General features: G+C 39.1%; 4 protein-coding genes across 4 annotated transcripts; 3 read left to right on the forward strand and 1 right to left on the reverse strand.

The window, feature by feature from the left end:
* The first annotated feature begins 36,054 nt into the window (after positions 1-36,054).
* Positions 36,055-40,422, forward strand: LOC138897827 (protein PXR1-like). The gene is made up of 3 exons (XM_070183845.1): positions 36,055-36,174; positions 37,636-37,730; positions 40,185-40,422. The coding sequence occupies exons 1-3, from the start codon at positions 36,055-36,057 to the stop codon at positions 40,420-40,422; spliced, it is 453 nt and encodes a 150-aa protein (XP_070039946.1).
* A 584-nt stretch (positions 40,423-41,006) lies between these two features.
* On the forward strand, positions 41,007-42,281 carry LOC104110305 (uncharacterized). The gene is made up of 2 exons (XM_009619768.2): positions 41,007-41,516; positions 41,760-42,281. The coding sequence occupies exons 1-2, from the start codon at positions 41,007-41,009 to the stop codon at positions 42,279-42,281; spliced, it is 1,032 nt and encodes a 343-aa protein (XP_009618063.2).
* A 776-nt stretch (positions 42,282-43,057) lies between these two features.
* On the forward strand, positions 43,058-43,615 carry LOC138897828 (uncharacterized). The gene has a single exon (XM_070183846.1). The coding sequence runs from the start codon at positions 43,058-43,060 to the stop codon at positions 43,613-43,615; it is 558 nt and encodes a 185-aa protein (XP_070039947.1).
* A 17,936-nt stretch (positions 43,616-61,551) lies between these two features.
* On the reverse strand, positions 61,552-66,998 carry LOC104110303 (cell division control protein 2 homolog A). The gene is made up of 9 exons (XM_009619767.4): positions 66,858-66,998; positions 66,040-66,071; positions 65,771-65,955; positions 64,414-64,534; positions 63,975-64,148; positions 63,409-63,572; positions 62,773-62,860; positions 62,627-62,680; positions 61,552-61,982 (listed from the first exon to the last, which is right to left on the reverse strand). Exons 2-9 carry the CDS (start codon positions 66,046-66,048, stop codon positions 61,893-61,895), a joined length of 885 nt encoding a protein of 294 aa, XP_009618062.1. The 5' UTR covers positions 66,049-66,071; positions 66,858-66,998; the 3' UTR covers positions 61,552-61,892.
* Between the last annotated feature and the right edge of the window lie 5,091 nt (positions 66,999-72,089).

Below are 72,089 nucleotides of genomic sequence, written 5' to 3' on the forward strand. Positions count from 1 at the left end.
TATTGTGTTGGCTTTGGCTTTTTAGCACGAGACTCTGTAGAAGTATATTTCTGGTTTCTCTTACGGATTTTTGATGATTGACTTGAGTTAAATAAAATAAATTATTATTATATTTTAAATTAAATAGTTTTACATCCAAAGCAGTAGTTTATCTGATGCTTTAATTTAAGTTCAATGTTATTTTCTTCGCCCAAAATGATTCCTAAAATAAATTCATTTCTTTGTTGATTCCTTACTTGATTTAAAAATTGTAAACTCACTTTAGTGGAAAAACATTGATCATGTGGATATTATATACATTGATATTATTGGCACGTGAGTTGTCCGTGCAGTTGTGATAGAAATATGGGCACGAGGTGCCGTGAAAATATGGAAGTGGGCTTAGACCCGTATGTTTATGATTTTGAAATGAGGTGTCACAAGGTGACTTTTATTTGAAAGAATTATATTCAAAATATTATTTCAAGGAATTGTATTCGAAAGATATTTATTTGAAAGAAATATATTTGAAAAATATTTCTTTGAAGGAAGTATATTCGAAATATATTTATTGGTAAGGATTATATTCTAAAGATTATTTTTTGAAAAACGTTTAAGTGAAAGATTTATAATTGAAGGACTTGATTAAATGGTTGTACTTGTATTCATTATTTGTTGAGCAATATTTATGGTATTCTTGTTGTCCTGTTGTTTATATCACTGGTTGATTATTGTTTCTATCATTGCTATTTTGTTTCTATTATTTTTTTGTATGCTATATTGCACAGGTTGTTAGACTAGTGAGTGTCTTGACTGTACCTCGTCACTACTCCACCGAGGTTAGTCTTTAAACATATTGGGTACCGACTGTGGTGTACTCATACTACACTTATGCACATTTTTGTGTAGAGCCAAGTATTGGAAATATCATACTTGGACAGAGTTAGAGTGTGATCGCAATGACTTAAGGTAGATCTGCTTGGTCGTCGCAGTCACTTGGAGCCTTTCCATTTTATTGTACTGTCAACTCTATTTTGAATAGTATTGTATATTCGATCCTTGAAATCATTGTATGTATTCAGTTAGAGTTCGTGAATCAGTATTATCAGTCTTGGGAGGTGTTCATAATTGTTTTCGCTGTTGGTTTTTAGCACCTATATTGAATTTAAATAAATGGCTTGAAATGTAATTGTAATTGGCTTACCTAGTCTTAGAGACTAAGTGCCATCACGACGCCTGTGGTGGAATTTTGGGTCGTGACAGTTAGTCAATAATATTGGATTATCATTGAGTATTTCAACTGGATTACGTGTTTTTGAAGTGATATTAGAGGATTTGGGCTTATGGATTTCAAAATAAGATTTTAAGATTTGGAGGTCGAGTTGATATGGAAATTTGGTAAAATTGGTATGGTTGTACTCGTTTGTTGAAAGGGCGTTCATATTTTGTAACTTTTGTAGGGTTTCGAGATGTGGGTCCCACGAGCACTTTTGGGTGCAATTTCGAATTTTGTTGGAAAATTAATATTTTCATATGGAATCAATTCCTATAATTTTTATTGATTGAATCGAATTATTTGTGACTAGATTCGAGGCGTTTGGAGACCGATTCGCGAGGCAAAGGCATAGCAAAATAAAGAATTTCGTTGTTTGAGGTAAGTAATAGTTCTAAATTTGGTCCAGAGGGTATGAAACCCCGGATTATGTGTTATATGATTGGGTTTGAGGTGACGCACATGCTAGGTGACGGGCGTGTGGGCGTGAACCATAGGAATTGTTACTTGGTCAAATTCCATGGAACTGTGTATTAATAAGTTGTTTTTATTTGTACATTCTCCATGCGGTAGAGAAATTGATCCACAAATCATGTTTAGATTATGTGTTGGCAATGTAGGGACCCACATATGTCATGTACATGTTGAATTGTGTGCTAAATTATTGTTTTGTACTCAGTCACAGTTTACTTGTTTATTTTATCTCACTCTCTTTTATTCATTATTGATGCATCATATCATCGTTGTTTGGGCTAATTTTCATTATTATTCAGAGCCCAAGAGACGGGAGAGATTTATGACTCAGTGAGGCCGAGGGCCTGATTGTGAGATATTATACTGTAGCACGTGAGTTGTCCGTGCAACAAGTGAGTTGTCCATGCGGATCCAGATATTATACTATAGCACGTGAGTTGTCCGTATAGATCCAGATATTGATACTATAGCATGTGAGTTGTCCATAAAGATTCAGATATTGATACTATAGCACGTGAGTTGTCCGTGCAGCACGTAAGTTGTCCGTGCGGATTATAGCGCTTGGGCTAAAGGAGCCCCTCCGGAGTTTGTACACACCCCTAGTGAGCACAGGTACCTACTGAGTGCGAGTGTTAAGTGCTGAGCGAGTGGGGGGTCTGAGTGAGTGTTGCTTTTAGAGGTTGTATTGATTTCATTATTGTTGTACTACAGTTGTCATATATCCCTGTTTTTGGAAAATTTTTGAAAGATATTATATCATGTTTCAGTCAAACCTGATATGAAATTACTGTTTGGGCCTTAATTGATGAACTTGCAAGCATGCCTACTTTCTTATGTTCGAAATTATTGTAATTGGACTTAGATAAGAAGCTCGTCACTACTTTCAGTTCTTTATTTAGTAATGTTACTTGCGGAGTTGGTTGTACTCATACTACATCCTGCACCTCATGTGCAGATCCAGGTACTTCCGGACACGGCGGTTGCTAGTTCTCGGAGTTTTATCTGTTGTAGATTATCGAGGTAGCTGCTTGACGTCCGCAGACCTTGACTCTCTTTGTCACGATCCAAAATCTACTGTAGATCGTGATGGCACCTAACGCTGCCACCGGGAAAGCCAATGGTAATTTACTAATTCAATTACCCATCTTTATTACATTTGAAATCAAAATTTCCATTAACTAATTAGTATAAAATAGGATTTACAGAGTGAAACAGTGATGGTTATGTGAACTACCATACCAAACATCCAGTAGGAACCCCCAAAACCCGGTGTCACAAGTGCATGAGTATCAACTAGGAAAATAATGATAAATGCAACATCTGTCTGGAATACAAATGAAACAGGAATATATAAATAACTTTGATGGTTGACTCTATAGTTGTAGATTCGTAGCATGGAATGCAGCTCACCGTAAGTCCCCGCGATAGTTGCGCCTCTGCGCTCAAAAGATCCCTAGACATATATCTACCTGCAAAACAATGTGCATCAAGTGTAGTATGAGTACGTAAACAACGTGTACCCAGTAAGTATCAAGTCTAATCTCGAAGAAGTAGTGACGAGAGGTCGACTTTGACACTCACTATGGGTCAATAATATTAAAATAGAAATATTTAACTAGACATGGGTTATGTGAATAACAATTTTTTTTCTTAACAAGCGGGAATAAATAATTCTTTCAAATTCAACAATTTCCAATTAATCAATTATCTTCACAAGCTGCAATAGGATGCCAAGGTATTGTGTAGTTATTATTATTAATCACGATTTCTGCCGAGTTCGTACGGTCCGATCCAGAGTGCCATGTACACTACCGAGGGACGTGTGGAACGATCCATAGATGCATCTATACTGCCGAGGCGTTTGGCCCGCTCTACAAGAAAGGAGGACATTTTCTTATGAACTTCCGGAATGAGAATTTATTAAAAGGCTGACACTTAAGGATGTACAATTTCTATAACAATCAAGTAATTTGCACAAAAATTCAAGTATGAGAAATTTCGGTCTTTTACTCTTTCCTCTAACAATTTCCAATATAATTCCATTACTTTAATTAAATAAAGGATGCAATTATTATAATTAATTCATGCTTTGAGTCCTAAACTACCCGGACGCACCATAATTAGTAGCTACGCACGAACTCTCGTCACCTCGTGCGTACGTGCCCCCCACAATTAGCAACAATTATTAATTTAAATCACCTATGGGGTAAATTCCCTCTTACAAGTTTAGACAAGAGACTTACCTCACTCTAAATCTCCATAGCCGGCTCCAACGCCACTCTAACACCTTGAACTGATGTTGGTCGATCCAAAACTATGCAAACAATGTGCAAATCAATCAAAATGTGTTATAATACCCATAATTAATCAATTTAAACAATTTCTAACTCCACTTGAAAACTCGATAATATCTACCCTCGGGCCCACGTGCACGGATTCCGAAAATGTTCGAAGATAAACTTTACCCATAACATCACGAACTCAAATTTATAATTTATATCTAATACCATGTTCGATTCGTGGTCAAAATCCAAAAATACCAATTTCTAGGTTTTCTTCAAAATCCCAAATTTCTATAAATTTTCATGCTTGAATCCATATAAAATCTTTGTATTTAACTGATAATAGGTGGGGGTAACTTACCTTGCCATTGATGATGAAAACCTCCACTTGAAGCTCTCCAAAAATCGCCCCAAACCAAGAGAGAATGAAAGAAATGGGCCAAATCCCGTCTTAAAAACAACTCACTGCCCAGCCTCGGCCTTCGCACTTGCGGTCCTTTTGCCGATTCTGCGCCTCCGCTTCTACGGAGGATTACTCGCAGGTGTGGCTCTCTCCTAAGGCCAGCTCCTTCGCTTCTGCAATCCTTCACCGCAGGTGCGCATCCGCTTCTGCGAAAAATCTTCCGCACCTACGTACTCCCAGTCCCTCACTCCCTTCCTCTTCTGCGACTTGCCTAGCCTCTTTTGCGGCATCGCACCTGCGGCCCTTTTTCCGCAGGTGCGATTGCACCAGCAACCAGAAAATTCCAACATTCCCTTAGTTCAAAATCGATTTGTTAAGCATCTGAAACTCACCCGAGGCCCCCGGGACCCAAACCAAACATACCAACAAGTCCTAAAATAACATACGGATTTAGTTGAGCCTTTAAATCACATCCAACAATGCTAAAACACGAATCACCCTCCAATTCAAACTTAATGAACTTTGAAACTTCAAACTTCTACAATCGATGCTGAAACCTATCAAATCATGTCCGATTGACCTGATATTTTGCACACAAGTCATAACTGATATTACAGACCTACTCCAACATCCGGAATCGGAATCTGACCCCGATATCAAAAAGTCCACTCGCGGTCAAACTTCTCAAAAGCATCCAAATTTTCAACTTTCGCCAATTGTCGCCGAAATGACCTACGGGCCTCCAAATCAACGTCCGGACATGCTCATAAGTTCAGAATCACTATATGAAACTATTCCCAGGCTCGGAATCCCAAACGGAGATCAATAACATCAAAATCCATTCCAACCCAAACTTAGGAAATCCGTACACCTTCAAAATGCCAACCTTCCGTAATAAGCACCTATGGGTTAAATTCCCTCTTACAAGGTTACACAAGACACTTGCGTCGCTCCGAAGCTCCATAGTTGGCTCCAATGCCACTCTAACACCTCGAATTGATGCTTATCGATCCAAAACTATGCAAACAATGTGCAAATCAATCAAAATGTGTTATAATACCCATAATTAATCAATTTAAACAATTTCCAACTCCGCTCGAAAAGTCGATAATATCAACCCTACGGCCCACGTGCCAAGATAACGAAAATTTTCGAAGATAAACTTTACCCATAACATCACGAACTCAAATATATGATTTATTCATAATTCCACATCTGATTCGTGGTCAAAATCCAAAAATACGAATTTCTAGATTTTTCTTTAAATTCCCAAATTTCTACAAATTTTCATGGTTGAATCCATATAAAATCCTTGTATTTAACTCACAATAGGTGGGGGTAACTTACCTTGCCATTGATGATGAAAACCTCCACTTGCAGCTCTCCAAGAATTGCCCCAAACCAAGAGAGAATGAAAGAAATGGGCCAAATTTCGTCTTAAAAACAACTCACTACCCAGTCCCAGCCTTCGCACCTGCGGTCCTTTTACCGCTTTTGTGCCTACGATTCTACGGAGGATTCCCCTAAGGCCAGCTCCTTCGCTTCTACGCTCTTTCACCGCAGGTGCGCATCCGCTTCTACGAACAATCTTCCGCACCTGTGGACTCCAAGTCCCTCACTCCCTTCCTCTTCTGCGACTTGCCTTGCCGCTTTTGCGGCGTCGCACCTACGGCCCTTTTTCCGCAAGTGCGATTGCACCAGCAACCAGAAAATTCCAACATTCCCTTAGTTCAAAATTTGATCTGCTAAGCATCCAAAACTCACCCGAGGCCCCCGGGACCCCAACCAAACATACAGCCAAGTCCTAAAACATCATACAAACTTAATCGAGCCTTTAAATCACATCAAACAATGCTAAAACATGAATCACCATCCAATTCAAACTTAATGAACTTTGAAACTTCAAACTTCTATAGTCGATGTCGAAACTTATCAAATCACGTCCGATTGACCTTAAATTTTGCACACAAGTCATAATTGACATTGCGGACCTAATCCAACTTCCGAAATCGGAATCCGATCCCGATATTAAAACCTCTACTCCAGGTCAAACTTCTCAAAATCATCCAAATTTCCAACTTTCGCTAATTGACGCCAAAATGACCTACATACCTCCAAATCAACGTCCGGACACGCTCATAAGATCTGAATCAACATACAAAACTATTTCCAGAATCAGAATCCTAAACAAACATCGATAACATCAAAATCCATTCCAACCCAAACTTAGGAAATTCTTAAACCTTCAAAATGCCAACCTTCCGTAATAAGCACCGAAATACTCCCTAGCCACCTGATGCTCGACCCGAACAAATGCCCATGTCCAAAATCATCATACGAACCTATTGGAACCTTCAAATCCCGATTCCGATATCGTTTACTAAAAATCCAAACCTTAGTCAATTCTTTCGACTTAAAGCTTCCGTATTTAGAATTTTCTTCCCGAATAAACTCCAAATATCCCGAAATTTGATTCCGACCACACGTACAAGTCATGATACCTTAAGTGAAGCTACTCAAGGTCTCAAACCGCCGAACGACGCACTAGAGCTCAAAATGACCGGTCGGGCCGTTTCACTCTTCCCTTTTAGTTTTTGTATTTTCTATTTTTTTTATAGTATTTTTAGCAGTCAGACTTTGTTATCATTTAGATTCTCATGTACTCAGTGACACCGAATTTTGGGAGTGTATTTATATCCAATATCTGTGGGATTTTATCTTAAACTTAATTATTATACTTTCAGTATTTAAAAGAAATTGTGGCTTATTGATGTTGTCGGCATGCCTAGTATTGAGATAGCGCCATGACTGGTGTGATTTTGGGGTCGTGACACTAATCATCCAAATTTATTATTTACACCCGCATATATGTTTTATAATATTTTTACTTCAATTCTTATGGTTACATTTGTATTTATTTATCTATTTACACAATTTTTACAATAATAGCCTCGTTCTATACATAATTATATTTATTATATTATTTATGTTCGAACAATATTTTTATATTTTTATAATGTTAAGCTATTATTTTTCAGCATTTTACTGCATAAATAATATTTTTATTATTTATCAATCAATTTTTATAAATAATTTTAAATAATTTTTGCATATTTAATTTCACAGTCCAATTCTAAGCTAATTTTGGACCAAATTACAGGCTCAAACCCCACACCTTAGACCAATAGCTCCCAGCCCAAACCAAATGACCCTCTTTAAGAATCCTTGTATGTGCTTTTACTTTTTATGACTTGCAAAGATGGTTAGTTTGTGTTCGGAAGGGTTCGGGTTGAAATCGAAAAACTTGGTTCCTTAATAGTGGCTTAAAATGGGGAAGTTTAACTTGAGCCAATGTTTTGAATGAATGACCTTAGAACCAGGATTTGACGGTCCCAATAAGTTTGTATGATGATTTTGGACTTGGGCATGTGTTCTGATCGGGTTTCGGATAACCCGAAAGCGTTTCAGCGCTTAATGTTGAAAGTTGGAGCATTGAAGGTTTTCAAGTTCTTTAAAAAATATTTTGAGAAGGTTTTGGTGTTATCAAGGTCTGTTTAGGATTTTCAAGCCTGAGAATAATTCAGTATGGTGATTTAATAATTGCACACAAAATTTAGTGTCATTCTGGGTAGTCTATGTATGATTCGGCGCGTTCGGAGCAAGTTGAAAACTTGAAGTTCATAATTTGATCCAATTTGGTTTTGGGGTGCGATTCTTAGTTTTGATGTTATTTTTTGTGTGTTGAGAGTTCGAGCAGGTTCGTATTATGGTTATAAACTTGTTTATTTGCTCGGACACGATTCCGGGAGCCTCGAGTGAAATTCGGATCGAAACGGATTAGAACTGGGAATTGGGGAGTTGTTGTTGCTGCTGAAGTTCGATGTCATGGCACCTGCGGAGGGTATGGCCAAAGGTGCAATTACACAGATGCGGTGGGGTCATTTTAGGTGCGAGGTTTATGGAGATAGCCTAGGAGTGCAGGTGCGAGGAATATTCCGCGCCTGCGAGGTCACAGATGTAGAGTATGGGCCCCATATGCGGAAATGGCCAAGGTGGCCTAGAGGCGCAGAAGAGGACTTGGTCCACAGGCGCGTTCATGTAGGAATGGAGAAAAATCCGCAGAATCGTCCGCAGAAGCGAGAGAGGCTGGCCTGGGGAAGGTCCGCACCTACAACGATTTATCCGTAAAAGCAGAGCCGTAGATGCCACTATTTTGTCGCAAGTGCGAGAATCGCTGGAGACAGTGAGGTTCATTTAATGTCGGGACTTGGGCGTTTTGGTTCATTTCTTTCACTTGTTGGGCGATTTTAGAGCTCTTTGAAGAGGGGCTTTCACCTAGCACTTTGAGGTAAGTAATTTCTAAACAATATGAGTTTAATATATGCATTTTGGGTAGATTCTTAACATATAAGTTTTAGACATTTTGGGTTTAATTGAAAAACCTAGGTTTTAATAAAAATGGGATTTAACCATGAAAATAATTATGGAATTAGGTGAAAATTATAAATTTTCGGAATCCGGGCATGTGGGCCCGGGGGTGAATTTCAGGAATCTTCCAATTTGCGTTGGGTAATTTCTCTAATGGATAAATTATGAACTTGTGAGTGTGTATTGATTAATTTATATAATATTTGGCTAGTCGGATTGTTTGGCACCAAGTTGAGGCTTTAGAGTGGATTTTTGGACCATAAGTGAGCTTGAGAACGAGGTAAGTCTCTTGCCTAACTTTGTAAGAGGAAACTCATGCCCTTAGGTGTATCTTATTGTGTATTACTTGTGTGGGGAGCTACGTACGCACTTGGTGACGAGAGTCAGTGCATAGCTATATTCCATGAGGTGTCCGGGTAGACTTAGATCTACATCATGCCTTTAGTTGAACTATTGTGTTTATTATGCTTATTAATCGTCTTGAATAGAGCTGAGAGTAGGGATTTTAAAGTTGCAATTTTCGACTTTGATTTCTTTTTTTTGGAAGAATTGAGGAATACTTAATAACTTTGGGAAATCCATGTCCTCTCGCGTTGCAAGTACTTCTGCGAGCGAGGTAAACTTCTCTACTCTTATGGGATTGAGCCCTCGGCAGTAAGATAACACTACTCTTATGGGAGCGGGCCATTCGCCTTGACAGTATAATAGATGCATCTATGGTTCGTGTCGTTCGACCCTCGGCAGTGTACATATTATTCTGGATCGGGTCATATGACCTCGGCATAAAGCGTGCGTGATAAGGCTTGGAGTCCGAATACACTTGATATTATTTTTATAACTTGAGAGGTTATGATTTATTTAATGGCCTGAAATTGTTAAAGTTAGCATGTATCAATTGGAGATTTTAAATTGACTATCAGTTAAAGAACCATTTATTCACTATTGGTTATTGTGTTATTATTATTATTCATGTGTTCTATGCCTATTTAGAATTACTATATTTTTATTATTGGCCCGTAGTAAGTGTCGTTGTCGCCCCCTCGTCACTACTTCTTCGAGGTTAGACTGGATATTTACTGGGTACATGTTGTTTATGTACTCACGCTACACTTCTGCACTAATCGTATAGGATCTAAGGCAGGTGCATTTGGTATTAATTCAGGCGTGCACCCCCGATACCTTGAGGCATAGTGGTGAGCTTCTCTCTGAGTCCGTTCTACAGCACATGCAGTCACTCTTTTGTATTTTCTTTCTGTCTATCTTATTTCAGACACTAGCATAGGTGTTTTGTATATTCTACTAGTTGCTCATATACTTGTAGTGCTGGATCTTGGGAATATGCTAATAGACACTTGATGATTTTGGGTATTTATTTCCCGTATATTTCTTTTTCATTGGTTCACGCTTTACTTTGCTATAATTTTTCCACTTCTCATTTACTTAATAAATAAAAATCAACTATTTTGAAATTATTAAAAAGAATTAATACATGATCAGTTCACCGTTGGCTTGCCTAGCGGCATTGGGAGCCATCGCGGCCTATAAGGAAAATTGGGTCGTGACATCAATCTTGGAGATTTGGACTATATTTCGTTCATATACATGAAGAAATGCCTGATTTTTCACACCAGTTAGCCGATTTTAAACGTTGAACCCTAACTAGGGTTTGAAGTTCGATTTATTTCCTTTCCGGTTAATTTACTGATTGCATGTGTATTTTCTTCTTTCCTTGTTTATGTTTGCTTGATTTCCTGTCCTTGTTTACTCGTTTGATTTAACTATTATATAAACCCCCCTCCCCCGCTTCCCCTCTGTCACGCCCCGAAATCGAGAAGCGTGATCGGCGCTCAACAGAGTAAACCTAGTCGAGCAAGCCTAATTTACATTAAACTCTCATCATTACTCATGCATGATTTACCATAACATAATTAGATCTTGACTTTCATATTGAATACATTTGACTCAATGGCCCATATTTTCTTTCTCGTGATGGTTACACAGCTTTATAAATAGCTGTAAATACTGTAAACATAAATACATGACAAAACTCAAATCTTTGATTATATGACCCACAGTGTACATGGAGCTTCTATGAAAATGGATACCTATATACATAAAATGAACTAGACCCAAACACCCACTAGAATTGTAGCGGGCTCACCATAAGCTGGGTAGCGAAGATGATCCCTACCAAAGATCCATATCATCCTGTAGAAGTATACATACTTCCATTAAATGATGCAGTGCCCCCGGTAAAAGGGACGTGAGTACATGTGGAATAGTACTCGTATGTAAGGTAGTCAAAACATCATAAAAATATGGTAACTCAAATAAAAGGCAGATACATCAAGAAACTACGAAACATCCCATAGGATCACATTTCAAGTCTTATTATACTTGCATCATTCTAAACTTCTTTTAGGATCAACTAAGCCATATGAACTATACGTGGAATACATAATATAATGTAATTGTAACAACATGGACAAACAAGGCCAATGAAAGTGGCACCTTCCTCCCTTATTTTACACATATACATTTCATAGACCGTCTTTAGTGTTCACATATCATAATACAAATACACATATTCAAGGGCTTGGACGTATGACATGAATATGATGAATCATAACAACAATAAATGGGCTTAGATAGCCATTAATGTCAAGCAAATTTATTTAGAGCATCCATTAACATTTATAGATATTCAGTCGGGGATCCTCTATAACCACCTTCACACAAAGAGGCCCTGCCGCCTCACCCCAACATATCTTTCCTTTCATGGATCATCATCATAAATATAAACATATACAATATTTCGGAAATCACAAACTTTAGGTTCATTAGTAATGAAGACTTTAAACACAATGGATTTCTTTCCAAGAAAAAGAGTAAAATGATTGGCAATCGAAGCACAAGTTAAAATCATAAACAAGTAACACATCATTTATTCTTGAAATACTTTTTTCCCAAAAAGGAAACTACATAATTTCCACTCACGAATATATAAGAATGCAAAACACATTGAAAATACTCACTTAACATAGTATTAGCTAAAAAAAGGACACTACATAATTTCCACTCACGAATATTAGCTTTTAGGAAATTCTATTTTCAAAGTCAATTGTAAAATAGTTGAATCAAAGCTCATTTAATAATCTTTCTCACATCATCTCATTTCATTGAAATCGACTTATTGAACTCAATTATTTCACTTATCTCACTTCCAACAATCTTTATAGGTTATCAACAATAAGACATTTTCAATCAAAATTTTAGGTACACATATGAGCAATTAAGAGTCTTAAGCATATTTAGTTTTCTCACAAAATTTGACATCATAACTTTCATTTGAAACACCACTCAAAGACATAGCATTTTAATACGCATATCATTCTTGAACACATTCGCAAAAGACAACATAATGTGATAGGAATATTCGGAATATGTTTTGAATACATAATTCTCGACACTTTGCTTATTCGGGACAATCGAATTTATTGGGTACAACCCGAAACATAGAATAAGGAAATTGAGACATCCATACTTGAAACTTATGGAAACATCATTGAATTCAATTCTAAGAAGGAAGTTTAGCCAATATACCTCTGTTTGAGCTTTCCTTAAATTACTACAACGTTCCGGAAATTCTAGCAATCCCAATCTATTTTGAGACATAACAAAATTGAACCATAATTAGGAAGATATTAATGGTCTCAGCTCATTTGAGCATTTTATCAAATACTAGGTATGCAAAGTTAACTACAAGGTTCTTCTACAAAATTTTCTTCACTCCACAACCCAATCTTTACTTATTTATGCTCAACAATCTTTCCACAAATCTTATTAGTACAAGCATGTATAAATAATACTCTTACACCCAAAAATCATACTCCCAACCACCCATCCTTTAACCCAAACTCGAAATTGAAGACTAGAGTTTTGAATATTACCTCTTAGATGAAGAACTTGGGAGATTTCCTTATTGGATTTCAAAGCTTGGATCATGATGAACAAAACACTTCATCTAATTCCTCTCTCTAGAACACTCTCACTTCTCTCTAAAAAACCTCAGATAATTGCCCCAAAATAAGCCCCAAAGCCTATTTATCAAAATGGGGTCGGGTTATAAAAATAAAAAAATTAACCCTCCGACATTAGGTCTGCGGTCGCATAATGGACTGCAGAATGGGTATGCGAGCCGCACAATGCACCTCAAAATCAATGCCTAGAACGGGGCTACGCTGGCCACGTCTGCGACCAGTTTTGCGATAGCATAACCACTTTTACGATCACATAATGGTTTGAAGATCTAGAAACTATACTTGCAGATATTGTATTTTATAGGTAGATCATCACATAACTCTTTATATATATATATATATATATATATATATATATATAGCTTTGCTCGTTCAAAGTTTGGTCTTATGCGTACCCATTTGAAACTTTAGTCTATCATGAAATTTCCAAGTTGACATGGACTTAGGGCTCCCCTTAGACCCCCTACATCACTTATAATATGCCTAGTACACTTATTATCATATCCAATTAATATCCATCATTTTAATAGTCCTCGCCTGCACACAAAATAATATAATTAGCGCACATCAACTTTCTTAATAGTGCTTAAGTACTTCAAAATTTTTTGGGGTGTTACACCCTCGAAGTCTTAACAACTACTGCTACAACTACTACTAATGTTCTCCCACTCTCATTCATTTCATATTATTTTGAGATTTTGATTTTGGTCGGCTGAAAGTCAAGGCCACCGGATTCTGTTCATTAACCTCTTCCAGTGCAAGCACTTCTCGGAGCCCACTTCGAGGCTCTTGTGAACTCTGAAGCACTGGGGATTTGGGGTTTCATCATTCTCAAGTAATCGCGGTTATTCCTGAGATTTTGAGTTCTTCATTCTTTGTTTACTTTGTTCGCAACTGGTTAGTATTTTATACTCTCATAATTTTACTTCCCTCTAATTGTGTTTATGTTATGTGCGTTCCTTTGTCTGTTTAATTTTATGCCACTTCAAGCCTTCTTGTCCTAATGCCATCCTATAGTTTCAACTATGTTATAATTCTAATTTTTGCATAGTTAGCTAAGTTGATTCATGACATTTGTTTGGTTTGCAATTAAACCTGGTTGATGTTTATAGAACTTTGTTTGGATCTCTGGGAAATTATGTCATTGCTCAGAATTGTTTTCTTCCCATTGAATCCATTATGCATCACTTGTTATTTTGCTGCAAATTATGTGATGACACTGTCTAAGTTCTTAGCCTAATATGCTCTTCCTTGACATTACTAGCCTTAATGCATGCCCATTCTAGATGTCCAACTCGATTGATTTCTTATCTTCACGTTTAAGCATAATTGATAACTTAAAGACTATTTCTTAACATGAATCCATGACTTAGAATCTCATAGGGGACTCATGCATCCCCAGAACTTATTGGAATGTGTCTTTGCTAAGTCTTTCATGTACACCTACTATTTCTCTTGAATCAACTTGTGATTATATGAATTCCATATGCAAATACTGTCACAATGCCAAGGTAGACTTGTTCTTTGCTTTGATGTTGTGTGCTCACTGATCATTTGAGACTCATAGGGTGAATTCCAATACATGTCTAGTTTTTTTCTCCTTATGTCGACAAAGACAAGTCCATATCCTCTTCATGTGATGCATGCTTGCTTTATTTACCTGAAAGTCAGCTTCTTCTCATCTTCTATGAATGCTTACCTATTGGATTTAAAACCTTTGTGTGGTGATTTGTATTTGCTTGAATATTTCTCATGTTAAGCTCTGCAAGTTAGTTGTTCTCATTAAGCTCTCGTTTTAAAGTTTCCATGCTAAGGATGTATCTCACTTGTTCTTGTCTATGGCACTGCTAGGTTTTCTATTCAAACCCATGCCTAAAGCTCTTTAAGATAGTCCTAGGCTAAGTTTTGTTTTGATTACCTTAGACATATCACCAACTTCTGAAATTCCCAACTCCAGAGGGAATCAAAAAAAATAAGAGGGGATCAACCAGCGGCAAGGGAAATGAACAAAACCTCAGTTTCTAACAGTAAAGGGAAGGAACACACGGCATAGCAATTACAGGAACTGGCGCCTGATCTCGAATCAAAAGAAGACGGCAAAGGGGAGGAGGAGTCGGAATCCCACTAGGTACCAAGGTATTTTCAGGTACCGAAAGAAACGGGTGCGACCAAATCCACGATAGAAGAACTCGAACAAGTGGCATTGTTCGAAAATTTTCTAGAGATAAAGTTCCACTTGGGGACAGGACTAAACCCCGAGCTCAGGTCAGGATTTATAGAATTTCTTAAAACTAACGTTGACTGTTGATATCCGATTTTTACCTTCCCTTTTAAATTACTTTACTTATACTTAATAAGTTGAAATAAATGTTTTGAAAGTATTTTTCTATCAATAAATACCTAGTTTTACAAATGAATTAAGTATTGGTTTCAAAATTAATCACCCAGCATTAGTATTATGTAATTACAAAAGTATTATTATTTTAAAATATTTTTTATATGCCATAAAGGTTTTCTAATTAATTATTTCTTAAGATTTGTATTAATTATATTACTATAATTAAAAATTAGTGTTGTAATTTAGAAAACAAAGTATTTTATAAATAAATAATTAAAATAGTTAGTAGTGTATTTGATAAGTATAAGTTTACTACATTTTATTGGAAATCAATTGAATTTAATTAAATTAATTTTAAGGATTAAAAACTAAAAGTCTACAATTGCAATTCCTTAATTAAATACAAAGTGGCTATTCGTTAAATTAATTTCAGCCCAAATACCCAAGCCCAAGCCAAATCTGACCTAGATCCAATTCCCTTCTTTCCACCATGGCAATCCTTGTCTCTTATTCTTGTCCTATGAAATCACACCACGTCACTCGTCTCTATCACTCACAAAAGAAACATAATCCATATGGGTCGTCCATCCTAAAGATCAATGACCCTCGTTTTGTCTTCAATTTTTTTTAATTTTAAATGCCCTATTTAATCTCAGCCGTTGAAACCATGATATCCAACGGCCCTCGCATTTTCTCTTAAAATCTTTTAATCCCTGAATTACCAGGGCCGTTGATTATTATCCTATCTCTCATCTTTAACCTCAGAGATCAACCCTAATACCAAAACCCTAAAAATCACTCCCCTCCCTGCCCAATCGCCCTTCTTTCCTCTTTCTCTCTAACTTCTCTCAACCTCACAGTCCAAATCAATCAAAAGACCTTGCACAAATTCATGCAAGGTCATGAATTTGTCCAGAGATTCATCCTCCCTATCTCCCATATCTGTGATTCTCGCTGAATCTTTCCTCTTTCATCGATCAAGTTCGAAATCCCCCAAATCCAAATCCTAGCCCCAAAGATGAAACCTCAAATCGCCTTTGATCTTTCAAATCCATGGCATGAATGGTTATCCGTTTTGCTCCGGTACTTCAGATCCCATTGCTCTTTCCGTCTTCACCATTTGATTTCAAAAGCCATAATATAAGAGTCACAGACTAAAACGTAAAACTTCAACTCGTCTGACTTCTTCCTTCGTTCTTTCAAAACGAAGCAAGCACGAAAATGCTAGTTGGCTTCATCATTGATATTCGATACCAAGAAGTCAAATGCAATGACCTCTGGATATTAGGGTTCTGACCAATTGTCTCTCATGTTTCAACGGTCGGTCTCTCACTTTCCTTTTCTTAGGTACAATCGCTACTGATTTCCCTCTGTTTGTTTAAGATTTTCACTCGATTGTGCTTGCATCACCATCCCTTCATTACTCTCCACTATCGATTTGAATCTGAAACTTTATGCTTCACAGCCACTATAAATAGGGGCTTTTAATGTTCTCACCTAATATACCTAACACATAGAAAAGATACAAAAACGACGCCATGAAATCACATAACAAATATCAATTTATAGTCTTGGGTAGTAAAAATCAAGTTAGGGTTCTAACTAGCTTCTAATTTCTTCTGATTCTGAGTCTTACACTGGTCGGGGTGAGTTTTTGATTCTATACGGCTAGTAAAGAGTCTTTTGTTTTGTTTGTTGTTCAAGAGGAGATCAGTACACCTCCATCCTTTCTCTTTTATTTGCTTCATTCAAAAATCATGAGTGTGCTACTGCTTTCTTGTAAATTGCTTTGTTTATAATATTTGTTATCAGTCTGTAAGTGTTTATTTTGGTTCACCTTGACTTATTGATAATCTGTGATGAGCTGTTTTATTTATTTAATATTGATTGAGTGGTTGTGTGACCTTAATGACTTCAATATCTGTATTGAATAGCCTATGTGATTAAGCTGCTTAACTTGCCTTAATGATTTCTCATATCTACCTAGACTTCAGACTTTCCTCTAATGTTCTGTTATAATCTTCAAGCTTATCATGTTGTATTCTTTGAGTTCTGTTATTCTATACTTAGGGTTTCTGTTATAGTCTTCATGTTTATCATGCCATATTCTTTTGAGTTCTGTTATTCTATACTTGGGGTTGCTATTAGATGATTCTAGCTAGAACATACATGAAAGTACATAGTGTTACCCTGCATCACTTGATTGAGGCTTGAGAAGTCTGAGTATTCAAAATAATTTCCTTTCTTTACATAAATGCTTGTTAATCCTTAAGTATTCTTTGAGTCCTCACTACGAGTGCTTTACATCCATGTCTAACTGTTAGTTTTAAATAGTCCCAGTAGGATGAACTTTCTGTGAACATTAGTGATATTTTGTTATGATCAGCCTACCTCTTATGAGTTAGATTGTAGTTGTGTTTGTTGTGGTTGAATGCTAACTGTTTAGGTAACTTGAATATAACTCCACCATGCCTAGCTACTAACCTTAGCTTGAACAGATGAGTTAAGCCTATCTAATATGATGTTTCCCCTGTTCTTAACCTTCAATGATATTGATAATCTGATTCTGTAATATTTGAGACTCATCCTATCTTGTAAGTTCATAACTTTGATTGAAGTCTCTGTATGTGTGGAAGTTTGGCATGAATAATTCTTTATCCCTCATGACTTCATACTTTTGAACATTGTTTTGAAATTGTACTATGTCTTCTCTTTCCCCTGTGAATCTGGATTGAATCTGGTATTGGAGAAACCTTTTGTTGTTACTGATTGAGTATAATAACTTGCCTATGCCATTGTCTGAATCTTTACTAAGGATTTCAAAGTATTCATGTAGTGTTATTAACTTATATGTATGCTCATGATAATATCTGGTGCTGAACTTGTCACGGCCCAAAACTCAATATGTAGTGATGACGCCTATCATAGAACTAGGCAAGCCTACATCCACAAATAAACACAGCGAAATAATCTTAGTAGTGAAAATCTCATAATATCTGATAAGAAAATACCACAACTCAATACAAAAATCCCCCAAAATTTGGCTATCACTGAGTACATGATCTATATGACAACATAGTGTGACCGCTAAAACACTATCTAGAAAGATGGAACAATACTAATAAAGGAAAAAGAAGGATAGTCAAGGTCTGCATACGTCCAGGCAGTTACCTCAATAGTCTCCAACAGATAAAGCTCCAAAGATAGCAGTCGTCGTACCCGAAAGTACCTGAATTAGCACATGAAGTGCACAGTGTAGTATGAGTACAACCGACCCAATGTACTCAATAAGTAACAAGACTAACCTTGTGCTGAAAGTAGTGACGAGCTCAACTAATACAGTCTAAATACAATTTTTTAAACAATACAGATATGACAGGAAATATGACAATAATATCTCATAGAAACTCATAATTTGTTGGTACATAGTATATGAATGTAGAAACGCTTTCAGGTTCAACAGTTAAGTTCAATACGGATAAAATATGCCAAGTATGAATGATATGAGAAATGTTACATCTCTATGTCTACATGTCAATGTGCATGTCACGTGTGATGCATCACAATGAAAACCTCATGTACTCACACTCTCAGAGTACTCAATCTGACTGTCTCAATTCTCGCTCACCACACTCAGTCACTCAGCACTGTACGGTACATGCGCTCACTGCTGGTATGTCAGAATCCAGAGGGGCGGATCCTGCCCAATGGCTAAACTAAAGCAAATATTGTATACAGCGGCGTGCAGTCTGATCCCATAACAATATATAAAGCCCATATGGCCTGTTGCGGCATGCTGCCCAATCCATAATACTAATAATACATAAAGCCAAGAAGGCCTGATGTGGCATGCAGCCCGATCAACAAATCTCACTAACAACACGACTCTCAGGCCCCAACTCAATCATTAATATCTCTAGTCTCTCGGGCTCACAAATCTCATGCCAATAAGCCCAAACAATGATATATGATACAACAATAAACAGTAAGGAGGCTGAGATATGATATGCATATGATGGATGTGACTGAGTACAAAATGTCCATTTAAGCAAATAATTCAACAGCATATATGACCCCAGTGGGTCTCAACGGATAAGCATATGGCCTAAACATGATTTCTAACATGGATTGCAGCTCAATTGCTCTAATACATAGGCATCACATGAATAGAAACAAGGTTTGATGACTACACATTACCACGGAATCGACCGGGTCACAGTTACCACGGTGCACGCCCATACGCCCGTCACCTAGAATGCGTGTCATCTCAAAACCAACCACATAACACGTATTTCAGGGATTCATACCCTCAGAACCAAGTTTAGAAGTGTTACTTACCTCAAATCGTGCAAATCTCTACTCTAGCAAGCCCTTGCCTCGCGAATCGGCCTCCGAACGATTCGAATCTAGCCACAAACAGCTCAATACAATCAATACGAGCTATAGGAATCAATTCCTTGGGCCCATATCTCGGACTTTGACACAATTAACATAATCCGAACACCCATTCAACCACGAGTCCAACCATACCATAATTACTCAATTTTGATCACAACTCGATCTTCAAATCCTCAAATTAAAGCCTATGAAGTTTCTTCAATTTTCCCCAATGTTTCCAACCCAAAACATTAATTAAATAATAAAAATAATGATAGATTCATGTATATCAACAAAATCCTTTTTAGAATCACTTACCCCAATCAACACCTTGAAAATCCCTTCAAGAATCGCCCAAATCCAAGGTCTCTAGCTCAACCCTCGATTTTGAAATTTAAAGATTGTTGACGAGATGTACTTCTTCGCGAACGCGGAAAGTGCCTCGCGTTCGCAAAGCAAAAAAATACTCAGCTGCCAAAATTCCTCTTACGCGAATGCGATAGCCCCCACGAGAACGCGATGAACACATAACCAAGACCTACGCGAATGCAACCCCTCATCCGTGAAAGCGAAGGCTTACAAGCCTGGTGCCCCACTTGCCTCATCCTTCTACACGAACGCGATCACCCCCTCGTGATCGCGATGAACAAACTCTGTATACCTTCGTGAACGCGTGGACATCTTTGCAAACGCGAAGAAAAAACTTCACCTGCCTCCCAGATACCCTCCGCGAACGCGAGACCTCTCTCGCGAACGCGAATAAGGAAACTAGACATCGGAATTTCTGCAGTTCAACAAGGCCAAATCCAATCCGTAATCAATCTGAATCTCACCCGAGGCCCCTTAGACCCCATCCAAACATACCAACACATCCTAAAATATCATATGAACTTAGTCGAGGCCTCAAACCACATCAAACAATATCAAAACACGAATCGCGACACAATTTAAGCGTAATGAAACTAATGGATTTCCAACTTCTACAATCGATGCCGAAATCTATCAAACCAACTCCGATTGACCTCAATTTTGCACACAAGTCATAAATGAAACAACATACCTATTCCAACTTTCGGAACCAAAATTCGATCTCGGTAACCACAAAGTCAACTCTCGGTTAAACTTCTCAACTCTCCAAACTTCAACTTTTCCAACTTTCGCCAATTCTAGCCAAAATCATCTACGGGCCTTCAAATCAATATTCGGACACACTCCTGAGTCCAAAACAACCATACGGAGCTATTGGAATCATCAAAATGCAATTCCGGAGCCATTTACACATAAGTCAACAATCGGTCAACTCATTCAACGTAGGCTTCCAACCTTGGGACTAAGTGTCCCAACTCATTCTGAAACATCCCCGGAACCAAACCAACTAACCAGGCAAGTTACATATCTGGAACCAAACCAACTAACCAGGCAAGTTACATATCAACGAAAAAACACAGAATAGGCGATAAATGTGAGAACGGGGGTACAACACTCAAAACGACCAGCCAGGTCGTTACATCTCTCCCTCTTAAGCTAACGTTCATCCTCGAATGGGTCTAGAATCATACCTAGAGTCTCAAATAAGCATAGATATCTGCTCCGCATCTCCCGCTCAGTCTCCCAAGTATCATTCTCGACTTTCTGAACTCTCCACTACACTTTCACTGAAGCTATGTTCTTTGAGCTCAACTTTCGAACCTACCGATCTAAAATGGCCACCGGCTTCGCATCAAAAGTAAAATCACCATCCAACTGAGCCGTGTTGAAGTCCAAAACATGAGACTGATCGCCGAAATACTTTCGGAGCATGGAAACATGAAACACTCGATGAACACTCGATAGACTAGGTGGCAACACAAGCTTGTAAGCCACATCTCCAATCCTCTCAAGCACCTCAAAAGGCCCAATATACCGAGGGCTCGACTTGCCCTTCTTCTCGAACCTCATAACACCCTTCATGGGTGAAACTCTTAGCAATATCTTCTTCCCCACCATGTAAGCAACATCACAAACCTTCTGATCGGCATAACTCTTATGTCTAGACAACACCGTGCGAATCCGATCTTGAATAAACTTAACCTTGTCCAAAGCATCCCGAACCACGTCAGTACCCAATAGCCTAGCCTCACTCGGCTCAAACCAACCAACAAAAGACCGACATCGTCTTCCATACAAATCCTCTTACAGAGCCATTTGAATACTCGATTGGTAGTTGTTGCTTTAGGAAAACTCTGCAAGCAGGAAAAACTGATCCCAAGAACCCTCGAAATCCATGATACAAGCACGTAGCATATCCTCCAATATCTGAATAGTATGCTCGGACTGCTCGTATGTCTAAGGGTGGAATGGTGTATTTAACTCAACACATGTTCCAAACTCTCATTGTACTGCTCTCTAAAACTGAGATGTGAACTGCGTGTACCGATCTAAAATAATGGACACCGATACACTGTGAAGGCGAATAATCTCGCAGATAGGGCCTGCTGCGGCGTGCAGCCCGATCCATAATAATAATAATATATATAAAGCCAAGAATGCATGTTGTGGAGTACAGCCCAATCCACAAATCTCACTCACAACACGGCTCTCAGGCCCCAACTCAGTCATCAAACTATCCAGTCTCTCGGGCTCACAAATCTCATGCCAATAAGCCCAAATAATGATATATGATACAAAAATAAATAGTAACAGAGAATGAGATGTGATACGCATATGATGGAAGTGACTAAGTACAAAATTGTCATTGAAGGAAATAATTCAACAGTAGAAATGACCCCAGTGGGTCTCAACGGATAAGCATATAGCCTAAAAATGATTTCTAACATGGATTGAGCTCAATTTCTCTAACACATATGGATCACATGAATAGCAATAAAGTTTGATGAATACACAATACCACGGAATCGACTGGGTCACAGTTACCACGGTGCAGGCCCACACGCCCGTCACCTAGCATGTGCGTCACCTCAACACCAACCACATAACACGTATTTCAGGGATTCATACCCTCATAACCAAGTTTAGAAGTGTTACTTACCTCAAATGCGAATCTCTTCTCTAGCAAGCCCTTGCCTCGCAAATCGGCCTCCAAACGACTCGAATCTAGCCACAAACAGCTCAATACAATCAACACGAGCTATAGGAATCAATTCCATATGAATAAGCTAAGTTCTTTAACAAAGTTCAAAAAGACAACACAAAAAGTCAACCACGGGTCACACGTCTCGGAATCTGACAAAATTAACAAAATTTGAACACCCAATCAATTTCGATCACAACTCGACCTTCAAATCCTCAAATTAAAGCCTATGAAGTTTCTAAACTTCTCCCCAATTATTCCAACCCAAAACACTAATTAAATGACAAAAATAATGATAGATTCATGTATATCAACCAAATCTGAGTTAGAATCATTTACCCTAATCAACTTCTTGAAAATCCCTTCAAGAATCACCCAAATTCGAGGTCTCTAGCTCAAAATATGAAAAATGGGTTCAAATCCTCGATTTTGAAATTAAATTATTGTTGTCCTTCTTCGCGAAGCACAAAATACTCAGCTGCCAAAATTCCTCTTAGGTGAATGCAAGAGCCCCCACGCGAACGCGATGAACACTGAACCAAGGCCTACGCGAACGTGACCCCTTATACGTGAACGCAAAGGCTTACAAGCCTGGTGCCCCACCTGCCTCATCCTTCTACGCGAATGCGATCACCCACTCACGATCGCGATGAACAAACTCCCTATACCTTTGCGAACGCGTGGCCATCTTCGCGATCGCGAAGAACAAACTTCACCTGCCTCCCAGATACCCTTTGCGAATGCGAGACCTCTCTCGTGAACGCGAACAAGGATACTAGACATCGGAATTTCTACAGTTCAAGAAGGCCAGATTCAATCCGTAATCAATCTGAATCTCACCTGAGGCCCCCGGGACCCCATCCAAACATACCAACACATACTAAAACATCATATGAACTTAGTTGAGGCCTCAAATCACATCATACAACATCAAAACATGAATCGCAACCCAATTCAAGCGTAATGAAACTAATGGATTTCCAACTTCTACAATCGATACCGAATTCTAACAAACCAACTCCGATTGACCTCAAATTTTGCACACAAGTTATAAATTACACAATGTGCCTATTTCAACTTTCAGAAACCAAAATTCGAGCCCGCTATCCATAAAGTCAACACTCCAAACTTCAAGTTTTCCAACTTTTACCAATTCAAGCCACAATCATCTACGGACCTCCAAATCAATATCTGGACACACTCCTAAGTCCAAAATCACCATTCGGAGCTGTCGGAACCGTCAAAACTCCATTCCGGAGCTAGTTCTACATAAGTCAACATTCGGTCAACTCCTTCAACTTAGGCTTTCATCCTTGGGACTAAGTGTTCGAACTCATTTCGAAATATTCCCGGAACCAAACCAACCACCCCGACAAGTTACATAACATCTAACAAACACAGAATAGGTAATAAAAGGGGGAATGAAGCTACAACACTCAAAACGACCGACCAGGTCAGTATATCTTCCCCTTCTTAAGCAAACGTTCGTCCTCGAACCGGTCTAGAATCATACCTGGAGTCTCAAATAGGCGTGGGTATCTGCTTAACATCTCCCGCTTGGTCTCCCAAGTAGTTTCCTCAACTGGATGACTTCTCCACTACAATTTCACTGAAGCGATGTTCTTTGAGATCAACTTTTGAACCTGCCGATCTAAAATGGCCACCAACTCCACATCATAAGTCAAATCACCATCCAACTGATTCGTGCTGAAGTCCAAAACATGAGACGAATCACCGAAATACTTCCAGACCATGGAACCACGAAACACTGATGAACACTCGATAGACTAGATGGCAGTGCAAGCTTGTAAGCCACCTCTCCAATCATATCAAGCACCTCAAAAGGCCCAATATATTGAGGGATCAACTTGCCCTTCTTCTTGAACCTCATAACACCCTTCATGGGTGAAACTCTGAGCAATATCTTCTCCCTCACAATGTATGCAACATTACAAACCTTGAAATTGATGTAGCTCTTCTATCTAGACCACGCTGTGCGAATCTGATCCTGAATCAACTTAACCTTGTCCAAAGCATCTTGAACCATGTTAGTACCCAATAGCCTAGCCTCACCCGGCTCAAACCAACCAACTATAGACCGACATCGTCTCCCATACAAAGCCTCATACGGAGCCATCTGAATACTCGACTGTTAGTTGTTGTTGTAGGAAAACTCTGCAAGAGGCAAAAAAAGATCCCAAGAACCCCAAAAATACATGACATAAGCCCATACCATATCCTCCAATATATAAATAGTGTGCTTGGACTGCTCGTCCATCTAAGGGTGGAATGTCGCACTCATATTAACATGTGTGCTTAACTCTCGTTGCACTGCTCTCCAAAATTGCGATGTGAACTGCGTGCCCCGATTTGAAATGATGGACACTGATACACCGTGAAGGCGAACAATCACGCAGATGTAGATCTCGACCAATCGCTCGGAAGAATAAGTAGTCCCAACTGGAATGAAATGCGCGGACTTAGTAAACCGGTCCACAATCACCCAAATAGCATCAAAACTTCCTAGAATTTCGTGGAAGCCCAACTACAAAGTCCATGGTGATACGCTCCCATTTCCACTCCGAAATCTCAATCCTTTGAAGCAATCTGCCCGACCTTTGATGCTCGTACTTCACCTGCTGACAATTTATGCACCGAGCTAAAAACCCCACTATATCTTTCTTCGTCATCCTCCATGAATAATGTTGCCTCAAGTCCTGATACATCTTTGTGGCATACGGACGAATGGAATACATCGAACTGTGGGCCTTCTCATGAATCAACTCACGCAGCTCATCCACATTGGGGGCACAAACCTGACCCTACATCTGCAACACCCCATCACCCCCGACAGAAACCTCCTTGGTATCATCGTGCTAAGCCATGTCCTCGAGGACAAGCAAATAGGGGTCATCATATTGATGCTCTCTGATGCGATAATATAAGGAAGACCGAGAAACCACACAAGCTAGAACCCGATTAGGCTCCGAAACATCTAACCTCATGAACTAATTGGCCAAGGCTTGAACATATGATGCAAGCGGTCTCTCACCAACAGGAATAAATGCAAGGCTACCCATACTCATAACCTTTTTACTCAAGGCATCGGCCATCACATTGGCCTTACCATGATGATACAAAATGGTGATATCATAGCCTTTTATCAGCTCCAACCATCTTTGTTGCCTCAAATTTAGATCCTTTTTTCTTGAACAAGTGGTGGAGACTCCAATGATCCGTAAATACCTCACAAGACACACCGTAGAGATAATGCCTCCAAATCTCCAATGAATGAACGATGGCAGCTAACTCTAAATCATGAATAGGGTAGTTCCTCTCATGAGGCTTCAACTGGCGTGAAGCATAAGCAACCACTCTACCCTCCTACATTGAGACAAACACAAAACCAATCTAAGAAGCATCACAATACATTGTATAAGAACACGATGCCGAAGGCAAAATTAGAATTGGAGATGTGGTCAGGGATGTATTTAGCTTTTGAAATCTCTCATCACACTCATCCGACCACTTGAATGGCACAACCTTCTAGGTCAACCAAGTCAAAGGCACTGCAATGGACGAGAAACCTTCCACGAAGCAATGATAATATCCGGCCAAGCCGAGAAAACTCTGAATATCAATAGCTGAAGACGGTCTGGGCCAACTCTGAACCACCTCTATCTTCTTTGGATCCATCTTAATCCCCTTAATGGATACCACATGCCCCAAGAACGCCACCGAAGTAAGCCAAAACTCACACTTTGAGAACATGGCATAAAGCTTCTCCTCTCTCAACCTCTGTAGTACAATCTTCAAATATTGTGCATGATCCTCCTGGCTACGTGAGTACACTAGGATATCATCAATAAATACTATGACAAATAAATCAAGATATGGTTGGAATACACTGTTCATCATATGCATGTTGGGGTGTTGGTCAGCCCAAAAGACATCACAAGGAACTCATCGTGACCATAACGGGTCCTGAATGCCATCTTCAAAATATCTGAGTCCTAAATCTTCAACTGGTGATTCCCAGGCCTCAAATCAAACTTGGAGAACATCTTAGCTCCCTGAAGCTGGTCAAATAAATCATCAATGTGTGGTAAAGGATACTTGTTCTTAATTGTAACTTTGTTCAACTGCCTATTGTCGATGCACATCCGCATAGTACCATCCTTCTTATTCACAAATAGAATAGGTTCACCCCAAGGCGATACACTAGGCCTAATGAACCCCTTATTAAGAAGCTCCTGAAGCTGCTCTTTCAATTCCTTCAACTCTACTAGTGTCATGCGGTACGAAGGAATAGAAATAGGTTGAGTGCTCGGCACAAAGTCAATACAAAAATCAATATTCCTATCAGGTGGCAAGCACGGCAGGTCTGTAGTAAACCCATCCGGAAAGTCTCGCACTACCCGAACAGAATCAATAGTAAGAGTATCAGCACCAAAATCTCTCACAAAAGCCAAATACAACAAAAGACCCTTCCCAACCATCCGTTGGGCCTTCAAATATGAAATCACCCTACTGGGAACATAGTCCAGAGGATGTCTCCACTCGATCCTAGGTAACCTCAATATCACCAACGTCACGGTCATAACGTGACAATTCAGAATAGCATGGCATGGGGATAGTCAATCCATACCCAGAATCACGTCAAAATCAACCATACTAAGCAATAAGAAATCAACATTTGTCTCAAACCCTCCAATTATCACCACACACAACCGATACACACGGTCCACAACAATAGTATCGTCCACCGACATAGATACATGAACAGGCGAAACTAAGGACTCACAGGACATATTCAAATAACGAGAAAAATAGGATGATACATATGAATAAGTGGAACCGGGGTCAAATAATGTGGAAGCATTCCTGTGGCATACTGAAATAATACATGTGATCACTGTGTCTGAAGCAACAGCCTCTGGCCAAGCAGGGATAGCATAGAATCGAGCATGACTGCCACCTAATTGGCCTCCCCTTCTAGGGAGACCTCTAGCTACCTAAGCCCTACCCCAAGTTGGCTGAGCGGGTGGTGAAGTAACTGGTGCGGAAGCCGTAACCTGACCCCTTTGTTGAACTAGACCTCACAAGAGACAGGGACAATACCTTCTCACATGCCCAAACTCCCCACACAAAAACTCCAATTCGTCAATGGTGATGGAGATTGAATCGGACCCCGAGAACCAGAATAGCCACTGGAAGAACCTGGTGCAGATGAACCCTAAACTAATGGTGTATGAGATGAACTCTGAGCTGGGAGGGCACTGAGTGATGACTGACCTGGGCGGGCGTTATATGAACCATGGCTAGCTAATGCACCACGATTAACCAGACGAGCCATCTAAGCCATCTGAGCGGGCCTATAAAGACAACCACTGCTGTGGTGGGACTAACACCCAAAAGAAATACCACTGAAACCAACTGAAGCACGATGAATCTTGGCCCCCCTCTCCTTACGCTCCGGACTAAGGACCTGCTCTAGCCGCCGAGCAATATCAACCACCTCATCGAACATAGCACCTGATACAATCTCTCGAATCATAACAAAGCACAGCCAATAGTTGAGTCCATCAATGAACCTCTTAATCTTCTCCCTCTCTTAGGGAACCAACCAGATCGCACGATGAGCCAACTCTGAAAATCACATCTCGTACTGGGTCACGAATATACCCTCCTAGCATAGCTACTCAAACTTCCTACATAACTCCGCCCTACGGGTCGGTGGTACGAACTTCTCCAAGAAGAGAACGGAGAACTCGTGCCATGTAAATGGTGCAGCACCGGCTGGCCTGCTCCGCTCGTAGGACTCCCACCATCTGAATGTTGTTTTCAATAGCTAAAAAGTAATAAATAAGACCCCACTAGTCTCCATAATACCCGCCATGTGAAGAATTTGCTAGCACTTATCCAAGAAGTCCTGATCATCCTCTTAATCGGCCCTACTAAATGATGGAGGCTTGAGCCTCCCAAACCTCTCTAGTCTCTTATGCTCCTCGTCACTTATAGTGAGACCCACCTGGGCCTGAGCAGCTATAACCGGTTGGGCCGGTAGTAACCCCGGTGTTTGAAGTCCCTGCACCCCATGCTCTGGAGTATGGGTGTTAGGAGTCTAAGCACCTCTCCCGGCCTGAGAAGTGGCTGGTGCGGTCGGAACTAAAACGGCCTGAGCCATGCTAGTGCAAACAGTCAATATCTGGGTCAGAGCCTCCTGAAGGCTTGGAATCATAATGGGCACAGCCGGTGCCTGAGCTGGTCCCACCGGTTCAACTACATCTGGAATCTGCTCCTGAGCTATAGAAACTGGTGGATCTACGGTGCTGAACTAGCTGCGGTACGAGCTGCACCTCATCCTCTATCATGACTTCGGCCTCTCGTGACCCTAGCTAGTGGTTCTTGTGGCCGTTCGCCCGATCCGGTAGCACGTATCCTCACCATCTATGAAAGAATAGAATAACAAAAGTTTAGTTTTTGGAATCAACAAATTCTCAAGATAAGAATGCAAGAAAGTGAAGTTTTCCAAATGGTTCGGCAACCTCTCGAAGATAAGTACAAACTTCTCTGTACTAATCCGCAAAACTCTACTAAACCTGCTCATGACTCGTGAGACCTATATAACCTAGGCTCTAATACAAACTTGCCATGGCCCAAAACCCAACCTGTCATGATGGCACCTATCATAGAACTAGGCAAGCCGACATCTACAAATAACCACGAATCTTTAAATTTATAACACATTGAAAGAAGCTTAATTGTGAAAACTCTCATAATATCTAATTTGAAAATACCGCAACTCAATACAAAATTCCCCAAAATTTGGAAATCACTGAGTACATGAGCATATAAATGACAACATAGTCTGACCGCTAAAACATTGTTTAGAAAGACAGAACATTACTAATAAATGAAAAATAAGGAGAACCAAGGTTTGTGGACGCACAGGCAGCTACCTCAATAGTATCCAATAGATAAAGCTGCAAAACTAGCAACCGCCGTACCCAAAAGTACTTGGATCTGCACGTGAAGTGCAGAGTGTAGTATGAGTACAACCAACCCAATGTACTCAATAAGTAGTAAGACTAACCTTGAGCTTAAAGCAGTGACGAGCTCAGCCGCTACAGTGCAAATATAGATTTTTAAACAATATAGATATGTAAACAAATATGACAATAATATCTCAGAGAAACTCATAAATTGTTGGTACACAGTACAGGAATGTAGACCTGCTTTCAGGTTCAACAGTTAAGCTCAATACAGAAAAAATATGCCAAGTATGGCTGATATGAAGAATGTTACATCTCTATGTCTACATGTCAATGTGCATGTCACATGTGATGCATCACAATGAAAACCTCACGTACTCACACTCTCAGAGTACTCAATCTGACTGTCTCAATTCTCGCTCATCACACTCAGTCACTCAGCACTGTACGGTACCTGCGGTCACTGATGGTATGTCAGACTCCGGAGGGGCGGATCCTGCCCAAGCACTAATCTAAAGCCAATATGACCAACAGCAGCGTGCATCCTGATCCTATAACAATATATAAAGCCCATAGGGCCTGCTGTGGTGTGTATCATGATCCATAATAATAATATATATAAAGCCAAGAAGGCATGTTGTAGCATACAGCCCAATCCATAAACCTCACTCACAACACGGCTCTCATGTCCCAACTCAATTATCAATCTTTCCAGTCTCTCGGGCTCACAAATCTCATGCAATCAGCGCAAACAATAATGTATGATATAACAATAAATAGTAAAAGAGAATGAGATATGATAAGCATATGATGGATGTGACTGAGTGCAAAATTTCCATTTAAGCAGATAATTCAATAGCAAAAATGACCCCAGTGGGTCTCAACGGATAAGCATATAGCAATAAGTTTTGATGACTACACAGTATCACAGAATCGACCAGGTCATAGTTACCATAGTGTATGCCCACACGCTCATCACCTATCATATGCGTCACCTCAACATCGACCACATAACACGTATTTCAGGGATTCATACCCTCATAACCAAGTTTAGAAGTGTTACTTACCTTAAACTGTGAAAATCTCTATTCCAATAAGCCCTTGCCTCACGAATAAGACTCTGAACGACTCGAATCTAGCCACAAACAACTCAATACAATCAACACGAGATATAGGAATCAATTCCATATGAATAATCTAAGTTCTTTAACAAAAGTTAAAAAGTCAACTCAAAAGGTCAACCTCTGGCTCGCGTCTCGAAATTTGACAAAATTAATAGAATCCTAACACCCATTCAACCACGAGTCCAACCATACCAAATTACTCAATTCCAATCATAACTCGACCTTCAAATCCTCAAATTAAAACCTATGAAGTTTCTATAATTTTTCCCATTTTTTCAACCCAAAACACTATTTAAATAATACAAACAATGATAGATTAATGTATATCAACCAAATCCGAGTTAGAATCATTTACCCCAATCAACTCCTTGAAAATCCCTTCAAGAATCGTCCAAATCTGAGGTCTCTAGCTCAAAATATGAAAAATGGGTTCAAACCCTCGATTTTGAAATTTAATGACTGCTGCCAAGATGTCCTTCTTCGCGAATGCGGAAAGTGCCTCTTATGCGAATGTGAGAGCCCCCACGCGAATGCGATGATCATTGAACCAAGGCTTATGCAAACGCAAACGCGAAGGCTAGCTTACAAGCCTGGTGCCCCACCTGCCCCATCCTTCTACGTGAACGCGATCACCCCCTCGCGATTGCGATGAACAACTCCTTGTACCTTCGTGAACACGTGGCCATATTCGCTAACGCGAAGAAAAAACTTCACCTACCTCTCAGATACCCTTCGTGAATGCGAGACCTCTCTCGTGAACGCGAACAAGGAAACAAGACATCGGAATTTCTACAATTCAACAAGGCCAAATGTAATTTGTAATCCATCTGAATCTCACCCGAGGTTACCGGGACCTCATACAAACATACCAACACATCCTAAAATATCATATGAACTTAGTCGAGGCCTCAAATCACATTAAACAACATCAAAACATGAATCGCACCCCAATTCAAGCCTAATAAAACAAATGGATTTTCAAATTCTACAATCGATGTCGAAACCTATCAAACCAACTCCAATTGAGCTCAAATTTTGCACACGAGTCATAAATGACACAATGGACATATTCCAATTTTTAGAACCAAAATCCAAACCCGGTAACCATAAAGGCAATTCTCGTTCAACATCAACTTTTCCAACTTTCGCCAATTCAAGCCAAAATCATTTACGGACCTCCAAATCAATATAAGGAAACACTACTAAGTCCAAAATCACCATATGGAGATATTAAAACCATCAAAACTCCATTACGGAGCCATTTAAATATAAATCAACATTCGATCAACTCCTTCAACTTAGGCTTCCATCCTTGGGACTAAGTGTCCAACTCATTCCGAAACATTCACGGAACCAAACCAACCACCCCGGCAAGTTACATAACAACAATCAAATACATAATAGGCAATAAATGGGGGAACTAGGATACAACACTCAAAATGACTGGTCGGGTCATTATAGAACTTATATATGATCAAATCCCGTAGAACAATATCACTTGTTGTTGTAGCTCTAAATTATGTGCTTTAGCTATCTGTGAGTTATATGACTCCAGTTGTTTGGTTCTTTAGCAACAATATTATAAGTATTCATGTCCCCATAAGTGCTTAGAAACTTGACTTTTAAACCTGTTCAATATGTGTTTCACTTAATACTAGAAGTATAGTCATGAAGAACAAACTGTTTCAATGTGTTTCCTATGTTATTCTGTTTAGAAAAAGTATGCTTCTGTGGTAGGGAATGTTATAGTAGTTGGTTTGTATTGAAAAAGCCTCATTGTCATTCAAACATATAGGGAAGAATGAGTTGATAGTGGTTAGGGGTATTTGGGAGTAGAGTTTAACTCTAGGTTGGGCTGCTCTCCCCAGCACAAGTATTGCCCAAGGCCTTGAGACCTGTGGGAACGTTGAAATGTCGGGGGATTCAAAGGGGGAATCGACCTTTAGTAGAATTCTCTCATTAACCCTTGGTTCATTGACACTTGTTATTCTCTTTGGGTTTGGTGTTTAATGACAATGAAAGGTGTTCAATATGGATTATTTACTATACACAACCTCCACATTAGTTTGATTTTCTTAGTATTTAAATGTTTTTAGTGATCTTATCCTTTATTCGTTGTTTGCAAATTTCATATATGGGCATGTATATAGTACTATTTTTCTAATGACCTTCTCTCTTCTTTTTTGAACATGTACAATGACTTGGGTCTGCTGAGTTCTTGAAGAACCAAGGACCAAGTCCAACCCTGCTATGTCTTAGAAGGTAGAGTCAGTTGTCGCTCGTCCCTATTATTGTTGAGCCTGCCTCTTTGAGGCCTAAACACCAGAGTCATTTCTTTCCTTTCGCTCCTTTATTTAATGCTTTTGTTATTTTACAATTGAACTATGTCGTTATTCTTCATTGTGTTTTTTTGTTGTTTTTCCTCACATATATATGACAAGCATACATTGGATTGAGTGCTTTAATTTATCTTTTAATTTATATAAAAGTGACTTAGGCAAAACTTAAGAACCTAGGACTAAAAGTGGCATTAGTTAGTAATTAATTCTATATCCGCTAGTCGTGGACTGTTAATAATTCATTATGCTTTGCTAACTCTTTTCTCAAAGGTTTTGAAACCCAAAGGCATAACAAAAACGGCAGTCCCTCTTTCAAAAGGAAAAACCAGAACTGAATTACGAGTTTAACTTTTCTAAAAGGGAATCGACTCCTCTCTCAAATCAAAGTGTTGCTTCCCCAAAAAAGCAAAAACTTTTGAATAGTTTTCTTCAATCCTATTATTTAAAACCAAGGTATATCTTAGGTTTATTTTCATAACATTTTCACCCTATTAGAGTAATATGAACTTCCATGTTTTAGGAAACAAAGTGCTTTAACTTAGCTTCTCTTTTACACATTTTTCATACAAACATCTTATCTTTCAAAGCTCTTTTCAAGCTTATATATACTAGCACCATTTTCCTAAGGCTTTTATTTAAATCCATCCTCTTTAAACTACACTCCTTCTTTATAGGTATTATTCCCTAATAAATGTTAAGCTACACTCTTTCAAACACTAGTTAAGCATAGTATAAATAGATAGTCCTAAATCAAGTAAAAGTCCTATGGAGCTACCTCAGATAGATTTTAAGGGGTGTCTAATACTTTCCCCTTAAAAGAACAAGAACCCTTACCCATAATCTCACCGGTTAGAAGAGTAATAAAGAATATGACCTTTAGTAATTAAATAGGTACCCTAGTATGCCTTTAAATATTAGGTGGCGACTCGCTTTCATCAACAACAGAGAAACCACAAGTTGAATCTTTTTTTTGACTAGTGTAAAATAGGGTGCAATAACATGGAGACTGTGTTGGGGATTCACACTTAGGTTCTGACCTTAACATATTTAGACTGAATTTGGCACTTAGATTTGTTTGTACATTGCTTTAACTGTAGTTAAATTTGCAATTACAGGCTTACCTGCTTTTTTTGCTCTTTATGCTTGTTATCATGGTTATTATTGCTACACCCTTATATTTTACCGTTTTACATATATTATCTTCACACTTCTTCCTATCGAGTCTTGGTCGTACATTATCACACACAATGGCACGTGGGGGTTGTCTTTTACACCCCTCCAAACCTTTATTTCAAAACTCTCTAGTTTCAGAGAATGGCTTTGTCAGATCAACTGAAATAACTTCTCGCCATCTTCAGTCCAACTTAAAAGCAGGAAACACTCTACTCTAGAAAATATATGTCATATTTTATAAACCTTAGGTGAGTCGGTCCTTGGCATCGACACACAATTAGGAAAATCACCCTAATGTCAATGGGTCAAGGACCCAACGACATGACTTCTGTGGAAAGACGAACAAGCCTAACGAAACATCTAAAGATCTAAAGCAAACACTTACCAAAACCTTTCTTTACCCACTTCAGAAATAGAAATCAACCAAAACATCCCTGAGATCAACATGGTGATGGGATAGCCACAAAAGTTGAAGCATTGGTGGAAGAACATCCGTTAGGAACATGGAGATGATATTCGGACACACCTGGGGGCACTGACTCCCTTTCTAAACTTCCGAGCAGAAAAGGTGCTCACTCACCTACTGATAGAGTTATGGGATCTGGCTAAGGTAGTGTTCAAATTTGCTTATTGTAAGTTAGTACCGATATTGGAAGAAGTTACTAGTTTCACAGAGCTTCCATTCACAAGGAGGAAACCAATACTACCAGTCACTATGCCCGGTTACAGGTTCTTGGATGCTTTAGGTCTGGCTAACAGTCGAGGTTTGAGAAATATCAAGGACGTATGGGTGAGCCTAGATCAGTTGTTCGATAGATTTGGACATCTTGAAATCTATGAGTGGTATTCGGGAGAATTTAAGTGTGCTGAAGCAACGTGGGCAAGTATCGAGCTCATTACTTTCTCATTGGCATTGTTGTGATTATTGGTCTTCCCATAGAGAAGGGGTCGGATCAATATCAACTTATTACCCATGGTTCAGGCAACCTTCCAAGGTAACCATCAAGCTACTCTGGTGTTGATGGTGCTAGTTGAGATTCTGTGGGTTTGGTATGCATGTGCACGGGGGTATGATTTCTTTAAAACATTCCTTCCAGCGAGATGCCACAAAACATTTCTTCTAGCGAGAACAACATGATCCACATCCACAACGAGAGGATGAGACATTAGGTCTCCCCATATGGACAAGAAGAGTGGAGGGACATGCTGTCAAATATAAGTGGAGAATGGGTCAATTAAAAGCTATCATGGTTAGGTGGGAGGGAAATCTCAAGGACTCCTCAGAAATACTTCATTGAGGTGAACGGACTTGAGGGCATCCAACCATACTCACCTTTGCGGGTTATCAGATAGCTCGAGATGATCTAGGATGTGCCTATTTGAGGATGAGTACAATGGACAGATTACAATCTCTAGGATAAGAAGGCTCCAAGAATAATGAAACGATTTGGTCAAAATGTCGAAGGGTCAAAACTCGTGGGGGCACTCCGGAGTATTATGTCTGGATCAACGAGGAAGCTAGCCAGACCAAGTAGAGAAGGTATAGCCTGGCTAGAGGATGGAGTGGCTGCTTTGCAAATCTACCATGAGATCCTGCCGCATTATCTCGTGACTACCTCGATGCACCTTCAAGTGGTCCCAGGATCCATCGATCGCATGTTGCCATTTGCTGAAGATGATGTCCTGGTAGTGGAGTGCATCCAGATAGAATCTGAGACAGAGCCAGAGGGAGATATATGAGAGAAGTCTGAGTTCAACGATGATGAAGAGGAGTTTGAAGAAGATCCGTAGGAATAGACAGAAGAAGAAGAAGAAGAAGAAGAAGAAGAAGAAGAAGAAGAAGAAGAAGAAGAAGAGATGGGGAATGATTTCGGGGATGGTAACTAGAATTTGGTTGATTTTCCCTTCTTTCCCACTTTGTACCCTTATCCTCGGCTTTCTTATTTTCCTAAAGGACGAGTTGTTTAAGCCCATGTAGTTCTCTGAATATCAGAAACAGTGATGTAACCTTTGTTCCCACTTATCTCAGTCCAAATATTATCATTGAAAACAAAACTTGCTTCGGATCTAAATGTGCCAAGTCTAATTGTTTGTCAAACATTCGCGATTTAGGCCTACCTCCAACAATGAGAGGTCCCACGAATTCTAGGAAAATGCACTTGCCTGAATACGTAAATTGATTACTTTGTGTAATCTTCTGCTTGTATAAATGAAGAAACTGACTTCTGCTCTTTTTCTTTCCTTTTTGTTTCTTACTTTATTATTACTCCCCAAAAGAAAATTTGATTTGTGTCGACCAGAAACTGGCGGAACTACCGGACAATCTAATCTCAAAGGGAAAGATGTCTGCTATAGAAAACCAAACTAAACATTCTCTGGTCATAGACGATAGCCTAGGGTGATCGGGAGAGAAGGACGATACTAAGAATGATGAACACCTGGCCAGGATGGCCCAGGATATGGAGTCTTTAAGGGAGGAAGTACAACATATCAGGGATCTAGCATATTTATCCGTGATAATGCTCCCTCAACCACCTTGCTTTCCTTCTTTGGATTCAATCCCCGACCATTTTCCTTCCACATCACGCCAAACCAACAACACCCTAACTTTAGTCCCCACCACTCAAGACATACCTCTAGCAACCCCCGCAAACCCACAAAATTCCCTTATCAACACTCCATAGGTACAACAGTACGTTCAAACACCACAAAACCCGCGTATTACCACTAACGTAACTCACACCCTGCTCGTGACGGAATCACTTTTACCACTCACCCAAATCAGCACATACCCATGGCATATACCGCCACCCATGAGCAATATGCTCCTCCTGTATATGTCATTTCTGAACCTACCTTTACAGCACCTGTCACGGCCAGGGTGCCTTATGAGATTGACCAATATGCTGACATAGAGAAGGAATCTAGGCATAAGGAAGAGGAGTCAATGTTTGAGCAGCTACAAATCTCGAGAAAACAAATGAAGAACCTCCAAGTCGCTCAGGGAAGTGAAAGTTTGGACTAAGAGGATCTGTGTATCCATCCGAATGTGAATATGCCAGTAGGGTATAAGCCTCCAAAGTTTGATATCTTCGACGGGACGGGTGATCCCTACGTATATTTGAGGGCATATTGTGACAAGTTAGTTAGAGTGGGAAGGAACGAGAAGCTAAGAATGAAGTTTTTCATAAGTAGCCTGACGGGAGAAGCACTTACCTGGTATACTCGACAAGATCTGTGAAACTGGAGAACCTGGCAAGAAATGGTGGAAAATTTTATGAATCGCTTTCTATTCAACACAGATATCACTCCTGATATGTTTGCACTGGTAAACCTGTAGAAAAAGCCATCTGAGTTATTCCAAGAATACACACATCGGTGGAGGTCAGAAGTCGCCAGGGCACCACCTCCATTGGAGGAAAGTGAATTAACCAAGTATTTCATCAGGGCCAGGAAGGGAAATACTTTGAAAAAATGATGGGAAAGATGCAACAGAAATTCCCCGAACTGGTCGAGATGGGAGATTTCTTAGAAGAAGGAATAAAATATGGCAAAGTACAATCCATGGCTACACTGCAAGCGGCCAGCAAGGCAATCCTATCGGTTCAATCAGTAGCAGAAAGAAGAAAAAAGAAGAAGTCTCAGTAGTCGTCCCTTACTATCAACCCAACCTACACCATGGAAACACTTTCTATTCCCTAAACAACCATTCACCACCACCCGCTTACGCACCCGTCTATAACATCCGACCATACTACCACCCCTAACCTCAATACAACCCTTATCGAGCCCACAATAACTCGAATCCACAACGACCATATGCTCATGTCCAAACCATTACCCACCAAAACTGACCCACTTATACACCACGTCCTCTTCCCAATTTTGAGGAGAGTGGTCCTAGAAATTATACCCTGATTGCTGAGCCTCTAGCCTAATTGTTCGAAATATTGAGAAGAGTAGTATTAATACCCAGTGGAATGAAGGGTTCCTAAGTATCCCTCGAAGTATTATTATGTAACTAAAAGGTACGTGTACCATTCACACGTGCATGGGCATGAAACTGAAGATTGTTTTAAGATAGAAAATGAGATTGAAATATTGATCAAGAGCGGAGTCATTCAGTGTACTCCGGCTTCGCCCAATGTGAATCGCAATCCGCTGCCGAATCACCAAAACCATGGGGTCAATATGATCACATTGGACGAAGAATGTGATTTGAAAGGAACTATTGTCATCATAGGAAATGTAGAGGCCGCAAGGATTCCACCTCAAAGGACTCCGATGATCACAGTGCAATTGAGACCTACGGTAACGATTCAAACTTATCAGCGGCAACCTACCATTGCTACAGGGGACGAAAAGAGTCGAGAATACAAAATTGTCCCATGGACGTACTAGCAAAAAGGGAAGGCCAAGATGATAGACTTTGCAGCAGCCCACGGTATGACTGGGTCAGGGAGATGCTACGCTCCTGAAGATGCGAATCGAGGGAAGAGAGCAGATTCAAAGGAGGAACATAACTGACCCAAAAGCCGCAAAATTCTGAAAGAGCATGTCGACCAAAGAGTACTCTATGGAGGAGCAGCTGAAGAAAACTCTAGAGAAAATATCAATCATAGACTTGATGATGAGCTCCGACGGTCATAACGATGCCTTGATGAAAGTACTAAGTGGGGTAAGTGTGCCAAGCAACACCACCAGTGAGGCGCTGGGCGCAACAATAGGGAAAATGGTCGAAGCAAATATGATAACTTTTAGATGAGACGAACTTCCTGTTGAAGGCGTAAGTCACAACAAAGCTCTTCATATCACTGTCAAATGCGGGGACAAGGTGTTGTCTCGGGTGTTGGTTGATGGAGGGTCACGAGTCAACATTTGTCCGCTCTCTATTCTGCGAGAATTGGGAATCCATTTGAGGGAAGTCAAGGAAAGCCATGTGAGGGTAAGGGCTTTTGATGGTTCGCAGAAGGATGTAATAGGAGAAATTTATTTGGCTTTGCAAATCAGGCCGGTTGAATTTTCCATATTGTTTTAAGTAATGGATATTTCTTCTTCATATAACTTGTTGCTAGGAAGGTTCTGGATACACATGGAAGGGGCCATCCCGTCCACCCTACACCAATACATGAAATATGAGTGGGGATGTCAGGAGATCTTGGTCCATGGAAAATGGGGAAAATCAGCTTATTTGGAGCAACTTGTCTTGTTCATTGAAGGGCTAGACTGGGTTATTTTCCATGCAGTGGAAATCATGCCGACTACAAAAATAGAAAAGACTGAACAAAACTTGGGAATGCAATCACCGTATAGATCCAAGATTGTTATTGGGAGATGATGAAATATGGATACAGACCAGGAACTGGGTTAGGAGCCAGATCAAATGGGATCAAAGAGCCAATTAAACCTAATGGGCAGAAAGGAACGACCGGCATAGGATATCAGCCTCCGGTTGGGAAAGCTCATACTGGTAGCTCCAAAAAAAGATTTTTGTGCCAGAGCATGTTTCGGGTACGGTTCAGAGTTCAGTACCAGAAGATAATATCATTGATGGAATGGGAAGGTTGTTCGTGAATATGATTGAAGAATGTTGTGAAGGGACTAACATCAGGACACCGACTATCAAGGATGACGAACTAGGAGAAGAGTTGTGGAATTGTACCGCTAGGCCATCTTTGGTTCGCCGGGAGTGTTTGTAGTATGGAATTGTAAAAGTTTTATTTTGAAAAGGGCACAGTCAATTGATGCATGCACCGTATCTGTACCTTTTTGTCATTTGCCTCTTTTAAACGCTTAGATGTTCCTCTTTTGATGAAATAAAAAGAATAGTTTTCATAAAATATTGCAACTTTATTTACTACTTCATTTATACTTAGTTTTTCCTTTCAGTAATCAAAATGATAAAAAGCCACGTTCCGCAATTGTGACATGTAACGAAACCGTTGAGCGGAACGACCCAAATTACGAGGAGTATGATGAGAGTATGATGTCACATAGTTTCCATCAAGAGATCGAACAACTGGAGAGTCAGAAAAAGCCCAACCTCGAAGAAATAGAAGTGGTCAATCTCGAATGTGAAGAAGACGTGAAAGAAACCAGAATCAGCATTCATTTAGAAGCCGAGTAGAAGAAAAAATTGGTTAAGCTCCTCCAATAATACATCGATGTATTCGCATGGTCATATGATGACATGCTGGGATTAAATACTGACATTGTCTAGCCTTGACTGCCTACCGATCCTGCCAGACCACGAGTGAAGCAAAACCCCAAAAAATGCAAGCCTGATTTGAGTCTGAGGATAAAGGAGGAAGTGACCAAGCAGATAAAGGCGAATGTGGTAAGGGTCACCAATTATCCCAGCTGGTTGGCAAATATCGTCGTAGTACCCAAGAAATACGGGAAGATCATGATTTGCGTGGATTACTGAGATCTCAACAAAGCTAGTCCAAAGGACGACTTCCCTTTACCAAATATCCACATCCTCATCGACAACTGCATGAAGCATGAACTGCAGTCGTTCGTGGATTGTTTCGCTGGGTACCACCATATCGTGATGCACGAGAAGATGCAAAAAAGACAACCTTCACCACACCTTGGGGAGTTTACTGCTATAAATTCATGTTGTTCGGTCTCAAGAACATCGGTGCCACCTACATGGGGGCCATGAAGACCATTTTTCACAACATGATTCATAAGGAAATCGAAGTATATATGGATGACGTCATAATCAAGTCTCGAAATAGTTCAGAGAACTTGGACAATATAAGGAAATTTTTCGAGTGCCTGCAGAGGTACAGCTTAAAATTAAACCCGGCAAAATGTGCATTTGGGGTCCCTGCTAGAAAACTGTTGGGCTTCATCGTAAGTAGAAAAGGGATAGAAGTGGAACCATCAAAAATCAAGGCCATTCAGGAATTGCCACCACCCAAGAGTAAGAAAGATGTGATGAGTTTCTTGGGTAGACTTAATTATATCAGTCGTTTCATAGCCCAGTCCACGGTAATCTATGAACTCATTTTCAAGTTTCTGAAAAGGGATGTTGCCATAAAATGGACAGGAGAGTGCCAAAAAGCGTTCGACCGAATTAAGGAGTATTTGTCAAATCCACCTATGTTGGTACCCCCTGAGTCGAGGAAGCCATTGTTACTATATATGTCAGTCTTGGATAACGCCTTCGCTTATGTGTTGGGACAGAATGGCGAAACTGGGAGAAAGGAGCAGGTCATCTACTACTAAAGTAAGAAGTTCACGCCATGCGAGGCCAAATACACTTTGATAGAATGCATTTGTTGTGCTCTGACTTGGATCGCCCAGAAATTAAGGTATTACATGTAAGCATACACTACGCATCTGATATCTCGGCTCGACCCACTCAACTACATCTTCCAGAAGTCGATGCCTACCGGAAAGCTAGCTAAATGAAAAATTGTCCTCAGCGAATTTGACATTGTGTACATAACTCAGAAGGATATCAAGGGGAAAGCTTTAGTCGATCACCTCGCAAAGAATCCAGTGGACAGGGATAACAAGCCATTCACTACGTATTTTCCCGACGAAGAGGTATTATTTACTGGAGAAGATATTGCAGAGTCATACCCTGGATGGAGAATGTTTTTCGATGGAGCAGCAAACTTTAAAGGAGCCGGGATTGGGGCATTCCTAATTTCTAAATCCGGAAAGCACTATCTAGCATCGACGAAGATAAGATTCCCTTGTACCAATAATATGGCGAAATACGAAGAGTGCATCCTTGGGATCAGAATGGCAGTCGGCATAAACGTCAAAGAACTTTTGGTCATAGGAGATTCGGATCTATTGATGCACCAAGTCCAAGGGAAATGGTCCACCAAATATGTCAAGATCCTTCCATACCTGCACTACGTAAAAGAGTTATGCAATAAGTTTACGAAGATTGAGTTCAAGCACATCCCGAGGATTCAGAACGAATTTGTCGATGCCCTTGCAACTCTATCATCCATGATTTAGCATCCAGACAAGAGCTACATTGACCCTATCGAGGTAGAGATCAGGATCAACATGCACATTGCTTCCATGTAGATGAAGAGCCAGATGGTAAACCATGGTATCACGACATCAGGAAATTCCTTGCAACCAGAGAGTACCCGGAGAATGCTACTAACAGTCAAACGTGAGCCCTCAGGATGTTGGCGAATCATTGTATCCTTAATGGAGAAGTCCTGTACATGAGGACCCCAGACTTGGGTTTGTTAAGATGTGTAGATGCCATCGAGGCAACTAGGTTATTGGAAGAAATACATGCAGGAGCATGCGAACCCCACATGAATGGGTTCACATTAGCCAAGAAGATCTTGAGAGCTGGATACTTTTGGATGACTATGGAAAGCGACAGTATCCACTACGTATAGAAGTGTTACTAGTGCCAAATTCACTGGGATTTCATCCGGGTTCCGCCAAATGAGCTAAATGTGATGGGTTCACCCTGGTCGTTCACTGCTTGGGGCATGGACGATATTGAACCTATAGAACCCACTGCGTCAAATGGAAACCCCTTTATCTTGGTAACCATCGAATACTTCACTAAATGGGTCGAAGCATCTACCTACAAGGACGTCACAAAGAAAGTAGTGGCGGGTTTTCTCTGAAACAACATCGCCTACAGATTTGGAATACCAGATTCGATCATCACTAACAATGCCGCTAACCTCAATAGCGACCTCATGAGATAAATCTGCGAGAAATTTAGAATCATCCACCACAACTCCACAGATTACAGACCACAAATGCATGGGGCTGTCGAGGCAAGCAACAAAAATATCAAGAGGATTATGCGAAAGATAGTGGAAAATCATAGGCAATGGCACGAGAAACTATCATCTGGGTTATCGTACTACAATGAGAACATCCACTGGGAAACACCGTACATGTTAGTATATGGCACTGAAGCTATGATACCAGCAGAGGTTGAGATACCATCTTTAAGGGACATTCAAGAGGCCAAGTTGGACGATGTAAAGTGGATACGAGTCAAACATGAGCAACTCATACTCATCGACGAGAAGAGAATGGATACAGTATGTCATGGTCAGCTATATCAGAACAGGATGGCCAGTGCATTTAACAAAAAAGTGAAGCATTGCCAGTTCACACCGGGGCAGTTGGTACTGAAGAAAATCTTTCTCCACCAGGAGAAAGCCAAGGGAAATTTCGCACCAAATTGGAAAGGTCCTTACGTGGTTCACCGAGTGTTGTCAGGCGGATCCCTAAGCTTGGCAAAAATGGATGGAATAATCAACACGAAGCCCATCAACTCAGATGTAATCAAGAGATACTATGTTTGAACACAAATAGAGATAGGTTTTTATTGTAACAGAACTACGTTCAACCTAATTTCCCACGGGGGGATACATAGGCAACCCATGTAAGGTTCGGTTTCTCTCCCTCCTTTCTTTTGTAATATAAAATCCAAACATCATTTTTGTATGTTGCTCTGGAACTACGCCGACTTGATTTCCTCAGGAAGGAATATGTAGGCAATCCTCATTGGTTTCAGTCGTCTTTTGTAACTGAACTACATCTAGCCTGATTCCATTTGGATACGTAGGCAGTCTGAGTCAAAATCGGCCATTTCATTCTTAATCTCATCATTTTGCATCTAATGTAATTGAACTACGTCTTGACCTTATTTCATTTGGATACGTCGACTGCCTGAGTCAGGCTCGGTCATCTTCATCATATTTTTATCATCACCCACGAACTATGTTCAGACCTGATTCCGCTTTGGATACGTAGGCAACCTGAAAGGGTTCGGTCATAACCTTAGGAAAAACCTTTGTACTACATTAGTTAAAATTAGGGTTCAGTCGCAACGGCAAGCAGCCACGCTGTCAGAGCATTACGAAGGATAGACATCAACGGTATAGAGTTTTCAAGAAGCGACGCTCGTGTTTGGAAAACCTTTCATAGCATGTCATAATCCGAAACAACGGTATTTGTCTTAGAACAAAGCTTTTCAAAATTGTTTTCCTAAAACAAGTACGGTAATTTGTTCCACCTACCAAATTTGCTGGCATATAGCCATATCAAAGGTCGAGACAAACCAATATTGTGGTCGACACAAACTAACCTCCCCGCTCCCAATAAGAATTTTTCTTTGAGTGCAGGGTCAATAGGAAGCAAGGAAATATCAGGACCACATTGGGACAAATGACGGATCCGTCACTTTCCGAGGATTATCACCCTTTCTCCTTTACTTAAATTCTTTTGGTACAACTAAATCTAATCCTTGAATCCTTTACAGGTACCTTGGAGTTCGACCGCTGATAGCAAACCGCCTGCTCAAACAATCGGAGCATCATGTACAAAACGAACCACTGGTTTCACCAATTGAAGCCATGTATATAGAAAACCATATGCTCAATCAATCGGAGCACCTTGTAAAAAATGAGTCGTCGGCTTCACCAATTGAAGTCCTGTATATAGCAAATCGTCAGATCAAACGATCGGATCGCCGTGTACAAATCAAATGTCAATTTCACCAATCGGAGCCTTGTATATATCAAATTGTCCATTATGCCAATGGAACAATCCACACCGCCGCTCAGTCGCAACGGAGGCCAGAATAGACAGTCGTAAACCTCGTCACTGGCGTTCTACCAATCGATGGCCGCAACTTAGCTTCGCAGTCAAGAGTATCTCTTGGGTATGCTTTTCTTTTCCTTTCCTATCATCTTGAATGTTTTGCTGTTTTGCTCAGGCAGCTTTAGGCATGATTACGATTTAAGTCAATCGCCCCCAAGCGGAGATTACTTTACATTTTGGTCCAAAGCTCTCCCAACAAGCGGAGACGCACTCTTCAAATCGAGCTCTCCCAACAAGCGGACACATTTCTTAGTGCAAAGCTCTCCCAACAAGCAGAGGTGCACTATACAAGTCATGCTCTCCCAACAAGCGGAGACTCTTTTCAATGCTCTGATAACTGCGAAACGATACACAGCCCGGCTAACAAATCGAGTCAAGTTCAAGTATCCCATCATCCCGATCCCAAAAAATGACTCGCTGGCAGCCATGCATCATCATTCCTGCATCATTTACATCACATCATAATATATTCTGCATTGAAATATATGGGTATATGTGTATTTCAATTTTTTGAAGGAACAACTATCGCAACGTGGAACTCTTTCTAAGAAACAAACCAAACTACAACACTATGAGGGACAACAAACTCATTAGCAGGCCAAGGATCCAAGTTCAGGCACAAAAGGACAAGTGGAACTCCTAATCTTCAAATCCTTCAAGTCAAGCCACAAAATTCAAGCTATCGCGAGTACTCAATCCTCCGTCTCATCGTATCGTCATAATACGATATTGGGGCAGTTCCTGCGAGATCGCTCTATCAAAATCCTCACTCCACAACTACATAAGGCCTGATCTTCGTTAAGCCCGAGGTATGTAAGCAATTCAAAGCTAGAATTCGGCCCCAACTTCCCAAAATTCTTTCCGAAATCTTCCTTAACTCTCACTCAATCCTGCAGCTCATAATCTTCGTGTCATTCCTGCAATGTATGCCTAATGTCGGGACAAAATTGGCGTTGGTTCAATTTCTTTGCCCAAAAACTCTTTTATCGTCTCAGGTCAAGGAGGGGCAGTTGTTGACGATCAATTTTGACCCTCTTTTAAATTAATTTACTTATACTTAATAATTTGGAATAAATATTTTGAAAGTAATTTTCTATCAATAAATACCTATTTTTACAAATTAATTAAGTATTGGTTTTGAAACTAATCACCCAGCATTAGTGTTATATAATTATAAAAGTATTTATTATTTTAAAATAAATTTTATATGCCATAAAGTTTTTATAATTAATTTTTAATTAAAATTTGGATTAATTAGATTACTATAATTCAAAATTAGTGTTGTAATTTAGAAAACAAAGTGTTTTATAAATAAATAATTGCAATAGTAAGTAGTGTATTTGGTAATTATAATTTTACTACATTATATTGGAAATCATTTAAGTTTAATTAAATTAATTTTAAAAGGGTTAAAAACTAAAAGGCTACAATTGTAATACTTTAATTAAATACAAAGTGGTTATTCATTAAATCAATTTCAGCCCAAATACCCAAGCCCAAGCCAAATCTAACCCAGATCCAATTCCTTTCTTTCTACCATGGCAATTCCCGTCTCTTCTTCTTGTCCATTGAAATTGTGCCACGTTACCCGTCACTATCACTCATAAAAGAAGCACAATCCATCAGGGTCGTCCATCCTACAGATCAACGGCCCTCATTTTGTCTCCGCTTTTCCTTTAATTTTAAATGCCCCATCAGATTTAATCTCAGTCGTTGAAACTAGGAGATCCAACATCCTTCGCATTTTCACTTAAAAATCTTTTAATCCATGAATTACCAGGGTCGTTGATCTAAATAATCAACGGACCATATCCTATATCCCAACTTTAACCTCAGAGACCAACCCCAATACCCAAACCCTAAAAATCATTTCCACCCTGCCCAGACGCCCTTCTTTCCTCTTTCTCTCTCGCAACCTCACAACCCAAAACAATCAAAAGACCTTGCACAAATTCGTGCAAGGTCGTGAATTTGTCCAAAGATTCATCCTCCCTGTCTCCCATATTTGTGATTCTCGCTGAATCTTTCCTCTTTCATCGATCAAAGTTTGAAATCACCCAAATCAGTACCCTAGCCCAAAAGATGAAACCTCAAATCGCCATTGATCTTTCAAATCCATGGCATGCATGGTTATCCGTTTTGCTCTTGTACTTCAGATCTCATTGCTCTTTATGTTTTCACCATTTGATTTCAAAAGCCCTAATCGAAGAGTCATAGACCAAAATGTGAAACTTCAACTAGTCTGACTTTTTCCTTCGTTATTTCAAATCAAAGCAAGCATGAAGTCACTAGCTAGCTTCATCATTGATATTCGATATCCAGAGGTCAAATGCAAAGACCTCTAGGTATTAGGGTTCTGACTGATAGTTTCTCATTCTTCAACGGTTGGTCTCTCACTTTCCCCTTCTTAGGTAAAATCGCTACTGATTTCCTTCTGTTTCTCTAAGATTTTCACATGATTATGCTTGCATCACCATTTCTTCGTCACTCTCCACTATCGATTTGAATCTGGAACCCTAATGCTTCACAACCACTATAAATAGGGGCTTTTAATGTTCTCACCTAACATACCTAACACACAGAAATTAAACAACAAAGACACCACAAAATCACTTAACAAATATCAATTTTTAGTCTTGGATAGTAAAATCAAGCTAGTGTTCTAACTAGCTTCTTATTTCTTCTGATTTTGAGTCTTACACAGGTCGGGGTGAGTTCTTGATTATATACGGCTAGGAAAGAGTCTTTTGTTTGGTTTGCTGCTCAAGAGGAGGCCAGTACACCTCCGTCCTTTCTCTTTTAATTGCTTCATTTGAAAATCATGAATGTGCTACTGCTTTCCTGTTAACTGCTTCGTTTAAAAAATATTTGTTATCAGTCTATAATTGTTTATTTTGGTTCACCATGACTTGTTGATGATCTGTGATGAGTTGTTGTATTTATTTAATATTGATTGAGTAGTTGTGTGACCTTAATGACTTCAATCTCTGTATTGAATAGCCTATGTGATTAAACTGCTTAACATGCCTTAATGATTTCTCATATCTACCTAGCTTCATACTTTTCTCTAATGTTTTGTTATAAACTTCATGCTTATCATGTTGTATTCTTTTGAGTTCTGTTATTCTATACTTAGGGTTTCTGTTATAGTCTTCATGCTTATCATGCCATATTCTCTTGAGTTATGTTATTCTATACTTGGGATGTTATTAGTTGATTCTAGCTAGAACATACATGAAAGTACATAGTGTGACCCTGTTGAGGCTTGTGAAGTCTGAGTATTCAAAATGCTTTCATTTCTTTACATAAATGCTTGTTAATCCGTATGTATTCTTTGAGTCCTTACTATGAGTGCTTTACATCCATGTCCAACTGTTAGTTGTAAACAGTCCTACTATGATCAATTTTATGTGAACATCAGTGATATTTTGTTATGATCAGCCTACCTCTTATGAGTTAGATTGTAGTTGTGGTTGAATGCTAACTGTATTTGTAACTTGAATATAACTCCACCATGCCTAGCTATTAACCTTAGCCTGAACAGATGAGTTAAGCCTGTCTAATATGATGTTTCCCATATTCTTAACCCTTAATGATACTGATAATCTGATTATGTAATGTTTTAGACTCATCCTAGCTTGTGAGGTCATAACTTTGATTGAAGTCTCTGTATGTGTGTAAGTTTGGCATGAATCTTTGTTTATCCTTCATGACTTCATACTTTTGAACATTGTTTTGAAACTGTACTCAGTCCTCTCTTTCCACTGTTAATCTGGATTGAATCTGGTATTGGAGAAACCTTTTGTTATTAGTGATTGAGTACAATAACTTGCCTATACCAGTGTCTGAATCTTTACTGAGGATTTCAAAGGATTCAAGTAGTGTTATTAACTTATGCGTATGCTCATGATAATATATGGTGTTGAACTAATCTATGATCAATCCCTTAGGATAATAGCATTTGTTGTTGCTGCTCTAAACTATGCTTTTTCTGTCTGTGAGTTATATGACTCCAGTTGTTTGGTTCCTTAGCAACAATATTACAAGTATTCATGTCCCCATAAGTGCTTAGAAACTTGACTTTTAAACATTTTCAATATGTGTTTCACTTAATACTAGAAGTATAGTCATGAAGAACAAACTGTTTCTATGTGTTTCCAATGTTATTCTATTTAGAAAAAGTATGTTAATGTGGTAGGGAATATCATAGTAGTTGTATTGAATTGAAAGAGCCTCATTGGCATTCAAGCCTATAGGGAAGAATGAGTTATTAGAGGTTAGGTGTATTTGGGAGTAGATTTTAACTCTAAGTTGGGTTGCTCTCCCAGGCATAAGCATTGGCCTGGGCCTTGAGACTCTTGGGAACTTTGAAGTGTCGGGGGATTCAAAGGAAGCATCGACCTTTAGTAGAATTCTCTCCTTAGCCCTTGGTTCACACAGTTGTTATTCTCTTTGGGTTTGGTATTTTATGACAATGAAAGGTGTTCAATGTGGATCATTTACTATACACAACCTTCACAATAGTATGACTTTCTTAGTATTTAAATGTTGTGAGTGATCTTCTCCTTTATTCTTTGTTTGCAAATTTTATATTTGGGCATGTATATAGTACTGTTTTTCTAATGACCTTCTCTATTTTTTTTTGAACGTGTACAATGATTTGGTCCTGCTGAGTTCTTTAAGAATTTAGGCCCAAGTCCAACCATGCTATGTCTCAGAAGGTTCAGAGTCAGTTGTCGCTCGTCCCTATTATTGTTGGGCCTGCCACTTTGAGGCCCAAACACCAGAGTCATTTTTTTCCCTTCGCTCCTTTATTTACTACTTTTGTTATTTTACAATTGAACTATGTCGTTATTCTTCACTGTGTTTTTTTTGTTTTGTTTTATCTCACATGTATATGACAAGCATATATTGGATTGAATGCTTTACTTTATCTTTTAATTCGTATAAAAGTGACTTAGGCAAGCCTTAAAGTACCTAGGATTAAAAGAGGCATTAGTTAGTAATTAATTCTACTTCCGCTAGTCATGAACTGTTATTAATTTATTATGTTTTGCTAACTTTTTTCTCAAATATTTTGATTCCCAAAGGCATAACAAAGATGGCAGTACCTCTTTCAAAAGGAAAAATCAGAACTAAATCACGAGTTTAACTTTTCTAAAAGGGAATCGACTCCTCTCTAAAATCAAAGTGATGATGCCCCAAAAAATAAAGACTTTCGAACAGTTTTCTTCAATCCTATTATTTAAAACCAAGGTATATCTTAGGAATATTTTCATAACATTTTCACCGCATTAGAGTAATATGAAATTCCATATTTTACGAAAGAAAGTGCTTTAACTTATCTTTTCTTTTACATATTTTTCATACAAACATCCTATCTTTCAAAGCTCTTTTCAAGCTTATATACACTAACACTATTTTCCTAAGGCTTTTCTTTAAATCCATCCTCTTTAAACTACACTCCTTCTTTATAGGTATTATTCCCTAATATATGGTAAGCTACACTCTTTTAAACACTAGTTAAGCATAGTACAAACAGTTAGTCCTAAATCTAGTGTAAGTCTGTGGAGCTACCTCAGGTAGATTTTAAGGGGTGCCTAACACCTTTCTCTTAGAAGAACAAGAACCCTAACCCATAATCTCACCCATTAGCAGACTAATAAAGTATGATATTTAGTAATTAAATAGGTACCCTACCTTTAAATATTAGGCAGTGACTCTCTTTCATCAACAACAGAGAAACTAGAAGCTGAATCTTGTTTTGACTAGTGCAAAATAGGATGTAACATTGATTGCTTTGCATGGTCGCATGCGGATATGACAGGTATCCCGCCAGAGGTAGTCGTGCACAAGCTAAGTCTGGACCCAAGCATCCCGCCGGTAAGGCAAAAGAAGCATCGGATTTTCGAGGTCAGAAACAGGTTTGTCAAAAAAGAAGTAACTCGATTACTCAATATTTGTTCAATCCGGGAGGTAAAGCATCTCGACTGGGTAGCTAACGTAGCAGTGGTTCCAAAAAAGAATAATAGATTTCGTATATGTGTAGATTATAAGGATCTGAATAAGGCGTGCCAAAAAGACTCGTTCTCATTGCCAAACATTGATCAAATGATTGATGCAATGGCGCTGGACACGATTTGATGCGTTTCCTCGATACCTATTCCAGGTACAATCATATTAAGATGAACCCGGAGGATCAAGAAAAAACTTCGTTCGTAACGAACTTTGTAACATATTGCTATAATGTGATGCCTTTCAGGCTTAAGAACACCTGAGCCATATATCAAAGGCTCGTAAATAAAATGTTTGAAATGAAAATAGGGAAAATAATGGAAGTTTACATAGATGATATGATGGTTAATCTTTGAACGTAGGTGACCATCTGAAATACCTCCAGGAAACCTTTGACATCCTGTAGAAGCACAACATGAAGCTTAACCCCGAAAAGTATGCGTTCAGAGTCAGCTCCAGTAAACTTTTGTGTTTCCTGGTCTCACAAAGGGGGATCGAAGTCAATCCCGACAAGATTAAATCCATCGAGGACATTTCAGACCAACTCATAAACGTGAAAAAAATCCATAGACTAACCGGAAGATTGGCCGCTCGAAGCAAGTTCATTTCTTGGTCTTCGGAAAAATGCCATCACTTCTTCTCACTTCTGAAGAAGAAGAACATCTTCGAGTGGACTCCAGAATGCCAACAGGCTCTAAAAGACCTGAAATGATATCTTTCAAGCCCTCCGTTACTTTCAAAATTAGAGGAAGGCGAACACTTGCTAATATACTTAGCGGTCTCGGAGGTAGCGGTAAGTGTCGTTCTAGTCCGAAAGATGAAGGTATGCAATATCCTATTTATTACGTTAACAAAAATATTCAGGAGAGGAAACTCGTTATTCGCAACTCAAAAAATTAGCTTGAGCTCTCGTAGTCGTCGCTCGAAAGCTTAGGCCTAATTTTCAATGCCACCCGATAGTCGCGGTGACAACCTTTCCCCTGCGAAATGTCCTTCACAAACCTGGGTTGTTAGGTCGAATGGCCAAATAGGTAGTCAAATTAGTGAATTCGATATCGAATATAAACCTAGGACTGCGATCAAATCACAAGTTTTGGCGGACTTCGTGGCTAATTTCAGTCTCGGGTTGCTGCCTTTGACCACAAAGGAAAGGGTGATGGTGTCGGAAGCGACATCAAAAGTTTGGACCTTGTTCACGGACGGAGCTTCTAACGTGAAAGGGTCTGGGCTTGGAGTGGTCTTAGTGACGCCTTCGGGAGAAGTCCTGAGGCATGCCAGAAAAATTGTTCCCTTGGCTAACAATGAAGCCGAGTATAAGGCTTTGATTGCAGGACTTGAACTGGCCCGGGGACTAGATTCCGAGGTCATTGAAATCAAATGTGATTCCCAACTAGTGATAAATCAAGTATATGGAATCTTCAACACCAAGGAAGAATGCATGCACCAATATATGGTGAAAGTTCAAACTCTACTCCCACGATTCAGGGAATGATCAATTACTCACATCCCAAGAGAACAAAATGCAAAAGCAAATACATTGGCCAATCTAGGCTCGTCCATAGAAATGAAGGGATTAGATTCCGGTACAGTCGTATAGCTTATGCACTCAGCACTAGATATGTATGGTTATTATGAAGTAAATGCAACCAACCTGATCTGGGACTGGAGGAACGAGATCATAGACTACCTTGAGCACGGCAAGCTGCCCGAAGACCCGAAGGCATCCCGGGCACTTCGCACCAAAGCATCTCGCTACAGCTTCTAGGGAGGACAGTTGTATAGAAGGTCATTCCAAGTCCCATTAGCCCAATGCATAGGAGCCTCCGAGGATAATTATGTCATGAGAGAGGTTCACGAAGGAATTTGTGGAAATCATTCAGGTGCAGATTCGTTGGTGTTAAATTTAGTTAGGGCAGGATATTACTAGCCCCTTATGGAACAAGACGCTAAAATTTTCATTCATAAATGCGACAAGTGTCAATGCCATACACCGTTACTGCACTAACCAGCAGAACTGCTACATTCGGTATTATCCCCATGGTCATTCATGAAGTATGGGATGGATATAGTCGGGTCGCTACCACTAGTTCCCGGGAAGGTAAGATTTATTTTAATTTTAACTTATTATTTTACAAAGTGCGAAGTGATTGATTTCCTATGGGAGAACATAATTTGTTGGTTCGGAATACCGAAGGAAATTGCGAGCGACAACGGGCCATAATTCGTAGGCTCAAAGGTCACAAAATTCCTTGAAGACTTGAAAATCAAAAGAATCACAACTTCACCATACCATCTGAGCGCAAATGGGCAAGTGGAATCAACAAACAAGGTGATTATTTAGAACTTCAAAAACGAGATTGGAGGCAGCCAAAGGCAAGTGGCCCAAAGAGTTACCGGGAGTGTTGTGGGCATACTGGTCGAAAAACAATTCAAGCATGGGAGAGACACATTTTTATCTCGTATACTGAGCAGAAGTTTTGATCCGGGTGGAAGTAGGGGAATCGACCTTGCAATATTTCCAGGCGAACAAAGAAACAAACAACGAAGCATTGTTATTCAAATTGGAGCTGCTTGACGAACATAGGGACTTGGAGCACATAAGGATGGTAGCCCAGAAACAAAGAATGGAAAGGTATTATAATCGAAGGGCCAATCTATGCGATTTCAAAGTGGGAGACTTGGTTTTAGGAAAAGTGACTCAAAACACCAGGGAACTCAACACATGAAAGCTAGGTTCGACATAGGAAGGCCCTTACCGGAGCAACTGGAACGTGACTCACCTCAAAAGGTATTATTGATGATGAGCACCGGTTATACTGAAAGTATGTGTTGCACTCTTTTTATCTTCGTTCAGTTTTTGTCCTAATTGAGTTTTTCTGGTAAGGTTTTAAACGATACAGCAACGGAAAGCATACTACGAAGGAAACGCCATCAGCGAAAATAACACCTTTAAACGACAAGTCATCCAAATGACAAACCATTGCGAGATGCTTAAATAGTCTCTGGCTCGGTGGAAAATTCCTAATGGGAAGCAAAACTTACCACTGGACCAAAGGTTATTCAACCATTTACAAGTGTTTTCCCTACAAGCCACTGTGGGGTGGTTAGATAATCTTTGGCTTGATAGCAAAGTTCCTAATGGGAAACGAAGTTTGCTATCAAACCAAAGATTATCCAACCATTCACTAGTGGAATCCTCAAAGGACCAAGATTTCCAGTGTTCCGATTCGCATCCTTCGCATTCGAAAACTAGGGGGAATGATATGATACATCTCATATGGCAACCTGATTGCCACAGAAACCGAGACTATGAAATCCAGGAACAGAAATGTCTCATCAGGACCAAGGACTGCACAGCCAGCCCTGTAGAAACAAGTTATACAAATTAGCCACATGTTATGGTCATTGTCTCTTCTTTCAGCAAAACTAATGCTTATGTACTTTTGAAGATATAAGGAATAAAATAAAGTTCTTTTATTTTAATCTTGTTTCATGTCCAAACGATGAATTGATTTTATCATTTGAAAGTTAATCAAGTAATTCAAATGCTAGTGTTGGAATGAACATGAGACGTCCTCTTCAAGAACACCGTAAACATAAGAGGACCCTGTCTTATGAAACTCTCACAGTAAAGGGTTGGTTACGAAAGAGATTATGCCCGGAAACCAAATGCTACTGGGGAAAAATGCACCCGAAGTCTTGCATAATTCGATGCAACAAGTAAACTTTGCGCAATGCTAAAACAAAAATCACTTTCATTTATCAAACATGCCAAACAACACAAGTACAAAAATACAAAAAGAAAACAACAAAGGAAGAGAAAACTAAGAGCTAAACTACATCGCCCTAGAACTCGGGGGAAGAGAAGCATCAATGCCTGCGGGAGAAGTAGGCGGATCCGTCGCCAGCTCGAGATCTTGGCCTTCATCATTATTCTCTTCATGTTCCTCCTCGGTTCCTCTTATAACTATCTTCCATCTGGGCATGCTTCTCCTTGGTAGTAGCAGCCTCTTCGGCTTTGGAGCTCAAGGTTACCTCCAAGTTATTCACCCCATCAGTGGAGGCAGACTCGCGCTCGGCAGCAGCAAACACAGTGTTTTGGACCTTAGACCATTTAGCCTTGGCTTCTTGAAATTGTACATTTAGTTGAGAGGTTTCTTGGCTGAGGGCCACCACTTCCTGCTCACTATGTTGCAACCGAGCCTCTAACTCACCCGCCTCTGTAGATTTTTCTTCCAATACCAGGAGGCGAGCAGCGATCTGGTTCCTCTTGGCCAACAACTGATCTCGCTCGTACTTGAGCCATTCTTTATCAAGGATAAATATTTGAAGGCCCTCGAAAGTAAGGAAGTTAGTTTGCGAAACAAAAAACCAAGTTAGAAATTTCATCATAGCAAGTTAAGAACCAACAAGTAGTAAAGAGAAAATATATTATCGTTGTTGCATTGTGCATGGCATTATTTAACAAACACTCTCCCAAGAGAGAGTGTATATTCTTCTTATCCTTTTATGAAGCCAGCAGATTCCGATAACTAGCGAGTTTCACCGGTCGAGACAGCAGATGGCACTCGGTAGATACCGAGAGGGAGACACCCCTTCTCCTATGGGGACCTGCAGAAGGGGTGAATAGTTGTGCCCCAAATTCCTATGGTCTGGGGACTGGGGAGGAGGGACATCCTCCTCTCAGGCGTCTGCAGTCAGTAAGGGTGATGTAGCATTTGTTGATGATGAAAGGATGGCCAGCGTGGAAGGTGATTCTGATGGTGTTGGGGGTTGAGGAGCAATTACGACAAAGGCAGTGTTGTTTGTTGGTTGCTCACCAATCGAAGATAGAAGAGGCCCAGTACTCAGCCTCATAGTACCGGGAGCAACAACTGGTACTGGAAATGGAGAATTGGCATTCACCACCAAGTCAAGCCCTCCCAAGAATGCTTGGGCGTCATCCCCAGTTGGAGTAATAAGCTCTTCAGATTAAGCATTATGTAGAGATGATGAAGGTCGTTATCTCCTTTGTAGGGAAGCCCCTTCATCACTGGCTTCCCCATCATCGTCGATAACCACAGTGGTTGCATGTAGCTCGGGTGCGACTTTCTTCACTTTCTTATTTTTGCCCTCGGTCGAAGAAGAACACCGCCTTTTTGGTTGCTTGTTCTCCGACTGAGGACTCCGAGAGGAAGCGACTGCACCGGAAGTAGATCCGATGGCGCAGGTTCACGTGAGATCCTCCTTCAACAGCCTCGCAGCCTCTACGGAATCAACCAAAACGTCCTCCTCAGGGATGGTAACAGAGCCATGCGGGAGACCTGAATCCAACAAAAAGGTAAGGTTAGCCTGTTTTCTTATGAACAAAGATGAAACGAAGGCAGAATCAATTTTATGAGTTAATTTACCATGATTCTTGGCCCTCCAGTCGTATTTGGGGACCAACTCTTTCCACCGGCGAATCTCAGGCATGGTGATGTCCAGAATCTTCTGAACCCACCGGTCCAAACCTTAAACCCTTGGTGGTGCACACCGAGTTGCTGAAATAATGAAAAGAGAAGGATCAGCAATGACACGAAACAACTTTTTTTTAGAAAAAAAAAAGAGATAGATTTCAAACTTACGTGTACGAGTATAGGACTCGGGAAAGGGTGAAGTTGTGATCGGGATAATATATCTGGTGGCAATAATGTCAAACCGCTCCATCCACCTGCAGTTGTTGTCGTGCTGGTAAGCAAGGCATTGTGGCCACGCTTGATGAAATTTATTACCCCTCCTCCCCCCCGAAAAATCTTGGGGGAGTAGAGATTCATCATATGAGCCAAGGTAAGCTCCTCCTGTGTTTTCTGGAATAGCAGCCGCAGACAGGCCACCGTTTGCCATACAGAAGGGCCCACCTGTGCCAAACAAACTTGGTAATGGTGGCACAACTACAAAATTACGAGGTCAATCCCCCCACTCAAAAACAACGCACCCAAAGTAAATGGGTACATATAAACATACATGAAACCCTTCTTAGAGAAGATTACTCGCTCTACCAGTTCGGGAGCAATAGTGTTTAGGTCGTGGCAATCACAGTCCTCCTTCACAGCAAGAGTGCTGGAAGGGCGGATAGAAGAAGAGAATTTGCCAACAGCCTAACTACGGGAATTTGAAGAAGGAAACTTCTCTTCGAAGTCCTTGGCTGTGTTGAGTTGTCTAGGGATGATGGTGCTCACCGTGGGGGGTGGGGTCAGCATCAACGTCAATTTATTTGTCTTTGATCTAATTCGGGCCCCCACCGAAGAGAAGACCAGAGTTCTTGAAAGAATTAGCAAAGGAAGCTATGATCAGCGGAAGGTAGTAAGAGTTCTTTGAAGAAGGTTAAAGAAAGATGAAAGCAGCAAAGAATTGAATGCAAAGAAGTTGAGAGAGTTTGTAAAACTGTTAAGTGCAAAAGAAGAAGAATGAGGCATCTAAGTAAAGGAATAGGCGGCTAAAATCGTGGCCATGATTACCTCGAGAACTTGCGAAAATATCGCTAAACCGTGGAGTAACACGTGTTTGGGATATTAAATACAAAGAGACGTGTGTCTTATCAAGCGTTAGAAACTTTTCAGAAGGGTTCAGAAAATTTTCCGCCAAGAAAGGAATCTTCACCAACTTTCCGACGATATAAAGATGTGCCACCGGAAAGCAGGGGACTATCTGTATATGGTAAAATCATTCACATTAAATATTCGAATGATAAAGTGACACGTGGAACCGGGGACAGATGGAAGACGAAGCAAGTGAAAACCAAGACCGAGGACAACAGTTTTGGTTGGCATCGGGTAGACCCCGAAGGGTACATTATCAACAAGGCAAACAAATATTTGCGAGATGACAATCAATGAAGAATATTCCTCAGTATTAAATATACATCCATTACTGAGAATTTTGTCATTCATAGCTTGCATTTACATATTCATCAATGGCCCCCATTATTGTCATTTAAGAGGGGCTTGATCCTAGGACTTTGTTCTCTAGGTATAGCTATATATAGTGACTTCAACAACTATTGTAGGAGACGAAAATTCTGACAAACTTATGCTACACATTATTCCAAGCTAAATAATACTTTGTTTTCTATCTAACGATATTCTTATTGCTGCCTTCGGAAGCATTGCTCCCGAAATCAAGTTGTCTGCTATTTTATCTCAATTTCAACACTAAGTCTTGCATTTTACTTAATTTATTTATTATTTTGGGATCAAATCGATTCGCTTATCTATAAATCACGCTATAAATTTAATTGTACCGTTTTACGGGTAAACAATCTACTTCATTAATATCTAGGTGCTTTTATCCTAAGTTTGGTTGAATTTTTGAATCCAGAATTAGCAATCTCGGGATTAATTAATCCACAACTGAGTATTATTCTATCACACATTGAGGGTGAGATCAATTAATTTTGGGATCAAGACTAAAATGACAAAGATGCCCTTCGCCAAGGCTCTTCCCCCAAAGTCTTTTACACAATAAGTTAAAATTGAAAATAAAAATTTATCCAACTTATCTAGTATACACCAAACACATGTTTAAATTATACCTCGTGTATCCCTTTTTAGTCCAATGAACCAAACATTTTCCAATGAAAATATATTCACTAAATAGTCTCATTATTATGTAATCCACATATTATAATCTCGTCGTTATAATCCCGGATAACTTGTTCCCCTACCAAACAATCCCTTAGTGGACAACTTCCTGAATACGACAAGTTTCATCATTCAACTTTGTTCGAGATTCTTCACAATTTAAGGTCCTAAAGTGGATTACCAAAATTTTAAAGTTTATACAAATTTTTCAAGCCCAAGACCCTTTTTTTAAGACGAATTAACCCAAATATCCGTCCACCTAACCGCTTAAAATAAAAATAGTTGTTAAAAGTATAATATATGCATAACTTATATATTATATATGTATAATTGTGTATAATAAATATATAAACTATATATATGGCTAAAAAAAAATAATCAATATGACCGGCTATTTGTGTAAAGATCCCTTTTTTATATTTTGACATAGCTGATAGATGTTTGTCTGCAGCATGTTTGTATCGTCTACAAGAGGCTACGCCTATACAAAGAATCTGAAGTTGCTGAACTACAGAGTGATTAGGAATTCTCTTTTTACCTAGTCTGATTTAAATAATAAAATAAGTGTGGCTTCGTTGGGAATGAAAAAGAAAAAAAAATCTTTTTTCCTGTAATTTGCAGATTGCAGCAGTAAGCTTAGGAAATACAATTGACTGGCAAGCAAAAATAACCACCTGAAAAGCCTGCCTAGCAGTCGTTTATACGAGTCAATACGGTTCTATCTGCTTTCCTTGTAGCTAAACCCCTTAGAAAAACACCGTACTGTACTTTTAGGTTTTAACTAGTCGTTTCTCCTTTTTTGGCTTTACCTCTTTCATTTCCTAATTTACATTCACCATTTGAAGCATTTCATACAAGTCATGAAGTTATTTGTCTTTTTTTCATTGGAAATGACTCGATCACTAGTCTTTCAACTTAAGCAAAAACTCCATTATCAAACCTATTTCCACCATACTTCGAAATATGATGGATCACGGGGAGCTAGATTATAAGACATCTTGGGTTAAGTTGAAGCTAGAAGCACACAATGGACAGTCATTTCAGAAAGTGTCCGCAACTCCTAGAGTCCCCCTTTCCTTTTTATTAGATGTGTATTTTTCCCTCAGACATCTTTGTGTTTTATTCAGACCTTTATTTGTACTATTCTAGTAGCTCGTGCACTTGTGACACCGGGTCCAGGGTTGTATTAGATATTTCAGTTGTGATGGCTTGCACATTTTTACTTTAGATTATTATAGTTATTTCAGTTCTCTCTTATCATATCATTTGAATTGTGAAAATGGATAAATTGTTCTAACATTGGCTTGCCTAGCAAGTGAAATATTAGGCGCCATCACGGTCCCGACGGTGGGAATTCCGGGTCGTGACAAGTTGGTATCAGAGCACTAGGTTACTTAGGTCTCACGAGTCACGAGCAAGCTTATTAGAGTATGCAGGGTCTGTACGGAGACGTCTGTACTTATATTATAGAGGCTATGGAGTCTAGTAACACTTTCACTTCTATTCTTCTCTGTCGTGTGATTTTATTCTATCATTGATGATTAAACTCTTCTATTCTTGTTCTCTTATAGATGGCAAGAGTACGTATTGCATCCTCAGCTAGACAGTAGCCGGAGCCTCGAGTGGCAGCTCCTACGAGAGGTAGAGGTCGAGGTTGCGCCAGAGGCCGAGGCAGAGGAATAACTCAGCCTAGAACTCGAGCAACAACACCATCAGTGGAGCCTCACGTAGATTTTGATGAGGAGGTTCCAGCTCAGACTATACCTGTGGGACCAGTTCAGGTCCCGGAGGGGTTCATCGCCACCATAGTGCTTCAAGACGCTCTAGTCCGTTTGGTGGGCCTTATGGAGAGTGTGGCCCAGGCCGGTACATTTCATATGGAACCAGCCGTCTCTCAGGTATCATATTTTGAGACTGGGGGCTCGGATTGAGATGATTCTTGAAGCAATTTTAACCATGTGACTTGGGGTAAGCAATCTTGACTCACTTGTGATTATATTGCATGATTTTATTTTCGCTTTTGGTAATTGGATTATGGATTTTTAAGAGGAAATTGGGGGGGGGGGGGGGGGGTATTTTGCCTAAAACTTCATAAAGTGAATTTTTGAGTTTTGAATATTGATTCGGAGTCGGATTTGAGTGAAACTAGTATGGTTGGACTCGAAATTGAATGGGTTGTCAGATTTTGTAAGTTTCATCGAGTTCCGAGGTGCGGGCCCGGGTTGGACTTTTGAGTTGATTTTGGAAATTTTATTAAAGATTCGACCTTTATCGATTGGATTTGTTTCCTTTGGCATTATTTGATATATTTGAGTTGTTTTGGCTAGTTTCGAGCCGTTCGGAGGTCAGTACGCACGGGATGAAATTTTTGAAGCATCGCTTGGCTTGCCCAGCATTAGATTTGGCTTTATTCAAGGTAAGTAACACTTCTAAACTTGGAGCTGAGGGTATGAACCCTGATTATTCGTGTTATGTGTTTGGTGTTGAGATGACGCACATGCTAGGTGACAGGCGTTTGGGCGTGCACCATGTGAAATGTGACTCTGATATTTTTGTGGTACTGTGTAGTTACCTAATCTTATCTAGAACCATGAAATCTCTACGTACTAGAGCTTTTGAGCTTTGATTCATGCTAGAAACCATGTCTAGACCACATGCTTATTCTGCTAGGACCCACCTAGGTCATTGCTACGGTTGAATTATTTGCTTACATTGAAATTATAAACTCAGAATCCTACTAGTGGGGTCTGGGGAGGGTAGAATGTACGCAGAGAATCTTTATATATTGATATGCCCTGAGTTAACTGCATAAAGTCTCTCAGCGATAGCTATTGCCGTAGGCAGTAGGAGAATGTTCTTGATTTCATGAATTTTGGGACCAAGAAAACTGAAAGGTAATATTCAAAACAGAACTTCAGGTAAACCAGCCTGCATCATCACACACTTTGGCGTAACAAAAGAGTCAGATAATCCATTCAAACTTTGTTCAACTCCACGTAAAAACTATGCAAAACTTCTAATGACACACCAAAACCAATCTAATTAACATTACAGTATCCAGTGCTAAACAAGTATGATTGGACAAGTGTACCGCACCCCAAACTATAACAAACAAATATTACACTGGAAAGTATGGTTCAACATGTGGACACGAATTGTGACCACAGATGCTGGAACAACAAATATCCATGAGGGCTGTGCCAAGACCACTTTAATATATATTGAATCACATTGGAAGAATAACAACTTGAGGGGGATAGGGGTGGGGGGTGGCCCTAAAAATAACACAAATCCTCCAGAACAAAACCTTGTAGATGACATACCAAATTTACAGTAGCATTCTGGATGAAGGTGCAAAGACTCACGGAACATACCCAATATCCTTGAAGTACTCATGCTCAAGGGCATTCCTGGCAGTGATTCTCTTGCTGGGATCCAAGCGGAGCATTTTCTGAAAGAATAATAAGTGAAGACATGATTAACACAGGACAAGGGATTCTGATAATAAACTGAAGTCTCTGGATAAAATATTATATAATTTTAAACACCTACTAATTGTCCATGCCTAAGATTAGCACAAAAACAACTCATCGAATTTGCTATACGAAAATGGTTGATAAACACATAAAACAACTGAAACCCGACTGTCTCATTCTCCAATACATGTTATCCAAATAAAAATGGAAGAAAAGGAAAACGGAAAAGAGTAAAGGAGACGTACGATTAGAGGGTAGTGAAGGTCATAGACTAAAGACACCGAAGCATGTATATAAACATCATGTTCAAACTTCAGAAGGAAAAAGAAAAAAAGGGAAACATGAGTGCAGTAGTTTGAACTTCCCCTACCTTTTAGAAATATTATTGGGCAAAATTCTTACTGCTATGAATTGTTCAACGTGCTTCAAATGCGAACTGGATGTTGCAACTTCAAGGCTAGATGTTCAAACAACCAGCTAGTTCTGGCCACTTAATGAACATTTCAACTAGAATAGTTCTCATGAAGAATCAGGCACACATGCTGGAGATACATTCAAAATTCACGTAATATTCGTACTCATAAGATGTATCTTTCATTTGTGAGTTAGTAAAACTTACATCAAGAAGATCAAGGCCTGCTCCATCAAGATTTGGGACAATAGTTGCCAGGTCCTGCAAATATGAGGTGATCCAATTAAGTACTTCACAGAATGAGATTCTTGAAATCTGGTCAGAAATCAAGTAAAGACAGAGAAACAAATCACCTTAGAAGGCCATTTTGGGAAGGCAGATTTAAAATCAGGCAGAGTTGTCACTCCAGGCCATGTATCCTCATTTGGAGTACCCATCACTCTTCATATAGAGAAAATTAGAGAACATACAGACGGAAAAATCTAATAACGTAGAGCACAAGGAACAAAAAATTGAAATTCCTTATAAGCGAAAGCTCACTGAAATTATTGATAAATTTCAGTAAAAATCATAGCCACCAACCTATAGACAAAAGAAAGACAAACTATAGCACAAACCCAATTTTGAAACCTTCCCACACCCCATAGAGCAGTAAGAAAAGATAGATCAATTAACAAATAAAACTGCACGTCAGCCAGAACAAATGAAGATCACACTGAAGGATCAGACAGCTAAAACTAAAGTTACAGAGAACTTGAAACCATACTTTGTTTAGTAAATCCCGTTCCAATAACCCTTTTTTTTTATAACCAACTTTACCTTATTTAGTCAGAGATTTTGGACTATGATGCATGATAGATTTGGAAAAGTCATGACGGTGAAGCAAAATTTTACATTATGAAAACATTTTCACCATCAAAGTATCACCATTTACATTCTTTTTGTCAGTAATAAAGCATCCACAAAAGGACGGATGTGTAAATTAACACCTGAAAATCTTGAAAAGTTCATCAATCTCGGAATCACCAGGAAACAGAGGGCGCTGAGTCACCATCTCAGCAAATATGCAACCAACTGACCACACATCAACAGGAGTAGAGTAATGGCGCGATCCCAGCAGTATTTCTGGTGCCCTGTACCACAATGTCACCACCTGAAGGAAGGAAGTCAAGCATCAAAATTCAATCAAAACAACATATGGATAAAACCCTCAAATGGGTTCTGGATCTTGGAGAAGGAAATATGAAAGATACAGACTCCACTTTTTAGACGATTGATGGACAGAGTTTGGAATACAATCTCTTCGAATTTATCAACTAAACTAATAGAATAACTTAAAGCTAGAAATGGTTACACAATACACCATAGAGAAAGAACTTGTTCAGTTAGACAAATTGGAAAAAATCTCGAAAAAGATATCAGACATGACACCAGTTTCGGCTCATAGTCAACCACTTTCTTGTCAGGCTTGAAATGGAATATGAGACAGCAGACAAGGTAATACAATAAGAGTAGGTCCAATGAATCTTTTAGACAGTGAAAAACATGTCTGTACCTCATGAGTGAAAGTTCTGACAGGAATACCAAATGCTCTAGCCAATCCAAAGTCTGCAAGCTTTAAAGCATTTGTACGTCGATCTATCAGCAAGTTTTGAGGCTTCAAATCTCGATGAAGAACTCTATGAGAATGACAATAGGCAATACCACGGAGTATTTGATACAAAAACATCTGCAGAATCAGAAATATTACTTCATTGCTGATCATAAAGAAGAAGCATGTGAAACTGATAAACCTTAACCAATCGAGTCACAATTTATCAAATAACAAATCAGATAAGATTTATTTTTCAGTATATCTGCTTAGGGCATCGCCCTCCCTCTTGAAGTAAGACTGTAAACAGAGATACAAGTTATGACCAGCTTCCTGGTGAAGCAACAAAACTATCAAATGGTGACAAAGCAAACCTCCAAAGTATCATAGACATTTTACTCACTTTAACCAGACGTGGATCCTCAGAGAATTCAGGAGATGAATCCATGTGCTTCTTCAAGTCCAAGTCAAGATATTCAAAGACTAGATATAATCGCTTCTCACTGTGCACTACATCCTGCAACCTGACCAATAAGAAAAAGGAACTTTCTTGAACTTGTAGGAGATACTGGTACAAACTAGAGAAACAGTTTTTCTCACGTTACAAAAGATGCTTTAACATTGCCACTGAAGGTACAGATATGTATGCCGTGAATCTCCTCTAATCTCTAATTTCTTCTAATTCAATCTGCCAAACCAAACAAGAGACCAATCCCTTTTGCACTTACAGTTGTTAAAATAATAATGAAATGGCTGTCCAAGCATCATTCTAGTTTTTCTTTTCCTCATCTCTCATCATCATGCAGACAACTACTGAACCTTTCAACCAGTTTCTAAACCTTTCATATGTATAATGACCAAATCATCTTCTGTTGTCAAATGTCCAAACCCACAAAACAGATAAAGTAATTAACAAATAAATAAAAAGTTAAAAAACAAAGCTTAGCTAACATACAATTTGATAGAAACTTAAGGTTATATGAAATATTACGAAACTAAAGCTTAAATATTCCTAAAAGTTCCCTATCTGCTAATGCAGGAATGACTGCTGAGTGATGGACTTCTTTGCTTTTTAAACATTCTACCTTCAAAATATGTTACTGGTTATTGCACAATTGAAAATGTGTACATATGGTTTTAACCCATACATGCGCAACTTCTACAGCATTTCACTTCTAAATAAGTTGTTGAAATTTCCAACTGAAGAATCCAAGTAATGCCATATAGCTTTACCTTCCGTACTACAAATTGCCTACAAACAATTGGAGTATAACCAGTAAGAAGTAGAAGTTACCAAACCCAATCAAACTTGAACAAAAGCTGGATATAGTAGTAAAACTAGCAGAAAAAATATATATTCCATGAGGATTCCCCCAGGATATATTGAAGCAATAAGTTTCTACTGCTAGATCCTGTCCCAACGACCCAATGTAAGATGCATCGGATTCTCTTCATCAGAGGACTCCTTGTTGCAGCATTCACATAAGATTGGTATTTAAAAGAAGTTTTCATAAAGTGAAAGAAGCCGGTAAAAGGAACAGCATCAAGCACAGAGTCACAGAAAGCAAATCCAAATTCACTCTATAAAGAAAATTAGAATAGTGAAGACCTAGCAATGATTTTAATAGAGGAGCATACCGAAGCTCAAATGTAACCAACATCACATCGATAGCATAATCACAAGAAACCTAAGTACAGCCCAAATACACTCTCATCGAAATCGCAATATGAAATCACATAGTAATATCACTAGATTATACCTCACAATATTAGCATGCTGCATCTCTTTCAAGAGAGAGATTTCTCTAATAGCTGTGCTTGGTACTCCCTCATCTTCCTGCTCCAGCCTTATTTTCTTCAGCGCAATTGTTTCATTAGTTACACGATCACGAGCCTTGTACACTACACCGTATGTTCCTTCCCCAATCTTCTCAACTTTTTCATACTGAAATTAGCCTCAAAATCACTAAAAAATAAGAGTGATCCTAAACCCAAAAGCGACTAAAGATACAAACCACAACTCCTTTACCTGGTCCATCTAGGTCAAACTCAATGAACTCCCTGAAAAGGAACGAAAAACAAAAAAACGCAGCGATTTTCAGACAGCAAAGTAGTAAGCAAATCAAGCCATACAATCGAAAAGCTAATCCAAAATATGGTATATATTCGACTATCAAGTATGAAGTGACATATTAAGCACATTTTCACTTCAATGCAGACCCGAGCAAGTTATTTAATTGCAATTTTCGCACTTAAGAGTCTGACTACGACGAGAAAATATCATAAAAGTGTGTTTGGCATGACAGAAAAGGCTTTACTCTGAAATTTTAGTGTTCGGTTACTGAAATAGTCAAAATGTTTTCTCCGTACTACATTGCAACTTCAAACTTAGAAAATATTAGTAATTAATAATAAAAATAAAATTAATTAGGGAAAATCAATTTCAGTTGGTTTAAATGCTCGTCCGATAAGAATGGCTAGTCCGCAATTTCAATTGAAGCAACTAATATACTAATCTCGCTTATATTACAAACACCACACTGTTAAACATCACTACATCAGAGATCTCCAATTCAATCAACACATTAACCAACTCAAAGCATATAATAAACCGCAAACAGATAATTGAGAAAAACGGCAAATGTATTAGATATAAAAATGCTACATTATTCAAATTTCGCGGTAATCAGTAGATAAAATCTAATAAAGCTTCAAATCTGTTGATTTACAATTTACATACAAAAATGACGAAACAAAAATGGCAGTAAGTCATATGTATAGTATGGTGAAGTTGTGTGTCGCCATCGGAAGTAGAAATGAGAAAGGGATTGGGGAATGTGGAGTCACCTTTGGTCGGATAAAGAGGACGAAATCGCCGTCTTGAAGCGGAGGAGGAGGCGACGGGCAAGTGTCGGCGTACTTGTACCAAAATGTTTGGACTACAGTCAATACTCTTCTTTTGCTTCTATTTGCATAGAGGGCCAAAATGCATTTCACTATTTCATTGCTTTTTTATTTTCCCTTCTTTCCTTTTTAATAATGTAATTTCTTTGTTTTGTTTTTGAGATTCTAAAGAAACTGATATGAATATTACTAGTTATAACAATGATCAATATAATAGTAATATGATAATTGAGATAATAGTATTACAAATTGAGATAATTGTTCGAAAGGTCTAAAAGATTATAATAGTAATAAAAGATCCTTGTAGAGCTCTAAACAGTTAATCTTAAAATATTTTATTCTCGTGGTTGCCTAGTGGTGTTTAGATTCATGCCTAAAATGAATTTTAACTTTTTCTTTTATAATAGTGGATCCTCAAATCTAGCTACCATTAAGGAGCATGGTGAAATAGTTTAATCATTTTACCTTTAAACGGCGGTCTCGAGTTATAATTTGAAAAAAGAAAAAGAAAAACTATCCATTTATCTTGGTCGGAAGTTATTTATCCCCTTTAGTAGACCTATCGAATACGAATCCGGATTAATAGAGTCATTAAATTTGAAATACTGAATACCTAAAGGAAAAATTAATTAAAATATAAAAAACACTTCCTGATAACAATTTTTTTTTTTGCCCATTTGAGGGGGAAAAATAGCTACTTCTACCATTGTACGCCTTATAAAGCAAGCGTGCTCCTGGAAAACCGAGTAAATTGTGTGAACATCTAAACTTACTGCATTTAAAATGAATGCCACGTTAATTAAGAGGATTATAAGTTTTTCTTGTACAAAGTCATTATGGTTGGGGAAAATTGTTTCGACATTGTTAATTAGGTTTAAAAGATATATTCAACCCTCTCTATAACAGTCTTGTTTGTTCCGATATTTTTTGACTTTTATAGTGAATGATTGTTATACACCTATAACAATATATATATATATATATATATATATATATATATATATATATATATAAAATAATATATATGTATTATTTAATAATAATATTTATTTCTTAAAAAAAGGAAAAAGAATTCTATCTTAAATTTGAATTCAACCGTTGCCTTCTGTGAAACTAACTAAAGTGTTTTTCTATGAGTAACTAACTCTTAGTTAACTGCATGTTTAAATTTAAATAAAGCACCCATTGGCAAAGGTCATAAACTTTATCTATATAAAGGGTATTCTATAGAAGTCTTAAACAACTTCTAAGCAATCTTATATACAACATCTCTCTGTCTATTATTAGATCTATTTATATACATCAAATCTTCGTTAATTACTTTCTTCCAAATCCTTCATTCTTTTGGGTTGAGTTCTTGTGGTTGGGAAATCGAAGAGTGCGACTTTGATTTCTAGAGTAGGCATTGTATCCTAGGGATAGATTTTCCTTTAACCATTTGCGCTGTGTGGGGTAAATTACTATCCTAAAGATAGTTTCCTGGAAACGCCTTGTCTACTCGTTTCAGATTTCTTATTAGATTGTCTTGCTTGAGTTTACTCCATTGGTTTATTTTCAATATATTTATATAACAATTTTAGGATAGTAATATTCTGATTCAATGGACTCTTCTTTGTCGGGCAAACAATTTCAAGATGTGGCGAGGCTTGAAAAGTTCAACGGGATGAACTACAAGCGTTGGAGTATGAAGATGATGTATCAATTGACGATTGCGAAAGTCTACTATGTCTTGACTTGTTCATATCCACAAGACGGAAAAGTAGATGGGCAGCTTTCGGACTCACAGCAAAAATGGCTTGAAGATGATTTTGTGTGCCGCTCAATGATCCCGAATGCAATGAGTAATGCCCTCTTCAATGTGTTTCACAAATGCTACCCTGCATATGAGTTGTGGGTTGCCATCTCGCGAAGGTATGTAATAGAAGATGCTGGAAATAGATCCTTCTTAATTAACAAGTATATTAATTTTAAGATGGATGATTCCAAACCAGTTATTGATCAAGTAAATGAATTAAATAAAATTGTCTCTCAATGTGCTGATGTGGGTGAGCCAATTACTGAGACTTTTCAAGTTTCTAATATTATTGGTAAATTTCCTCCTTCTTGAAAAGATTACCAGATGAAATTAAAGCACAAGACGGCGTCTCTAAACTTGGATCAATTACTTCAGCATATTCAAATTGAGTATGAGGCTAGAAATAGAGATTTGCTTGTTTACAATGGAAAGGATAAAGTGCATAATATTGAAAATTTCACATCCTCCAAATCTGCTAAAACCAAGGTCAACAAGTTTCACAATGGAAACAAGACTTCTGATTATAAAAAAAGATTTGATTCCAAGAATGGTATTAGTAAGAAGAACAGAGGACATTGCTTTGTATGTGGTAAAATGGGACATTTGGCTAGAGTTTGTAAATTTCGCAAAGGTAAGAAAGGTAAGAAAGAAGAAGCCAATGTCATGGAGCAAGAAGAAGAAATGGTTGATGTTCTTACTGAAATTCTTATGATGCATAGCAATGAAGAATGGTGGTTAGATTCTGGAGCAACTTGCCATATCACTCCATTCAAAAGTGGTTTCAAAACATATGAAGATGTAAAGGATGAGAAAACGGTTTACATGGGCAACTCCGCCACTTGTGCTGTTATGGGAATTGGCACTATGCAGCTTCCGCACCCTCAAGAATGTTCATCACATTCCTGGAATTAGGAAGAGTCTTGTTTCTATTAAAAAACTTGATGATCATGGATTTAGAGTAGCATTTGATTCCCAAAAAGTTATTATTTCCAAGAACGGATCATTTGTTGGGAAAGGATATGCTAAAGACAATATGTATGTTTTAAGCATGAATAAAGTTTCAAGTGCTTCTGCTTATATTGTTGATGATGTGAATGTTTTTTGGCATTATAGATTAGGTCAAATAGGTAGTAATGCAATAAATCGCATGATTTCATATGATTATTGTGATGATCCAAAAAGTCATTTTATATTTTAGAACTCGAATCTGCGCTCTTAAGACTTAAAAATCTTATTTTTACCCTCTTCAATTTGCGTACGCAATCCGAACATGTTTCCGGAAAACTTTTATGTTGAAATTTGATGAAAATAAGAATTTATGCCTTAAAAGTTAATTTTAGTTGATTTCGGTCAATATTTTTGGTAAACGGGCCCGAATATGTGCTTTGACGATCCCGGTAGGTTCGTATCGAATTATGGGACCTGGGCGTATGTCCGGAATCGAATTCGGAGGTCCCTAACTTGAGTTATGAATTTTTGATGAAAATTAAAAGTTTGAAAATTATTTGTTTTTAAGAATTGATTGAAATTTGGCATTTTTAGTATCGGGTCCGTATTTTAGTTTCGGAGCTCGGTACAGGTTTATTATGATATTTAAGACCTGTCTGTGAAATTTGGTGAGAAACGGAGTTGATTTGACATGATTCGGACGTCCAGTTGAGAAAATAGAATTTTTAAAGTGTTCTTGAGAATTTCATTTGATTTGGTGCTAAATTCGTAGTTCTAGGTGTTATTTTGGCGATTTGGTCACGCGAGCAAGTTCGTACGATATTTTTAGACTTATATGCATATTTGGTTTGGAGCCCCGAGGGCTCGGGTGAGTTTCGGATAGGCCACAGGATGTTTTGGACTTGGGAAAAATCTGGTTTTCTGCAGATTCTGATGTCTGGCATATCCTCCTTCGCGTTCGCGAAGGTCCTCTTGCGAACGCGAAGAGTAAACTGATGAGGTAGGGATTTCTTCTTCGCGAACACGAAGGCTTGGTCGCGAACGCGAAGCGATGGGGGTGTTACCCTTCGCGAACGCGACAAGCCCATCGCGAACGCGTAGTGTTAGGCATTGGGGAGGGGGAGTCAGCCGTTCCTTCATCGCGAACGTGAGAAATGCCTCGCGAACGCGAAGGCCAGGGGAGAGTAACCATCGCGAACGCGAGCTGGGTCTCGCAAACGCGAAGGCTTGGCAGCCAGTACCCTTCGCGAACGCGACAGTGCTCTCGCGAACGCGATGAACACTGTCACCCAACACTTAACAGAATCCTAAAAAACGGGAATTTTGCCAAAAAATTCATTTTCTCAAAATCCAAACGGTGAGAGGTGATTTTTCAAGAGTCATTTCTTCCCCAAATTGTTGGTAAGTAATTCTAAACCATTTTATTTCAATTACCCATTACATTTATTAAATTATCAACCTAAAATCTAGAGTTTTCATGGTAGAATTAAGGGTTAGGGTAGAAACTAGAAATTTCGGAAATTTGGGGATTTAGACCTCAATTTGAGGTCGGATTCCAAAACCAATTATATATTCGGGCTCGGGGGTGAATGGGTAAATGAATTTGGGTTCGAACCTCGAATTTTGACCAAGCGGGCCCGAGGTCGATTTTTTGACTTTTTGGAGAAAAAATTGAGAAATTTAATTTATGCAATATAATTGATTCCTTTAGCAGTATTTGATATTATTGAGTCATTTTTGAATAGATACGAGTGATTTGGAGGTGAATCCCAAGGGAAAAACTGTGATTGAGAATTAAGTGGCCTTCGGAGCGAGGTAAGTGTTGTGTCTAACCCTAACTTGAGGGAATTCGGAACCTTAGATTACTTGCTAAGTGAAATTCATGTGAGCGGCGTATATGTAAGGTGACGAGTACCTGTTTTTTATGTTTCTCTATTTTTCTTGTATTGTCTCATTCCTATGCCTAATTGCTACGTGTTATACTAGTGTTGTTCAATTTATCGTTCTTATTATGTTTACGAACTTTCTGGTGATAATTGAGTTTTTTTTATTTCAAGTTGAGATTGATATTATGGAACCAAATGTTAAACTAAAGTTTGTACTTGTTAGTCTATCTCCATGTTGTTATTTATGCATTGTATTATTGTAAGGGAGAGTGTTAATGCACGAAGGGTGATGCCGTGCCATATTGTGAGTGCTAATGCACGAAGGGTGATGCCGTGCCATATTGTGAGTGTTAATGCACGAAGGGTGATGTCGTGCTATATTGTGAGTGTTAATGCACGAAGGGTGATGTCGTACCATATTGTGAGTGTTAATGCACGAAGGGTGATGCTGTGCCACATTATGAGTGTTAATGCACGAAGGATGATGTTGTGCCATGATATGAGAGTTAATTCACAAAGGGTGATGCCGTGCCGTTTCTATTAATT

Source organism: Nicotiana tomentosiformis, chromosome 8 (assembly GCF_000390325.3).
Source record: "Nicotiana tomentosiformis chromosome 8, ASM39032v3, whole genome shotgun sequence".
In the NCBI taxonomy this organism is placed as follows: Eukaryota; Viridiplantae; Streptophyta; class Magnoliopsida; order Solanales; family Solanaceae; genus Nicotiana; species Nicotiana tomentosiformis.

What these genes read in the sequence shown, in the direction of transcription:
- LOC138897828 (XM_070183846.1), top strand. Translation starts at nt 43,058, where the DNA reads ATGCATGGGGCTGTCGAGGCAAGCAACAAAAATATCAAGAGGATTATG.
- LOC138897827 (XM_070183845.1), top strand. Translation starts at nt 36,055, where the DNA reads ATGATGAAGAGGAGTTTGAAGAAGATCCGTAGGAATAGACAGAAGAAG. An exon ending in GGGGAATGATTTCGGGGATG is followed by an intron (nt 36,175 to 37,635) that starts GTAACTAGAATT and finishes GTAAACCTGTAG; the next exon opens with AAAAAGCCATCTGAGTTATT. An exon ending in GAGGAAAGTGAATTAACCAA is followed by an intron (nt 37,731 to 40,184) that starts GTATTTCATCAG and finishes TTTTCCTTTCAG; the next exon opens with TAATCAAAATGATAAAAAGC.
- LOC104110303 (XM_009619767.4), bottom strand. An exon ending in GAACTTTTCAAGATTTTCAG is followed by an intron (nt 62,861 to 63,408) that starts GTGTTAATTTAC and finishes CTCTATATGAAG; the next exon opens with AGTGATGGGTACTCCAAATG. An exon ending in CAGGCCTTGATCTTCTTGAT is followed by an intron (nt 61,983 to 62,626) that starts GTAAGTTTTACT and finishes TTATTCTTTCAG; the next exon opens with AAAATGCTCCGCTTGGATCC.
- LOC104110305 (XM_009619768.2), top strand. Translation starts at nt 41,007, where the DNA reads ATGGATGACGTCATAATCAAGTCTCGAAATAGTTCAGAGAACTTGGAC. An exon ending in AAACTGGGAGAAAGGAGCAG is followed by an intron (nt 41,517 to 41,759) that starts GTCATCTACTAC and finishes TACATAACTCAG; the next exon opens with AAGGATATCAAGGGGAAAGC.